The sequence below is a fragment of the Triticum aestivum genome, chromosome 6A (assembly GCF_018294505.1).
Source record: "Triticum aestivum cultivar Chinese Spring chromosome 6A, IWGSC CS RefSeq v2.1, whole genome shotgun sequence".
Taxonomy (NCBI): Eukaryota; Viridiplantae; Streptophyta; class Magnoliopsida; order Poales; family Poaceae; genus Triticum; species Triticum aestivum.
The window spans coordinates 477795988-477868076 of NC_057809.1; the positions used below are offsets into that span (position 1 = coordinate 477795988).

At 46.2% G+C, this 72089-nt stretch overlaps 1 protein-coding gene across 1 annotated transcript; it reads left to right on the forward strand.

Annotated features, from left to right (window-relative positions):
• Window positions 1–252: 252 nt before the first annotated feature.
• Window positions 253–8537, forward strand: LOC123127986 (lysophospholipid acyltransferase 2). Its single transcript, XM_044547870.1, has 8 exons — window positions 253–643; window positions 3526–3581; window positions 4134–4357; window positions 4434–4830; window positions 5653–5738; window positions 6145–6208; window positions 6305–6417; window positions 8141–8537. The coding sequence occupies exons 1-8, from the start codon at window positions 342–344 to the stop codon at window positions 8279–8281; spliced, it is 1383 nt and encodes a 460-aa protein (XP_044403805.1). The 5' UTR covers window positions 253–341; the 3' UTR covers window positions 8282–8537.
• Window positions 8538–72089: the final 63552 nt, after the last annotated feature.

Sequence of the window (72089 nt, forward strand, 5' to 3'; positions counted from 1 at the left end):
GCTCAAACAACCTAAAACCCTATAGGATTGAGATGAGCATGATATTCCAATCCTATGTTTTTCCTATTCCCATGTTTTTATAATCCTGCAAATCAAAGAGGCCCTAATTCTTCTCACTTCGACGTTACCCAACAGCCGCAAGTTTCCTGTTGCTTCGGACCGCCAATTCAAGAAAGCGAAGGGTGTTCTGTAGGAAGATACCTTCCCAAGGTTTCCACGCCATCACACACACACATATACACGCGGCTCGCGAGCTCGCTTCAGAAAAAACCAAATCCTCTATTCCTGCATCGCCCGCATCTGTTCGTCCCCCCTCTGCGGCGGCGGTGGCGGTGGCGACGATGGGGCTCGAGATGGAGCCGATGGCGGCGGCGATCGGCGTCTCGGTGCCCGTGCTCCGCTTCCTGCTCTGCTTCGCGGCCACCATACCGACGGGCCTCCTCTGGCGCGCGGTGCCGAGCGCCACGGGGCGGCACCTCTACGCGGGGCTCAGCGGCGCCGCGCTCTCCTACCTGTCCTTCGGGGCCACCTCCAACCTCCTCTTCGTCGGGCCCATGGCGCTCGGTTACCTCGCCATGCTCCTCTGCCGTCGCCGAGCTGGCCTCGTCACCTTCCTCGGCGCATTCGGCTTCCTCATCGCATGGTGAAACCCTCCCTTCCATCCTTGTCTACAGGGGTCATATACCGATGCTTAGTTTCGGGTGAATCATGAATGTTGGATTCATGTTTTTTCACGCCTTCATTTTGGGTAGAACAGGGCAGGAAATGTACAGCTAACAGCAGCTTGTTCGACTAGGAAACCAGAGGAATTGTAAGCGGATCTGCAGATGTGGCCGAGCCAGAGCGTTGGGCCATCACAGGGTTAAACAGTAGTTTATTCTATTGGAAAACCACAGGAATCGTAAGTGGGCGGCATGGAGCTTTTGATGCTTCTGATGTGGTTGGAACCGCAGCACGGACGATTTCATGTTGGAGCTGATTGAAATGATTTCCAACTTTTCTCTGGCTAGCCATGTGGTGCTATTTATGATTAATAGTTTCAAGGTGAAAATGAGATCTTGTATTATCTCAGGACGACTTTTCTTCTATGCCTGCAAAATTTTGGACTTCTGATCTCGTAAAGATTGCAATGAATACATATAATGTGATTGTTGAGATTTTACCTAAGTACCTTAGCAGTTCCTATTGGAGAATTTATTGGTTGTGTGCTCATGAAGCATTAGGGCACCCCTTGTTAGTCACGTGAACCAGTTTTTTCTTCTTTTGAAAGATTAAGTCTGTTTTGGTGGTACTATGATGCGATTTATGATCTGTCACACCGAGGGGTTGAATTAATATGACCTATGTTTATTTGGAAGGAAATTAAGGGAAGGAAGAAAATATTTCCCATCCAAATATCCCTGACAAAGACTCCATCTGGATAATGGATGCTGTTTGGTTCACTTAGAAGTTATTTATTCTAGCTGGAGTCATCCAAACCCACATAATTTTTCATCAACTTCATCAATATTCAGGCATAACATTTCTGAAGATGGTTATTCCATAATAAAACACACAGGCTTGACACTTAGTGATGTTTTATTCACCTTGAGAACTTATAGTTGAGTATTTAAAACTGACTCAATGAAGTATGAATGCAGGCATTGCCGTATTCCTGTTCCATTATCATTAACATTGATGTTCTGTTCCATAAGGCTCCGACTGAAATTTACTGTAAATAGAAAGGTGCAGCTATTCTTTTATTTCCTAGTTATTAGTGTGAATCAGTGACAATGAATGTTGAGTGGTAATTCTAGTTACGTTCTTGTCAATATTGATGCCTCCTCACCATCCTCTTAAACTTCGATCTCTCGTATGGTGCAGTTAATTTTTGTGTTCACTACCTAGAAGTTTAAATTAGCGGTCACAAGTGTCTGAGTAATCATTCTAATTTGGTTCCTGTTTCATTCCCTACTGAAACAAACAAGTTACGGATTATATCAATTTGCCCATCTTTCACATGGAGTAAAGTATCCACTTTGTCTATATAGCCCGTGTCGGACCAGGCACCCATATGGATTATCTAGACCCAAAATCATGACCTTTAAAATACGCTAATCACACACTCATTCTTTCCATTTGTAGAAACTCTTTATTTGGCAACTGTTGTATATCATCGAGACAAGATAAAAATAACAAACACTTAACAATAGGTCTAGTTCAACGGGCAGCCAATGCGTTAGTGAACTTTCTTCACTTAGCTGTTGAAGATAATGGCGTGTCTGTTTAATTCTTTAAATGTGTAATTGATTCAAAAAAAAAAAATATCCATGGATGCAATCCGGTCCTTCATTCGTAATGTTACAATGTAATATTAATATAGATGAAAGGAGTTTCTTGTGTATTCTAAACATAAGATGTTTCCCACCTCTTAGCACTAGCAACGTCATTCTGCTAGATTAAATTATGCTAATGCCAGCAGGCTTCCTTGGGGACATGTCAATCTCTTTATCCCACACCATAAGCTAGTTTTAGAGCACTATAGGAAGGCCATCAAAAGCAGACTAAGAAGAAAGCTCATTCGAAAAAAGGGCATTAGATTCTACCGCCATGCACTACTGAGAAGATTAGCCGCAAAGCACCAAAATCCTAAGTATCTTCTCGACATGATCAACGTTTGTCTCCTTGTTGGTTCTGCTACAATACCAACTGTGGCCCTAATATTTTTGGTTGTTGCAGTCACTTGCCTGTTTCATCTGTGGTATCCTAAGTCTGTTCTCTTCTCCGAATTTCTGCTCTTTAACGAATGGCTATGACTCCTGATCTCCCCTACGTGATATTTTTCTAGTGTTTTCCCTTTTTGCACGAACATAGGTATTAGCCAACTTACTCTGAGCACTAATTGTTTCAATGTTCAAGCTAGCTTTGACACGTAATCTACTTGCATGAAGGATAAACTGGTTATATATTGTCGGCTAGTTCTTCACTTTTCAATGTTGTGTTTGCTACTGTTTCCTTTTTGGCCCCATAAGAAGGGTTCCCTTCTATTCCATATGCAAAATTTTGAAGTGGGACGAACCAGCTACCTAAGTTGGAAATCCAATAAGTAAATTATTTTTAGCCATGGACAGGGGTGCGTGGGAGTTAGCTATTCATGCACTTTTCAATGTTGTGTTTGCTACTGTTTCCTTTTTGGCCCCATAAGAAGGGTTCCATTCTATTCCATATGCAAAATTTTGAAGTGGGACGAACCAGCTACCTAAGTTGGAAATCCAATAAGTAAATTATTTTTAGCCATGGACAGGGGTGTGCGGGAGTTAGCTATTCATGTGCCAGAACCATGACTTGGTTTCAATATCTTATGGGTTTCAACTCTAGTCTACCCAACTTGTTACTTTAGGCCAATTTGTTATGATGGATAAGCTGGCGAACAATTTGGTGCTGAATTTTTGCAATTATACACTGTGAATGTATTTAAGTTTACCCTCATACTACATACAAATTAACACATTCGGAGTTACTTACATTTTTTTTCTTGTTGTATAGTCATGTCTACTACATGAGTGGGGACGCGTGGAAGGAGGGAGGCATCGACGCAACTGGTATTGTATAATGTTTTATTATTGCTTGTGCTTATTTAAAGTTAAACTAGTGTTCACCATGCAATTTTTGAGTGCGTTTCTGACTTACATATATGGAACATGTTCAAATTATAAGATACATTTTAAGAATTTTGAATCCCTAATATTATCTCATGACATTTTACCATTTTTTCTTGTGTGGTCCTTCCTTGTAGTTAACAGTGTTCTCTCGGGATATTGTTTAGTAGTCAAAATGATGCCTTCTACCGAGGGACAGGTGTAGCATCCCTCTTATAAATCTAACAGTAGTGAAATAATTGGACATAGGTTATATGCAGGGAGTAACATAATAGAGTGTATGCAGGTACTCCCTCCGTTCCGAATTACTTGTCGCAGGTATGGATGTATCTAGATGTATTTTAGTTCTAGATACATCCATTTCTGCGACGAGTAATTTGGAACGGAGGGAGTACAAAATAAACCTCAGCTCTTACTTGTGGTCAACCCTCTGCGAATAACATCAAGCCATGTCCCTATGCCTTCTCAGAATTCCTTTCTTTGGTTGCAATGCAGGTGCTTTGATGGTTTTAACGTTGAAAGTCATTTCATGCTCAATGAACTACAGTGACGGTCTCTTGAAGGAAGAAGAGGGTCTACGTGATGCTCAGAAGAAGTATCGCTTGGCTAAGTTGCCTTCTCTAGTCGAATATTTTGGTTACTGCCTCTGCTGTGGCAGCCACTTTGCTGGACCAGTATATGAGATGAAAGATTATCTTGAATGGACTGAAAGGAAAGGAGTAAGTAGCCTTTGTCTACTTTGGGTAGGTTTATGCCATGTTTTGCTTCATCCTGATTTTGTATGATCTTCAACAGATATGGGCCGGCTCAACTCCTTCACCATTATTACCTACTCTGCGTGCTCTAGTTCAGGCTGGAATATGCATGGGGTTATATTTGTATCTGTCACCTATGTTTCCGCTTTCACGATTTAGTGAACCTCTATATTATGAATGGGGTTTCTGGCACCGGCTCTTCTTTCAATACATGTCAGGATTTACTGCTCGATGGAAATACTACTTTATATGGTCAGTCTCAGAAGCTGCAATTATTATATCTGGCCTGGGTTTCACTGGTTGGTCTGATTCTTCTCCCCCAAAAGCCAAATGGGACCGTGCTATAAATGTTGATATTCTGGGCGTCGAGCTAGCTGGAAGTGCAGCTCAATTGCCACTTAAGTGGAATATTCAAGTGAGCACATGGCTAAGATACTGTAAGTTCTATATCTTGATATTCCAGTAGACCATCATTGTTATTAACTTGCTTTTTGGATGATATAATGCTTTTTCATCAAATTCTGGTGTTCTCTGTATAAACTAGATAACACAATATGGAAGCAGGTTGAGGGTCCTTTATGGATCACATAGCATCTATTTTGCTTACCAGTTACTCCCTCCGTCCGAAAAAGCTCGTCCCAAGCTTGTCCCTCAAATGGATGTATCTAGCACTAATTTGGTGCCAGATACATCCATTTGAGGGACAAGCTTTTTCAGACGGAGGGAGTACCACTATTAAGATCTGTGCAATCTAAGACTTGGAGAACAAGGAAGCACTATCTTTAATTCTGTTTTTATTAATTTCTCTAAAAGGTTCAGTATTTTTCTGTGTCTGTACAATGAAAAATTAGTTGATAGTACATAATGCTAGATTTTGGGGTCTGTAAATTGATTTTGTTAACCACTTGATGATTCTTTGGAACCTTTCGGTTGCCACTTTTTGTAGTGTGGATGAGTGAAGCATGTATGCCTGTAATTCATGATCTTTAGCTGATTTAAAAAATCTGTACATGCACATTATGCACTCATGTATTAGTAGTAATTGTCTCATCATTGACTCCTTGAGAAATGATCATCTCCTTGAAGTTTACCTTTGCGCTAAGTATGGTATGCACCAAGCAGTTTGTTTTCGTGCAAATGCCATGATTCGAGCGATCAGCGATGCACTTTGGTATACCTATATAATGTATTGAATGCCACACATTCACGCTGTGCTGTTATCAGTTGCATGAGCCATTGCTCCACTATTTTTTTTCCAGATGTGTATGAGAGGTTAATTCAGAAAGGGAAGAAGCCTGGTTTCCTTCAGTTGTTGGGTACACAGACAGTCAGTGCTATCTGGCATGTGAGTTTTTTTCCCCTCTCCACCTTCTTTATCATTAATAGTTCCTGTTCACTGTATATCGGACTTGTATCTAGCAGAGCATCCTGAAATTTGTTGGACAAACAGTAGCTAAATGAAACTAGAATGCTCTAGTGGGAATTTAGAGCTGCTATTGTCCTGGTAGTGGAACCTTAGTACCTGCCTTTCAGAATGGAGGCACTATGGGTCATTGCAAACTCGCATTTTCCCCATGATAATAACTGGCTTCACTTGTGACGTATTAATAACCTTTTTCCTCAGCAAGCTGTTGCTTGTGATGATTGATACTTAGCCAATCCAGCAAGCTGTGGCTTGTGATGGTTAATACTTGGCCAAATTTCATATTACATGGTTTTTGTCCATTGGTCTGATTTTTACCGTTCTACAGGGACTGTATCCAGGATATATGTTTTTCTTTGTTCAGTCAGCGTTGATGATAAATGGTTCAAAAGGTAGCTCAATCCCTCCCTTCCCTGACATTTCTGAGGTGTACTTGATTGAAACTGTGTGAGCTTGTAATTCTGATTTGGCTTCCTTTTTTGATGCAGTTATATACAGATGGCAACAAGCTGTGAGCAATCCAGGCCTCCGCACTATCCTGTCTTTACTAAATTGTGCATACACCATGATGGTGCTTAACTACTCATGCATTGGCTTCCAGGTTAGTTTCATGCCCCTGAATCTGGCTATACTTTACCCTGTAGAAACTGAAAACACAATCTGATCAGTTCGCTTGTCTGTTGGCTAATAATCTGTGCACCTAAAATTCTCCCTTTGTTTTATTAATTTCTTATCTTTGATGATTATTATGCATATATGGTTTTGCAAGTATCATTTAGGTTTCACTTAACCAAAATGATATTAATCAAACTGTAGCAAAGCCAGGTTGCTTCACAAACTTAGTTTAGACAACTTAGATCTGCAAGTGTTTTAGTTTCTTAGCAAAGTTTCCATTTGGATCATGATGTGCCACCAGAATATCTGAAGATTCTAAAATGAGAGAAATATTTATTTTCCCATTACAAGCGCTGAGTTTGCTGAATTGCCATTGAACAAACGTACTTTGGTTATTCGCCACTGCACAAACACAACCTCTTGCCAATATGCCATCGCTGTTACCCTTCTGTTAATGTTAGTGTGCTTCTGTTAAATCTCAAATATCCGAAATATCTGTCACTATTTATCTGAATCCCAAAACTTCCCTGGTGTAAGGAGAAAAGAAAACGGCTTACCTATTCAGCGCCTGCTCCTGCACGCACACACCTGTTTCTTCTTGTTTCTCTCCCCCATGGACGCACCAGTAGAGGAGATGATGGCAGGGTTAGCTTCCAGCAGGCCTTCCTCCCGACGAGTCCACCAGCGACCATTCTGACTCCTCTCCCCGCCCCCTCCCAAATTACAGAAAACCTAGAGGGGAGGCTGTGGATAACTGCAAGACCTCAGTGACAGCTGCCTTTGCCGCGATCCCATACGCAACAGGCAAGGAGGACAACTTGGTGGCAGCGGGCACCCCTTGTGGCCCTCACAGAGAGAGCCAGCGACAATGACAGCCAGTGACGAGGTTGACATGGGTCCGTGGTCCCTGGATGCAATTAGGATACTGAAGGCGAGGTAGAAGAGGAGCGAGCCAACAATGGTGTTGTACTTGCCCCAGCAGCTGTCAGCGAGGAAGGTGCCAAGGAGGGGGACATTGAAGGTGATTCTGTTCCAGGTGTCGGGAAGCAGTGGTGCCGTGGAGCATGGTTCCGAGCTAGACCACCATATTCAGTTCGACTCCAGAAAAGGCGATGCTCTCCAGCAAACTCCAAACCTGCAGTTAGTCGCTGATATGAATGGTGCCTTTCCTAGATGCTAGATGGAGAGGAATCAATGGATGGGTCGTTGTTGGTTAATCGTGTAGACTAATCTAGCTCACCTTACAACTTACTCCCTCCGTTCCAAAATACTTGACTTCCATTTGTCCAAAAATGGATGTTCCTATATACTAAAACATGTCTAGATACATCTATATTTTAACAAATGGAAGTCATGTATTGTGGAACGGAGGGAGTACATGCCTATATACTTTGTTTCCTTAAACCGTTATGGCATATTGGCAATAAATTGTGCTTGTGTGATGGCAAATAAGCAAAGCACGTTTGTTCAATGGCAATTCAGCAAGCCGAGCGCGAGTATTGAGCACTAGAGGTACTAGAGCATTACTAGTACTATTAATGTTTTTTGTGGAGAAAGGAAGACGTGGGTTAAGTACCTAACATTCTTTTGTTCCTCCACAGTAGCTTTGAACCTACTTTAGTACGTGGAACTTATGCCTTTGTCAATCATCTTCTACATAAAACATACTAATAACATTTACAATGTTCTATGCTTTTGTTTTCCTCAAGGTACTGAGCTTCCAGGAGACCTTAGCATCCTACAAGAGCGTGTATTATGTCGGCACAATCGTTCCTATTCTATGTGTCTTGCTGGGCTATGTCGTCAAGCCCACGAGACCTGTGAAGCCGAAGGCTCGCAAGGCAGAATGAGGAACAGAGTGAATTGATCTTTACATAGATGAGTTACGAAGCTTCAATGGTGATTATGGCAAGATAGTTTTCAGTTTACTTCCATCTTTGTGAAACAATATCAAATTTAGCCAAAAAGGATAATGTGGTGGCTCCATTGTAATTGACCAATCATTAAAAACCTGTTGTTTCGTCGGGCTGATCACCCATTTGTTTTACCACACATGTAACACATGATTTTTTGGCCCTAAGCTGTATGTTATTCATTTACCTTTTCTGCCTGGCTCTATTCAAACTGATGTGTATTTTCACACCTTCCCATCGGCTCCGTATGGAGGTGTGAACGCTGTTGCTGGTTCATAGTCGTGTTGCACCGTGCCGAGTCGGTAGCAGCCGGAGCTCCTAGAACAAACATTCGCCTTTTGACCACTGCAGCACTCGCTTTGAACGCAGTTTTGGTGCGATGGCGGCTGAAGCTGAGGTCGAGACGAGATCACCGGAAAGACAGACCTTGGTCATAGACAACGAATGAGTTGGAATGTATCTGACGCGTCTTTCTGCTCGGGTCATATAAATGGTGCTATAGCGGCGTGAATCTATGGGTGCTCCGGTCCGGTCCAAGTCCGACTTAGCTGATTGATTGATATGCAGTGGCGGTGGTTCTGGCGCTGTTGGCCTCCCTCATGTTTGTCCAATTGTAGTTGTGCCGGGGCCACGGCAAGTGCATGCATGCATGGCCTGAAAGTGCCCGCTTGGTGCTCTGCTCTTCTGACGCGACCACTAGAGGAGAGGGCGGGCAGCGTAGTGTGCTATAGTGCTATGCAGGAAAAGGGTCAGTGATGCGACGTAGCGTGGCGCTGATCAGGTCGTGCCCACGACTGCTGGCTGCCCTGGTCGGGTTCCAGTTGCAATCGTGGTGATGATCTGATCCCGCACTTGTTCTGGTGCGGCATCACGAGTGGCGCATGCTTCGCAGTAGCAGTACGACAGGAAATCTCCTCTTTACTGTAGCACACCAGACAAGCAGCCGCTTCTTTAAAAATGCATGGATTTTGCTGCAGAAAGAGGTGGTTTTAGCTGCTACCACGTTCAGAGGATTTTTTTACTTATTATAGCTAATATATGTAGTAGAGCGCAGCCCATCTTGCCCTTTGGTCGTGCTACCGTTGCGTTAGGCCAACTCCACCGCGCGATCCCAAGCGGACGTCCGTTTTGTCCTGTTTTTATTTTTTTGGATAGGGATTTGGAGTCGTGTCCGGGCCTGTCCTGAAATGCGGTGGCCGTGCGCTCAGCGCGCGGCCGCATCCTTTTGCCCCATCCTGTCCGCCAGGGCCAAGAATTGTCCAAATTTGTATTAAAACTAGTTTCGAACCCAAATATTTGTCTTAAAATTAAAATAGTTTTACAACCAAGTCATAAAATGGACAAATACATCTATTGGTTGCCAACGTGATCCCACACGTGCTCAACCAAGTCATTTTAAAGATTCACATAAGTGTGTCAATCACGCATCTCATGGTGGAATTGGACAAATTGTTCAAATGTGGCCGGGTCTTGGTGCAGGGGCTCAATATTTTCACCTTGATAATCAAATCCTTGGTCGAAGATACTCTCATCACGCTCGTCCTCGACGATCATGTTGTGCATGATCACACAAGCAGTCATCACCTCCCAAAGCTTCCTTTCATCCCATGACAGTGCAGGGTTTCGAACGATACCCCACCGGGATTGAAGCACACCAAAAGCACGTTCCACATCCTTTCTAACACTCTCTTGCATTTGGGCAAATCTCTGTCTCTTCTCACCTTGGGGTTTCGAGATTGTCTTCACAAAAGTTGACCACTGAGAATATATACCATCTGCTAGATAGTATCCCTTGTTGTAGTGGTGATCGTTGATCTCAAAGTTGACAGGTGGGGAGTGGCCTTCTACAAGCCTCGCGAAGACTGGAGAACACTGCAACACGTTGATATCATTGTGAGAACCTGCCATGCCGAAGAAAGAATGCCATATCCAAAGATCTTGTGATGCCACCGCTTCTAATATGACAGTGCACCCGTTAACATGCCCCTTGTACTGGCCCTACCAAGCAAATGGACAGTTCTTCCACTCTCAGTGCATACAATCTATGCTGCCAAGCATATCTGGAAAGCCTCTAGCTGCGTTGGTCGCCAACAATCTCTCTGTATCAGCGGCAGTTGGCTGCCTCAAGTACTCTGGGCCAAAGACCTCGATCACAGCCTGGCAAAACTTGTACATTGACATCAGACATGTTGTCTCACTCATACGCACATACTCATCCACCAGATCGCCTGAAATTCCATATGCAAGCATGCGGATGGCCGCGGTGCATTTCTGGTAGGAGGAGAATCCAAGCTTGCCAAGGGCATCCGTCTTGCACTCGAAGTATGGGTCATGAGCAACCACTCCCTCTCGGATACGATTGAACACATGCCTGGCCATACGAAAACGGTGACGAAATTTATCCGGCCTGAAGAGCGGGGTGTTGGCAAAGTAATCTGCATAGAGCAGGGCGTGGCCTCTCTCCCTGTTGCGGTTCAGGTTGGGAGCATGGCCAGGGACTGACCCCCTGTACCGAGGAAGCTGCCGTTGAATATGGTCGTGAACGACCAGTGCAGCCACCACAAGATCGTCATCATCCGACGACGAATCGTCCGATGAACAAATGAAGTGATGGTAGAAAAACTCGTCTCCACTGTCCATACCTTTGTTGGCAAAAGGTCGAACACCTTGCGCTCGTGGTGGCGAAGAGGCCGCGATGATCAGCTCGACGCAGCAGGGTGGTTGCCGGCCGGCTACAGGCCGCTCTGGAGCTCTCGTCGGAATCTGCCTCGGCCACCGTGGTACGTCGCCGGCAGTCGTGTCCCCTCTGCCACCGGCAAGGATGATGAGGGCCAAACCTCCTCCGATCGACGACCAAAACTACGGCGGAAGCGCGGGCGTGGTGGCGGCCATGTCGAGACGTGGTTTGGTACGGACGGCGGAGGGGGGGGGGTGCGCGGTGAGGAGGCGGCCGGAGAATAGCGGCGGCGCCGGCGGCGGGGCGGGGCGGGGAGAAAGGGTGAAGCGTTGGGAGCGGAGGGACTGCTAGTGTCCCCGACAGGCGGGCCACGGGAGGGACAAGGACGTGCGTCGAGGCCGTCCGCGCGCGTCCGTTTCACCCTAAACCGAGCACAAGTTTGGGCCGGGGATGGGTCAAAGCGGACGGAATCCGGACATTTGTCCGTTTGCGCCCGCGCGCTGGGCCGTCTCGTTTGTCCCTTTTACCCCAAACGAACGGGGATGGACAGAATAGGATCGCGCGGTGGAGTGGGCCTTACGTCCATGAATTCAAAGTCCGCGGGCTCGGTTGAGCACCTTGAAGAAAGCTTCTTCCGCGCATGTCAAAACCAGCATTGCTCTCGTCTGCTTGCTGTTGCGCCACGAGTCGCTTGTATAGCAGGAGTCGTCTTCCACTCGGGCGCCCGTTGGAGCGTGGCGTGGGCATGGGGGACATACCACCAGCGATCGGCCTTGCTGGTTACCCCGGTGACTAGCTTGGACGTGCAGAGCGCACGCCGGTACACAGGACAGTTTCATACTACTACTAGTAATCAATCGGCCGTGGTGGCCTGCCAGGCGGACAACACGAGGCTACGAGAGGGGTATACAGCGGGGAAACCTGAGCTTCGCAGCGTGCGTGCCTATAAACCTTGTTGACAAAAAAGAATCACTATATGCGCGCGTGCTACGGAGTAGTTTGTCATCAGTCTGCAGTCAGTTCACTGTGGGTTGTGCGTGCGTCTACCAGCTTTAACTAGTTGGGGTAACGCTAGCCATGCATATGCCAAATGCCAGAGTCCAGAGCGTTTGTTGCCCGACTGCCAGCAGCGGTCCCGTAATCAGTCAAATCCATCACGCGCGCGCACTCGCCCTGCGCAGCGGAGCCCCATGCGAGTACGTCAGGTGGCGTCGACGACGGCGACCCCGTTCGTTTGGCGACTGTTGGAGATGGAACCACCGTGCGCGCGCCCGCCATGCCCCGCCTGGACGTGCAGAGGACTCGCCAATTCTTGCGCCGCATCCGTTGCACTTGCGCTGATCGGGTCCCCCGGCCTGCCCCTGCTGCACCGGACGTCGGGTTACGAGCCGGCACGCTTGCATTCGGATGTGGTCGAGGCTCCTCTTTTTTTCATAGTGATACGTGTCTTATTTATATAGAATAAAGATCAAGTTACAAGGCACGTAAGCACCGATCATATATAACTGAAAAAAATAGGAAAATCCTATGCAAAATACCCGCGCCTGTTTATTTCATTCGACACCATCGAAGCGGCCATCAAAGAATAAAAAACAGATCACCTCTTCATCCAAGCTTAATGCGGCTCCATTGCTGATCAGCAGCTTTACGGACCTCCAAAGTAGTTTGCTAAAAGCAAAACCATAGCCGTTGAAATAATCAGACCGAGGCAATATGTCTCCGGACTTGCCATCGAACTTCAGAACTGACACCCTCGCATGACGACGATGTCGGAGGAGGAAATCAGAACTGTCAGCCTTCCACCACAGACCCAACACAAGATACTCCATCTTCCGGCTGTCACTTACATAGACAACCGTCTGCGCGTACTCCTGAACGACAAAACCTCCCTGCTCCACCATGATGTCGGAGACAACGCCACAGCAACGGAAACAAAGCAGAAGGAGAGACACACCTGATGGAGTCATTGCCGCCGCCTCGCCAACACCATCCATGAACCCTAACTCTACCGATCTGAGGGATCGACAGAGACACGATGCCATCAATTCCGAGACGCCGCCATGAAAGACACCGTCGGTGTGAGAGTGGAGTTGAGACAGATTTATTCGTCCAGACGTCACTTTCACTACTTCAACAACACACCACAACCTACAAATCCAAACCCTAACTACAAAACAAAGGAACGGCCCCCCCTCCCTCCTGCCGCCGGAGCAGCCGCCTAAGGAGAGGGGGCCAGCGCCCGGCCGGTGGAGATCGGGGAAAATAGATCGCCTCATTCTAGACGTTTGTTCCTCGGATGCGCTTTCCGTGGTCGAGGCTCCTCCCTCGTCTGTTTTGGCCTCGCGCGCCGTTCAGCGGTCAGTAGCGTATACAGTATGCATGCATGGAAGGCATATGCTTCGCTCTAAAAAACAAGATGGAAGGCATGCCTTTCAGATGCAGCCTTCGTTGGCACATCAGAATGCATGTACCTGGCCACCACCAGCCTGCACGCAACATTTTCACAGATCAAGATGACCATACCTGCCTTGGCCCTCTTCCCACGAGGTCCATCTCGCGATATTCACACACATGTTGCCACGTAGATACAGAAAAGAACAGGCCGGCGAGAACGGCCCACTTGCCGAATGAAAAGGAAGTGCAAACCTGCACGGCCGTCCGTTGCCGGCTTTACCTGACTACTACGAGCGTAGTCCGTCTCGGATAACGAAAGAGAAATGCATGGGACGGCTGGACGCAAGCACGGCCGGAAAGAGCCGTATTCTAAGCTCATATTCATGATGCATTCGTATCATATCATGAAATGACGTATTGTCAAACATTCGGAAGATGGACCGATTTGCATGCTGTTTATTCTTCATGGAAAAGAGCTTTTTTCTTTAAATGGCAGGCTGATATACTGTAAATAATAAGCCTGACGACGCACAGACTAAAAGGATAGAAATCAAAGAGAGGACTAAAGCATTGTTAGAGGGTCCGGGATTGCTCTACAAGAACTGACTAACACAAGTGGTTTGCCGGCTGTAACATTGTTTAAAGAAACGTCACATCTGACGGTCAACTAATGCTCCTCGGTTGACACATAGCATCGGGACTTTACCATAAAACAGTTACATGCATGCATGGCCGAATTTCTTCGGACAACACACGTGGTAACGTTTTTTTTCTCTTTCCCGGCTAGCAACAAATTGAAGGTACGTTGGGAATCCTATCAAATTCTGCCAGCAGAGAAAAGAAAAAGCAGTTTTGCTAAGTCTCAGTCGGTAGTATATTCCTTTGATCTTGTATGGAGATTTGTACATAAATTTTCTTTTCAGTTTTTCCTTTTTCTTCTTAACCTATATTACTTGACTGAGACTTCGTTAAGTCTCAGAGGGTGTTTGTTTCCAGGGACTTATTGGCTTAGGGACTTAAAAAAGTTCCTATAAGTCCCATCTAAACCAAACAGGAGGGACTTATAGGGACTTAAAGTGAGCATTTGGGACTTATGAAATAAGACTCTCGAGGAGGGATTTATAGTTGTAATGCAGTCTTATAGGGACTTATAAGTCCCAGAAACCAAACAGGTAGGTACTTCTTAAGAACTTGGGACTTATAAGTTGGGACTAAAAAAAGTCCTAGGACTTATGAACCAAACAGGGCTTCAGTCGACTGAGACCTAGCCACACCCAAGAAAAAACTACTCCCTCTATGTACAGATTAAAATGAGTGAACAAAACAGTAAAACATGTCTATATAATTCGATTTAGAAGAAAGTTAGAACATTTTATGTTTGTGAACCAAAGGAGTACATATGAACAAATACTTGCGATCCAGCTATGTATGGCTAAAGGACATACACATACTCACTGGCTGTTAGGGTGCATCTATTCATGGCCCCACGTGGACATGGGCACATGGCAGCAATAGAAGTAGTGAAGGTATAGTATACACAAAGACTTGTGTCGCCTGCACCCAATTGTATGGCGGGCTCTACCTAATACCTTCAATTTTTAGTCATACCTAGTACATACATACAGCAAATACAGTATATGTTATACAACTGCAACATGCATCAGCATAAGGCGACGGCAGACGCGCCAAAAGAGGCGTTCCCTTGTGGTGTATGGCACACATGCATGCATGCATCCATGTCCTGTACATGTGCGTCGTCTTCATCGTACAGGCTAAAGACAGCACCATTGACATGGGAGAGAGTATCAACAGAGGCATAGCTAGCCAAGAAGCAATAAGTCCATCTCTCTTGTCTCTCAAACTCAGCATCTTACGCTGCATACTCAACTATATTTTATTTACATACGACGTAGACATTAAGTCCGAAAACGGCAATACCTTCCAACATGTGTAAATGGTTCTTTCCGTAAACCATTGACGCAGGAGCGTACTTGATAATGCCTGTATTGTTGGAACATTTGGTCACGTAGGCATGGGCCAGGCATCTAGCGGAGCATGAGTATTTATAATCTGATGAACAGTGGGCATTTTTGGACGGGTTTGAGCTTGCTAATATGGTTAATTAGATGGGTATCTCTGGATGCTGCCCTAGATGCATCTTGCAAAGAGAATCCGTGGCCTGATAGGCTGACGTGCGAGGACAAAGACTCTCCCCATAAACCAACAAATTCTTGATCGATGCTCTCGTTTGTAACTTACAATATGGTCACTTGCTCCTAGTATGCACAAGCATCTAGCTTGCGTACGTACTCTATATGCGTAGCTAGCTAGTTAGCTGCCCGCGTCCAACTTGCACGCACATATCGGGAAAAACCATTGGCGTTCTGTCCTGTAAGCTTATGGTTAAAGTACATATCGATCTCCAGGGCGCGAGATGCATGGAGTGACGGAGATGACACAAATGGTTAAAGAACAGATAGATCTCCGTGCGCGTGGGGTTAGCAGTACCAGACCATCAGTGTCGCCTCTACTCCACATGGAGCAATACGACCTACGAGGGCCTCCTGCCACCATCGAAAACATCGTCACATCGACATGCAGTATCAGTTGCTGGTTTGGTAAACATCGCACGCGTGCATGGCTATGTAGAGACGTCCCTGGTTTCGGCATCGCCTGGTTAGTTTTCAAATCGGAGCTTGTCGTGACAGAGGCGTGAATCTTCAAATCGTAGCTTGCTAGATGGGTTTAGACCCAGTGTTTAAGACATCAATTATTGGAAGGTCCCTAGTCGGTACAAGGTTAAGCTGCTGGGGCACCTATACGTTTTTTTTCTGACAAAAACAAAAACAAAAACATATTACAACTCTAACCAGTCGTGCATCTTATTACATAAATGTGTTGCAAAAATTGAAGAAAAATAATTATTGTAAGGGCCAGTTCTTTTGGCAACTTCAAAAATAAGTCACCCCTCCCAGCTTTTTCCCTAAGCCACCTCTCTTATCATTTGGTCTTCTAAACTAGTTATAAGATAACTAATTTAAAAGTCTCACCAAGTTTAAAGGGCGGCTTACTTTTATGCTGGGAAGAGGCAACTTGTTTTTCAAGCCGTCCAAAAAAACCGGCACTAAGTTTTTGGGGAAGAAACCCGAGCTCCAAACTATTAAATTCATGCTCCACTCAGTTATTCCAAAAGTCCGAACTGATTGAGAGATGTGGGCAATATATTCAACAACCCCCTCACGTCTAGTCTTATTTAGTCCTTAGACGTAGGCTGGATGTAGGCTACAAAATCTTTTTTTTTGAAGGCAAAGCAAAGCTTTATAGTTTAACGATGCTCAGGCATATCAGCCGTCGCACAAGCAGCCACATTGGGCGGTACATTTGAGTTCCACTCTATACAGTCATTAGGCGAACACGTATAGCCTATTTGAGCTAACTCATGTGCTACTGAATTCGCACTTCTTCGACAAGCACTTACGCTGAATTTGGAGAACCACATTTTGAGTTAGAACTTTGTGTCCTCAATTATGGCTGCATATGGTGAGGAATCTGCCATCCAGATGTTCAGAGTGTCTGCCAAAAGCTGGGAGTCTGTTTCGAATGTCACTCTAATGGCTCCAACATCTGCTGCAGTCGCTACGGCCTCTGACAATGCACATACCTCCGCCCCAAATGCAGTCTCTATGTGATCCTGGTGGCCCGCCCGTGCAGTGATGATCTGCCCATTGGCATCCCGGGTAACAACACCCCAACCTCCAGACGAACTCCCCGGTCTGAATGCTCCATCCATATTGATTTTAATCTCATCGTTGTCTGGTGGCTGCCATTTGGCCAGGCTTAGCCTCTTGGTTGGCACACACGTCTGTCCATACTCGAGAGCATCACACCTAGATCTTCTGACAATCTCTGGCATCTTTGTTTGTAGCTCTCTTTCTCTAACCTTGATTCTGTTATTCCACCAGTGCCACCAGAAGGTTATAATTAGGATACTCTTGTCCTCCTCCAGCTCCCATAACTTCTCCAACATTGCATGGACACCCCTGACCTTCTCTAATCGGATTCGTATCTGCTCAAGCCCCAATTCTCTAACATTGCATGGCTACAAAATCTTTTATTAACACTGCGTTGGCATGGTCTTAAACTCAAAACCTCTTGGCTTGGATACCATATTGAATTCATGCTCCAGCTAGTTACTTCAAAAGCCTAAACTGATGAAGAGATGTGGGCAATATATTTCAACACAAACTATGGTGATTTTGTCACCAAAGTTGTCTTGGAGATTGCCACCATTGAAGTTCTATTTGAAGCGTTGATGTAAAAGAACTTGTGTCTGCTAGGAAAAGGGAACATGGCACAACTCACATCTATTGACATGGCTGACATATCACTTTCCCGCCATTTTTATGTGCTTTGTTTTGGACAGTGTTTTTTCCGGTTGTAAGTCTAGTGAATGTTACTCCATGTGGTACATAGATATAATTTTATATTGGTGAAAAGCAATATCAAACAGTATAGTGAATATTCATAGATATTGTGTTGCAAGAAATATTGTAAACCTAATATTTATCAAATTATAATGTATTAGACAACCCTTAGTAAGTTTCAAGTAACATAACTAACAATAAGCACCATTTGCTACAAAGACTCATACTGACCACGTGTGCGGAAATAGTAAGGTTGTGCACCGTGGTCCTATCCAAATAAGATATTTAGTAACGGGGAGCCCACTTTCTCGTAAACACCATTAGGTGCGTTGGTGGTAAAAGAGAAATAAAATCTAGTACACATGCAAATAACAAACAAGAGGTTCTTCTTCTCCTTTTGACGTCGGGCCCAGAACAAGTGATTCAACCCTAGGCAGTTGTGTTCGTTGTTCTCCCTGATGGTGTCCTGGACTAGGGGTGGTAGACACGTCGTCTCACGGACATGTGGGCCAGGCCAAGGACCCCTAGGATTATCAACCAGTGGGCCACGCTTGTCGGGCCTGAGAGTGCCAAGGTGGAATGTTTCGAAGATTTGGCGCATAGTCTAAGACTTAGGGCAGTCTTTGACACATTAATCCTTAGATGCAACCGACCTATGTGTAACCTTAGGCAGCCCTAGTATTTATATAAGCCGAGGGGGGTGAGAACCGTATAGGTGGACTCTCATACACACACAATCTCATGGTACATCAACCTGTAACTTGTACCCCCTCCAACTCAATACAATCAAAGCAGGACGTAGGGTATTATCTCTTTGAGAAAGCATGAACCTGGGTAAATCTCATGTCACTGTTACCAACGTACCAAGGCTACCAACTTGGGCCCCTACCTGAGATCTGCTGGATTTGAGTCCATCATTGGTGGCCCATGCAGTTCCCTTTGAGTAGTCGAAGCAGTTCGATGGCGCACTTATATGTCTCCAATGTATCTACTTCTCCAAAAACTTTTGCTATTTGTTTTGGCCTCTAATTTGCATGATTGAAATGAAACTAATCTAGAATGGCATTGTTTTTAGCAGAACTACCACGGTGTTGTTTTTGTGAAGAAATAAAAGTGCTCGGTATTGGATGGGATTTTTAGAGATTTTTAGAATATATAAAAATATTGGAGCAAAGAAGTACCGGAGAGGAGCCACCAGGGAGCCACACGGGCAGGGGCGCGACCACCCCCAGGCCACACCATGTGTTCATGTGGGGTCCCTAGCCACTGCCTCGACCTTATTCCAACACTATAAATTCACATCTCCTCCGAAAAGATTACAAAGAAGTTTTGTCGCGTTTTACGATAGCCGCAACCTCCTGTTCTTCGTTGGGAGCCCTAATCTGGAGTCCATTCCTAGCTCTGGAGAGAGGGATTCGTCGTCTTCGTCATCACCAACCATTCTCCATTAACAATTTCATGAGGCTCACATCCAAGTGCAAGCAATCTTCCGTAGGCATATGTAATAGAGTCAAATCTGGCAGATCTTGGGTAGGGGTCTCGATCTAGTAGCCTTGGCTAGATGGTAACAGGACACAAGGGGACACCGATGTTCACCCAGGTTCGGGCCCTCTGTAAGAGGTAAAATCCTACTTCCTACTTTGATTGTATTGATGAATGGGGTACAAAGTACATGTTGATCTACCACGAGATCGTGTATGAATGAGTTGGCCTCTACGGTCTACACCCCTTGGCTTATATAAACACCAGGGGAAATCTAGGGTTACACATAGGTCGGTTACATCTAAGGATAAACATACCGAAGATTACATTCGTGCCTTGGAGTATGCGACAAGTCTTCAGAAGATTCCATCTTGATTCCTTTGGGGGCCTGACAAATGTGGCCCACCGGTTGGTTATTTTGGGAGTCCTCGGCCTGACCCACGTCCTCTGGGAGTTGACGTGGTTAGCACCCCCTTATACAAGACACCAGCAGTAGCCCCCGAACTAGCCTTCAAGCCGAGGACTATCCTCAGATGAGTTTCCTTAATCTTTGATCTTCGGTCTTGCAAACTGGTTCAACAACTTCTTCCCGCGTCCACTCCTAAAGTGATCAAAGTTTTGTCCATGGAATATCATACCTCAATCATCTGAGGAGCCCCAATTGAGGTTTCCAAGAGGTATTTTCCTTCTGTCGGATCCGAAGACCCCTCCATTATAGAGCTACCCCAACGACAAAGTTTTCCCATCCCGAGGTAATGGCGCCGATTCAGCCACGTTCTGACAACTTTGACCAAACCCAAACTACCACCATGTACTGTAGAACCATGCAATTTTTTCATATGTCATTATAGTGAAGGAAATATGCCCTAGAGGCAATAATAAAGTTGTTATTTATATTTCCTTATATCATGATAAATGTTTATTATTCATGCTAGAATTGTATTAACCGGAAACTTGATACATGTGTGAATACATAGACAAAACAAAGTGTCCCTAGTATCGCTCTACTAGACTAGCTCGTTAATCAAAGATGGTTAAGTTTCCTAACCATAGACATGTGTTGTCATTTGATGAACGGGATCATATCATTAGGAGAATGATGTGATGGACAAGACCCATCTGTTAGCTTAACATAATGATCGTTAAGTTTTATTGCTATTGCTTTCTTCATGACTTATACATATTCCTTTGACTATGAGATTATGCAACTCCCGGATACCGGAGGAATACCTTGTGTGCTATCAAACGTCACAACATAACTGGGTGATTATAACGATGCTCTACAGGTATCTCCAAAGGTGTTTGTTGGGTTGGCATAGATCGAGATTAGGATTTGTCACTCCGAGTACTGAAGAGGTATCTCTGGGCCCTCTCAGTAATGCACATCATAATAAGCCTTGCAAGCAATGTGACTAATGAGTTAGTTACAGGATGATGCATTACAGAACGAGTAAAGAGACTTGCCGGTAACAAGATTGAACTAGGTATGAAGATACCGACGATCAAATCTCGGACATGACGATGAGTCTCGAAATGGTCGAGAGGTAAAGACTGATATATTGGATGATAGTATTCAGACACCGAAATGGTTCCAGAGTGTTTCGGGTATTTATCGGAGTACCGGGGGGTTACCGGAACCCCCCGGGGGAAGTAATGGGCCACATGGGCCATAGGAGGGAGGCAAAGCAGCCCACAAGGTGGTGGCGCCCCCATGGGGAGTCCTATTTGGACTAGGGGAGGGGGCGCGGCCCCCCTTTCCTTCTCCCTCTCCCTCTCCTTCCCCCCTTCCCCCCTCCAATAGAAGGAAGGGGGGGGGATAGGACTAGGAGTCCAAGTGGGATTCCCCCCACTTGGCGCGTCCCTAGGCCGGCCTCCTCCCATCTCCCTCCTCCCATCTCCCTCCTTTATATACGGGGGCAGGGGGCACCTCTAAGACACATCAATTGTTCTTAGCCGTGTGCGGTGCCCCCCTCGACCGTTTACTCCTCCGGTTGTCGTAGTGCTTAGGTGAAGCCCTGCGCGGATCACTTTACCATCACCATCACCACGCCATCGTGCTGACAAAACTCTCCCTCGACACTTTGCTGGATTAAGTGTTCGAGGGACGTCATGAGCTGAACGTTTGCAGAACTCGGAGGTGCTGTACGTTCGGTGCTTGATCGGTTGAATCGAGAATACGTTCGACTACATCAACCGCGTTAAGCTAACGCTTCCGCTTTCGGTCTACGAGGGTACGTGGACATACTCTCCCCTCTCGTTGCTATGCATCTCCTAGATAGATCTTGCGTGATCATAGGATTTTTTTGAAATTGCATGCTATGTTCCTCAATAGTGGCAACCGAGCCAGGTCTATGCGTAGATGATATGCACGAGTAGAACACAAAGAGTTGTGGGTGATCATAGTCATACTGCTTACCACCAATGTGTTATTTTGATTCGGTGGTATCGCTGGATGAAGCAGCCCAGACCAACATTACATGACCACGTTCATGAGACCGGTTCCATCGACAAACATGCAACTTGTTTTGCATAAAGGTGACTGGCGGGTGTCTGTTTCTCCAACTTTAGTTGAATCAAATTTGACTACGACCGGTCCTTGTTGAAGGTTAAAGCAGCAAACTTGACGAAACATCGTTGTGGTTTTGATGCGTAGGTAAGAACGATTCTTACGAAGCCTGTAGCAGTCGCGTAAAACTTGCAACAACAAAGTAGAGGACGTCTAACTTGTTTTTGCAGGGCATGTTGTGATGTGATATGGTCAAGACATGTTGTGTGATAACCCACAAGCATAGGGGATCAATTGTAGCCTCTTTCGAGAAGTAAGAGTGTCAAACCCAACGAGGAGCTAAAGGTAGAACAAATATTCCCTCAAGTTCTATCGACCACCGATACAACTCTACACATGCTTAACATTCGCTTTACCTAGAACAAGTATGGAACTAGAAGTATTTTGTAGGTGTAACAGGATAGATTTGCAAGAATATAAAGAGCACGTAAATAAAAACTAGGGGCCGTTTTAGGTAAAGAAGCAATAAATTTAGTATAGCGAGTGTGGAAAAGTGGTGGTAGGAGTTGCGAAATTGTCCCTAAGCAATTGACTACTTTACTAGACTAATAGCAAGGTTTAATGTGTGAGAGGCCACTGGTAGCATGTCATCCCTGACTTGGAATTCTATGCACTTATGATTGGAACTATTAGCAAGCATCCGCAACTACTAACATTCATTAAAGTAAAACCCAACTATAGCATTAAGATATATTGGTCCCCCTTCAATCCCGTATGCATCAATTTCTATGCTAGGTTGAAGCTTCTGTCACTCTTGCCCTCCAATACATAGTACTATCAACATACAGCTAACCCTATGGTGTGATCCACGCACGCGCTCATATGATGGGCACCAAAGGACAGCAACATAACCACAAGGAAATTAAACCAATCATAGCAATTCACCAATTACCGATATGACAATGAAAATTTACTCAGACATCATAGGATGGCAACACATCATTGGATAATAATATGAAGCATAAAGCACCATGTTGAACTAGAGGGTACAACGGGTTGCGGGAGAGTGGACTACTGTAGATAGATGGGGGAAGGTGATGAAGATGTTGGTGAAGATGATGGAGGTGTTGGTGTAGATTGCAGTGACGATGATGGCCCCGACGGTGTTCCGACGCCACCGGGAGAGAGGGGGAGAGAGCCCCCTTCTTCTTATTCTTCGTTGACCTTCTCCCTAGATGGGAGAAGGGTTTCCCCTCTTGTCCATGGTATCCATGGAGGCGGAGGGGCGAGAGCCCCTTCGAGATTGGATCTGTCACTCTGTCTCTCTCTGTTTCCGCGTTTCAGATTCTGGCCTTTCACCGTTTCTTATATTACCGGAGATCCGTAACTCCGATTGGGCTGAAATTTTAACATGATTTGTATCCGGATATTGGCTTTCTTGCGGCAAAAGAAGGGCACCAACCGCCTTACGGGGTGGCCATGAGGGCCAGGGGCGCGCCCCCTTCCTCGTGCCCTCCTCGGGCATCGTCTCGCGTTGATTCTTCTTCCCAAAAATCACATATATTCCAAAAAAACCTCTCTAAGTTTTTATCCTGTTTGGACTCCGTTTGATATGGATTTTCTGTGAAACAAAAAACATGCAACAACCAAGAACTGGCAGTGAGCACTGGATCAATAAGTTAGTCCCAAAAATAGTATAAAAAGTTGCCAAAAGTATATAAAAGTTGTAGAATATTGGCATGGAACAATAAAAAATTATAGATATGTCAGAGACGTATCAGCATCCCCAAGCTTAATTCCTGCTCGTCCTCGAGTAGGTAAATGATAAAAAAGATAATTTTTGATGTGGAATGCTACCTAGCATAATCTTGATCATGTAATCTAATCATGGCATGAATATTAAGACATGAGTGATTCAAAGACAATAATACTTCAAGCATACTAACAAAGTAATTATGTCTTCTCAAAATAACATAGCCAAAGAAAGCTCATCCCTACAAAATCATATAGTTTGGCTATGTTTCATCTTCGTCACACAAAATGCTCCCATCATACACAACCCCGATGACAAGCCAAGCAATTGTTTCATACTTTAGTATTTTCAAACTTTTTCAACCTTCACACAATATATGAGCGCGAGCCATGGACATAGCACTATGTGTGGAATAGAATATGATGATGGAGATTGTGTGGAGAAGACAAAAAGGGAGAAAGTCTCACATCGACGCGGCTAATCAACGGGCTATGGAGATGCCCGTCAATTGATGTCAACGCGAGGAGTAGGGATTGCCATGCAACGGATGCACTAAGAGCTATAAGTGTATGAAAGCTCAAACTAGAAACTAAGTGGGTGTGCATCCAACTTGCTTGCTCATGAAGACCTCGGGCATTTGAAGAAGCCCATCATCGGAATATACAAGCCAAGTTCTATAATGAAAATTCCCACTACTATATGAAAGTGATAACTCAAGAGACTCTCTATATGAAGAACATGGTGCTACTCTGAAGCACAAGTGTGGTAAAAGGATAGTAAGATTGCACCTTCTCTCTTTTTCTCTCAATTTTTTGTTTTTTTGTTTTGGTGGGCTTCTTTGGCCTCTTTTTTTATTTGGGCTTCTTTGGCCTCTTTTATTTTTTTAAAGTTCGGAGTGTCATCTCGACTTGTGGGGGAATCGTAGTCTCCATCATCCTTTCCTCACTGGGGCAATGCTCTAAAAATGACGATCATCACACTTTTATTTACTTCTCAAAATTACAACTCGATGTCTAGAACAAAGTATGACTATATATGAATGCCTCCGGCGGTGTACCGGGATGTGCAATGATCTAGCGTAGCAATGACATCAAAAAATGGACAAGCCATGAAAACATCATGCTAGATATCTTATGATCATGCAAAGCAATATGGCAATGAATGCTCAAGTCATGTATATGATGATGATGGAAGTTGCATGGCAATATATCTCGGAATGGCTATGGAAATGCCATAATAGGTAGGTATGGTGGATGTTTTGAGGAAGATATAAGGAGGCTTATGTGTGATAGAGCATATCATATCACGGGGTTTGGATGCACCAACTCTCGAGGTGAGAAAGGGCAATGCACGGCACCAAAGAGGCTAGCAACATGGAAGGGTGAGAGTGCGTATAATCCATGGACTCAACATTAGTCATAAGGAACTCACATACTTATTGCAAAAATCTCAAGCTTGGGGATAGATTGGTGGGAAAAGACCATCGCTCGTCCCCGACCGCTACTCATAAGGAAGGCAATCAAAGAAACGCCTCATGCTTCAAATTTGTCACATAACGGTTACCATACGTGCATGCTACGGGACTTGCAAACCTCAACACAAGTATTTCTCAATTTCGCAATTACTCAACTACCACGACTCTAATGTCACCACCTTTATATCGCAAAACTATTGCAAGGAATCAAACATATCATATTCAGTGATCTACAAGTTTTATGTAGGATTTTATGACTAACCATGTGAATGACCAATTCCTGCCATCTCTCTAAATAGATATAAGTGAAGCAAGAGAGTTTAATTCTTTCTACAAAAGATATGCCCACGCTCTAACAAATATAAGTGAAGCAAAAGAGCATTCTACAAATGGCGGTTTTCTATGTGTAGGAAACAGGCAATCCAAACTTCAAACGATATAAGTGAAGCACATGAAGCATTCTATAAAGCCATACTCAAAAGATATAAGTGAAGTGCAATGGGCATTCTATAAATCAACCATGGACTATCTCATACCAGCATGGTGCATCAAAGAAAAGTGAAAACTAAATGCAAAAGACGCTCCAAGATTTGCACATATCGCATGAATGAAACGAAACCGAAAACATACCGATACTTGTTGAAGAAAGATGGGATGCCTTCCGGTGCATCCCCAAGCTTAGACGCTTGAGTCTCCTTAAATATTTACTTGGGGTGCCTTGGGCATCCCCAAGCTTGAGCTCTTGCCTCTCCTCCTTCTCCTCATATCGAGACCTCCTCGATCTTTGATCACTTCATCCACACAAAACTCAACAAAAAGCTCGGTAAGATCCGTTAGTATAATAAAGAAAATCACTACTCTAAGTACTATTGCATTTTACTACTATAAAATAACTTTTCCAAGGCTTAATCCACTGATAGAAATCGATAGTTTCATCAAAACAAGCAAACTATGCATCAAAAACAGAATCTATCTTAAACAGGACAGTCCGTAGTAATTTGAACATTCACCATACTTCTGGTACTCCAAAAATTCTGAAAAATAGGAAAAATAAACAATTTGTATAGAAAGACAGTGCAAAAAGTTTCAGAACCGTTTGACGTTCCACTAAAAAATGTAAAATCTCGCACTATAGCCAAAGTTTCTGTTTTGCACCGCACAAACCAACAAGCAATGTAAACATCCTAAAGGAAAATCTTGGCACATTATTTTTATAATACAATGGATTTGTACTTTATAAAAGCACACAACAGAAATAAATGACTCTCTAAAACTTCCGGGTTGTCTCCCTGGTAGCGCTTTCTTTAAAGCCATTAAGCTAGGCATAAGGTGCTCAAGTAATGAATCCACCCGGATCCCAAGGTATATCAAAGCCAATTTGTATTAGCAATGATTTGGCATTTAGTAGTGAGCACAAAGCAACATATATCAAGAAATGGCGAAGTCTAACTCTCTTCCTATGCATCGGCATGTCATACAAGAACAATTCATGCACATCAAGTAAAGGCCAATGCATAGCATAAGAAGTTTCTTGCAATTTTATCGTGTTGGAAACATAGAGAGGTGGAGATGTAGTTACTCTCTCATAATAATTGCAAGTAGGAGAAGCAAGCACATGCATATTATATCTATCAAAATCATCATGTGTAGTAGTAAAACGCAACCCATCAATATAATCCTTAATAAGGGCAAACTTCTCCGATATAGTGTAGTCGGGAGAATTCAAAAAGATAATAGGACTATCATGCATGGGTGCAATAGCAACAATTTCATGTTTAACATAAGGAACTATAGCAAGTTCATCTCCATAAATATAATTCATATTGGCATCTTGGCCACAAGCATAGAAAGCATCATCAAAAAGGGATATTTCAAAAGAATCAACAGGATCATAACAATCATCATAGCATTCATCCTTCGGTAAATTCAAAGGGAAATTAAACAATGTATGAGTCGAAGAGTTACTCTCATTAGAAGGTGGGCACGAGTATCTAATCCGCTCTTCCACCTTTTGTTCTTCGCTCTCTTCATCATCTTTTTCATCCAATGAGCCCCCAGTTTCATCAATTCCTTCTTCCATAGACTCCTGCAAAATATTAGTCTCTTCTTGGACAACGGAGGAGTCCTCAATATATGGTTTAACATAGGCATTAGAAGCATAATTATCATAACAATATTTAAGTATGGCAAATTTTCCATATTTGTAAAGAGTAGCATCATACTTTCCAATCAAAGAAGCAATTTCATAAGCACCCTTAAAAGCAACAAAGTCTTCAATTTGTTGAACATCATAGTAATTATAAACACCCTTAGCATACGAAGATACGATTCCATTATCACTAAACTCACATTGGTAGGGAAGGTGTTTATTAGGGTCTTCAGAACAAAAAGTAAAATCATATATTTCACATAAATTCCAAGCATAGCATTGCAAACGATGAATTTGATCCAGTAAAAGTTTCCCTTTTTGAGATAAGCGGTGTCGCACATAACAAGCATGCTCATCTAATGATTTGCCCTCAACTAAGCTAGTTGGGGTTTCAGCACGAGCACATAGGGATCGAAGATGATCCAAGTAAAAAGCTTCAGGAGTGTGATAGATTTTGTGTGGTTCTTCAACCATTGGTGTAGTAGGTACAACTATTTTTTTGGTATTTTGCATTTCCTACCCATAACTAAAGATAGAAAACAAGAGCACAAAATAAAAACTACTTAGTGATAAAGCAAACAAGCACACACGAGAATATTCACCCCACGCTATTGCTCCCCGGCAACGGCGCCAGAAAAAGGTCTTGATAACCCACAAGTATAGGGGATCAATTGTAGCCTCTTTCAAGAAGTAAGAGTGTTGAACCCAACAAGGAGATAAAGGTAGAACAAATATTCCCTCAAGTTCTATCGACCACCGATACAACTCTATGCATGCTTAACGTTCGCTTTACCTAGAACGAGTATGAAACTAGAAGTACTGTGTAGGTGTAACGGGATAGGTTTGCAAGAATATAAAGAGCACGTAAATAAAAACTAGGGGCTGTTTTAGGTAAAGAAGCAATAAAGTTATTATAGAGAGTGTGGAGAAGTGGTGGTAGGAGTTGTGAAATTGTCCCTAAGCAATTGACTACTTTACTAGACCAATAGCAAGTTTTATGTGGGAGAGGCCACTGGTAGCATGTCATCCCTGACTTGGAATTCTATGCACTTATGATTGGAACTATTAGCAAGCATCCGCAACTACTAACGTTCATTAAGGTAAAACCCAACCATAGCATTAAGATATATTGGCTCCCTTCAACCCCATATGCATCAATTTCTATGCCAGGTTGAAGCTTCTATCACTCTTGCCCTCCAATACATAGTACTATCAACATACATCTAACCCTATGGTGTGATCCACGCGTGCGCTCATATGATGGGCACCAAAGGATAGCAACATAACCACAAGATAGGACAACGAAAATTTACTCAGACATCATAGGATGGCAACACATCATTGGATAATAATATGAAGCATAAAGCACCATGTTCAAGTAGAGGGTACAGCGGGTTGCGGGAGAGTGGACCGCTGTAGATAGATGGGTAAGGTGATGAAGATGTTGGTGAAGATGATGGAGGTGTTGGTGTAGATTGCGGTGACGATGATGGCCCCGGCGGCGTTCCGGCACCACCGGGAGAGAGGGGGAGAGAGCCCCCCTTCTTCTTCTTCATTGACCTTCTCCCTAGATGGGAGACGGGTTTCCCCTCTGGTCCATGGCCTCCATGGCGGCAGAGGGGCGAGAGCCCCTCCGAGATTGGATCTGTCTCTCTGTCTCTCTTTGTTTCTGTGTTTCAGATTCTGGCCTTTCACCATTTCTTATATTCCTGGACATCCGTAACTCCAATTGGGCTGAAATTTTAACACGGTTTGTATCCGGATATTGGCTTTCTTGCAGCGAAAGATGGGCACCAACCGCCTTACGGGGTGGCCACGAGGGTCAGGGGCGTGCCCACTCCCCTGGGGCGTGCCCCCTGCCTCGTGGCCCCCTTGGGCATCGTCTCGCGTTGATTCTTCTTCCCAAAAATCACATATATTCCAAAAAAATCTCCGTAAGTTTTTATCCCGTTTGGACTCCATTTGATATGGATTTTCCGTGAAGCAAAAAACATGCAACAAACAGGAACTGGCACTGGGCATTGGATCAATATGTTAGTCCCAAAAATAGTATAAAAAGTTGCCAAAAGTATATAAAAGTTGTAGAATATTGGCATGGAACAATTAAAAATTATAGATACGATGGAGACCTATCAATGTGATATACGTTGTTGTGTGAGATGATCATGTTTTGTAAAAGTTATCGGCAACTGACAGGAGCCTTTTGGTTCTTGCTTTACTGTATGAAATGCAACCGCCATGTAATTGCTTTACTTTATCACTATGCGTTAGCGATAGTTGTAGAGAAATAGTTGGCGAGACAACCACGACGCTACGATGGAGATCAAGGTGTCAAGTTGGTGATGATGGAGATCATGATGGTGCTTTGGAGATGGAGATCAAAGTCACAAGATGATGATGGCCATATCATGTCACATATTTTGATTGCATGTGATGCTTATCTTTTATGCATCTTATTTTGCTTAGTACGGCGGTAACATTATAAGATGACCCCCACTAAATTTCAAGGTATAAGTGTTCTCCCTGAGTATGCACCATTGCGACAGTTCGTCGTGCCAAGACACCATGTGATGATTGGGTGTGATAAGCTCTACGTTCACATACAACGGGTGCAAGACGGTTTTGCATGTGCAGAATACTCGGGTTAAACTTGACGAGCCTAGCATGTACAAACATGACCTCAGAACACTAAGACCTAAAGGTCGAACATGAATCATATAGTAGATATGATCAACATAGAGATGTTCACCATTGAAAACTACTCCATCTCACGTGATGAGCAGACATGGTTTAGTTGATATGGATCACGTGATCATTTAGATGACTCGAGGGATTTCTATCTAAGTGGGAGTTCTTAAGTAATATGATTAATTGAACTTAAATTTATCATGAACTTAGTCCTGATAGTTTTTGCATATCTATGTTGTAGATCAATGGCCGGTGCTACCGTTCCCTTGAATTTTAATGCGTTCCTAGAGAAAGCTAAGTTGAAAGATGATGGTAGCAACTACACAGACTAGGTCCATAACTAGAGGATTATCCTCATTGTTGCACAAAAGAATTATGTCCTTGATGCACCGCTAGGTGAAAGGCCTGCTGCAGGAGCAACTGCTGATGTTATGAACGTTTGGCAAGCTCGATCTGATGACTACTCGATAGTTCTGTGTGCCATGCTTTACGGCTTAGAATCAGGACATCAAAGACATTTTGAACGCCATGGACCATATGAGATGTTCCAGGAGTTGAAGTTAATATTTCAAGCAAATGCCCGAGTTGAGAGATATGAAGTCTTCAACAAGTTCTATAGCTGCAAGATGGAGGAGAACAGTTCTGTCAGTGAACACATACTCAGAATGTCTGGGTGCCATAACCACTTGACTCAGCTGGGAGTTAATCTTCCGGATGATAGTGTTATTAACATAGTTCTTCAATCACTGCCACCAAGCTACAAGGGCTTCATGATGAACTATAATATGCAAGGGATGGAAAAGACTATTCTCGAGCTCTTCACAATGCTCAAAGCTGCGGAGGTAGAAATCAAGAAGGAGCATCAAGTGTTGATGGTTAACAAGACCACTAGTTTCAAGAAAAAGGGCAAAGGAAAGAAGGGGAACTTCAAGAAGAATGGAAAGCAAGTTGCTACTCCCGGGAAGAAGCCCAAGTCTGGACCTAAGCCTGAAACTGAGTGCTTCTACTGCAAAGGGACTAGACACTAGAAGCGGAACTACCCCAAGTATTTGGCGGATAAGAAGGATGGAAAAGTGAACAAAGGTATATTTGATATACATGTTATTGATGTGTACCTTACTAATGCTCATAGTAGCGTCTGGGTATTTGATACTAGTTCTGTTGCTCATATTTGCAACTCGGAACAGGGGCTACAGATTAAATGAAGATTGGCTAAGGACAAGGTGACGACGCGCGTCGGAAATGGTTCCAAGGTCGATGTGATCGCCGTCGGCATGCTACGTCTACATCTACCTTCGAGATTAGTTTTAGTCCTGAATAATTGTTATTTGGTGCCAGCGTTAGCATGAACATTATGTTTGGATCTTGTTTGACGTGAGACGGTTATTCATTTAAATCAGAGAATAATGGTTGTTCCATTTATATGAGTAATATCTTTTATGGTCATGCACCCTTGATGAGTGGTCTATTTTTGTTGAGTCTCGATCATGGTGATACACATATTCATAATATTGATACCAAAATATGCAAAGTTGATAATGATAGTGCAACATATTTGTGGCACTGCCGTTTAGGTCATATTGGTGTAAAGCGCATGAAGAAACTCCATGTAGATGGAATTTTGGAATCACTTGATTATGAATCATTTGATGCTTGCGAACCATGCCTCATGGGCAAGATGACTAAGACCCCGTTCTCTGGAACAATGGAGCGAGCCATTGATTTATTGGAAATAATACATACCTATGTATGCGGTTCGATGAGTGTTGAGGCTCGCGGCGGGTATCGTTATTTTCTGACCTTCACAGATGATTTGAGCAGATATGGGTATATCTAATTAATGAAACCCAAGTCTGAAACATTTGAAAAGTTCAAAGAATTTCAGAGTGAAGTGGAAAATCATCGTTACAAGAAAATAAAGTTTCTACGATCTGATTGCGGAGGCAAATATTTGAGTTATTAGTTTGGTCTTCATTTAAAACAATGTGGAATAGTTTCACAACTCACGCCACCTGGAACACCACAATGTAGTGGTGCGTCCGAACGTCGTAACCGTACTTTATTAGATATGGTGCGATCTATGGTGTCTCTTATCGATTTACCACTATCATTTTGGGGTTATGCATTGGAGACAACTGCAGTCACGTTAAATAGGGAACCATCTAAATCCGTTGAGACAACACTGTATGAACTGTGGTTTGGCAAGAAACCTAAGCTGTCATTTCTTAAAGTTTGGGGTTGCGATGCTTATGTGAAAAAGCTTCAGCCTGATAAGCTCGAACACAAATCGGAGAAGTGCGTCTTCATAGGATACCTAAAAGAAATTGTTGGGTACACCTTCTATCACAGATCCGAAGGCAAGATATTTGTTGCTAAGAATGGATCATTTCTAGAGAAAGAGTTTCTCTCAAAAGAAGTGAGTGGGAGGAAAGTAGAACTTGATGTGGTAATTGTACCTTCTCTTGAATTGGAAAGTAGTTCATCACAGAAAACTATTCCCGTGATGCCTACACCAATTAGTGAGGAAGCTAATGATAATGATCATGAAACTTCAGATCAAGTTACTACCGAACCTCGTAGGTCAACTAGACTACATTCCGCACCTGAGTGGTACGGTAATCCTGTTCTGGAAGTTATGTTACTAGACCATGATGAACCTACGAACTATGAGGAAGCGATGATGAGCCCAGATTCCTCGAAATGGCTTGAGGCCATGAAATCTGAGATGGGATCCATGTATGAGAACAAAGTATGGACTTTGGTTGACTTGCCCGATGATCGACAAGCCATAGAGAATAAATGGATCTTCAAGAAGAAGATTGACGCTGATGGTAATGTTACTGTCTACAAAGCTCGACTTGTTGCAAAAGGTTTTCGACAAGTTCAAGGAGTTGACTATGATGCGACCTTCTCACCCGTAGCGATGCTTAAGTCTGTCCGAATCATGTTAGCAATTGTCGTATTTTATGATTATGAAATATGGCAAATGGACGTCAAAACTGCATTCCTTAATGGATTTCTTTAAGAAAGTTGTATATGATGCAACCAGAAGGTTTCGTCAATCCTAAAGGTGCTAACAAAGTGTGCAAGCTCCAGCGATCCATTTATGGACTGGTGCAAGTATCTCGGAGTTGGAATATACGCTTTGATGAAGTGATCAAAGCATTTGGTTTTATACAGGCTTTTGGAGAATCCTGTATTTAAAAGAAAGTGAGTGGGAGCTCTGTAGCATTTCTAATATTATATGTGGATGACATATTGTTGATTGGAAATGATATAGAATTTCTGGATAGCATAAAAGGATACTTGAATAAAAGTTTTTCAATGAAAGACCTCGGTGAAGCTGCTTATATATTGGGCATCAAGATCTATAGAGATAGATCAAGACACTTAATTGGACTTTCACAAAGCACATACCTTGATAAAGTTTTGAAGAAGTTCAAAATGAATCAGTTAAAGAAAGGGTTCTTGCTTGTGTTACAAGGTGTGAAGTTGAGTCAGACTCAATGCCCGACCACTGCAGAAGATAGAGAGAAAATGAAAGTCATTCCCTATGCCTCAGCCATAGGTTCTATCATGTATGCAATCCTGTGTACCAGATATGATGTGTGTCTTCCTATAAGTTTAGCAGGGAGGTACCAAAGTAATCCAGGAGTGGATCAGTGGACAACGGTCAAGAACATCCTGAAATACCTGAAAAGGACTAAGGATATGTTTCTCGTTTATGGAGGTGACAAAGAACTCGTCGTAAATGGTTACGTCGATGCTAGTTTTGACACTGATCCGGATGAGTCTAAGTCACAAATCGGATACGTATTTATATTGAATGGTGGAGCTGTCAGTTGGTGCAGTTCCAAGCAAAGCGTCGTGGCGGGATCTACGTGTGAAGCGGAGTACATAGCTACTTCGGAAGCAGCAAATGAAGGAGTCTGGATGAAGGAGTTCATATCCAATCTAGGTGTAATACCTAGTGCATTGGGTCCAATGAAAATCTTTTGTGACAATACTGGAGAATTGCCTTAGCGAAGGAATCCAGATTTCACAAAAGAACCAAACACATCAAGAGATGCTTGAACTCCATCCATGATCAAGTTAAGGAGGGAGACATAGAGATTTACAAAATGCATACGGATCTCAATGTGGCAGACCCATTGACTAAGCCTCTTCCACGAGCAAAACATGATCAACACCAAGACTCCATGGGTGTTAGAATCATCACAATGTAATCTAGATTATTGACTCTAGTTCAAGTGGGAGACTTAAGGAAATATGCCCTAGAGGCAATAATAAAGTTGTTATTTATATTTCCTTATATCATGACAAATATTTATTATTCATGCTAGAATTATATTAACCGGAAACTTGATACATGTGTGAATACATAGACAAAACAAAGCGTCCCTAGTATGCCTCTACTAGACTAGCTCGTTAATCAAAGATGGTTAAGTTTCCTAACCATAGACATGTGTTGTCATTTGATGAACGGGATCACATCATTAGGAGAATGATGCGATGGACAAGACTCATCCGTTAGCTTAGCATAATGATCGTTAAGTTTTATTGCTATTGATTTCTTGATGACTTATACATATTCCTTTGACTATGAGATTATGCAACTCCCGGATACCGGAGGAATACCTTGTGTGCTATCAAAGGTCACAACGTAACTGGGTGATTATAAAGATGCTCTACAGGTATCTCCGAAGGTGTTTGTTGGGTTGGCATAGATCGAGATTAGGATTTGTCACTCCGAGTATCGGAGAGGTATCTCTGGGCCCTCTCGGTAATGCACATCATAACAAGCCTTGCAAGCAATGTGACTAATGATTTAGTTACGTGATGATGCATTATGGAATGAGTAAAGAGACTTGCCCGTAATGAGATTGAACTAGGTACGAAGATACCGATGATCGAATCTCGGGCAAGTAACATACCGATGAAAAAGGGAATGACGTATGTTGTCATTGCGGTTTGACCGATAAAGATCTTCGTAGAATATGTAGGAACCAATATGAGCATCCAACTTCCACTATTGGTTATTGATCGAAGATGTGTCTCGGTCATGTCTACATAGTTCTCAAACCCGTAGGGTCCGCACGCTAAACGTTCAATGACGCTTTGTATTATGAGCGTCGGTGTCAAAACCGGCGGATCTCGGGTAGGGGGTCCCGAACTATGCGTCTAAGGCGGATGGTAACAGGAAGCAGGGGACACGATGTTTTACCCAGGTTCGGGCCCTCTTAATGGAGGTAAAACCCTACGTCCTGCTTGATTATTCTTGATAATATGAGTAGTATAAGAGTTGATCTACCACGAGATCTGAGAGGCTAAACCCTAGAAGCTAGCCTATGGTATGATTGTCTGTTGTCCTACAGACTAAAACCCTCCGGTTTATATAGACACCGGAGGAGGCTAGGGTTACACAAGGTCGGTTACAAAGGAGGAGGTATGCATATCCGTATTTCCTAGCTTGCCTTCCACGCCAAGTAGAGTCCCATCCGGACACGAGACGAAGTCTTCAATCTCGTATCTTCATAGTCCAACAGTTCGACCAAAGGATATAGTCCGGCTATCCGGAGACCCCCTAATCCAGGACTCCCTCAGTAGCCCCTAAACCAGGCTTCAATGACGATGAGTCCGGCACACAGTGTTGTCTTCGGCATTGCAAGGCGGGTTCCTCCTCCGAATACACCACAGAAGAGTTTGAATACAAGGATAGTGTCCGACCCTGCAAAATAAGTTCCACATACCACCGTAGAGAGAATAATATTTCCACAAATCTAATCTGCTGACACGTTTTGGCAGCACGACATCACGCCATGGCCCGGTAATTATTCAAACCGTTTTTCTTTAACCAGCCCCGCACATAACGCGAGGCAGTTTCTTGACACGTCTTGTCAAAGCAGAGATCGTGTTCCCCTTATTATGGGATTCCCATCAATACGGGCGTGGGTAACCCAACCGCACCACCAATTACGGCGCTTGGGGGATAAGCGAGTTTTACCAGGCTGGTGGGGGCGCATAGTTTCGTCCGCCCTTATAAAGGGATAAGGTTTCACCTTTTTCTACCCACGCCTTCTTCCTCCTTGCTCATCCATTCTCGCACACTCGAGCTCCAACGCCGAAGTCCACATCCTTATCCTCAACTCTCTCCAAACATGTCCGGAGCGGGAGGCAAGTGGATGACCTCCTCCGTCACGGAGGGACACATCAAAAAGCTACGTGGAGCTGGATACTTAGCCGCGGATATCGTGCACCGGCTGCCAGCCGCGGGGCAGGTCGTACCTACCCTGGAACCTCACGAAAGGGTGGTTTTCCTCCCCCACTTCGTCTGCGGACTGGGGTTTCCCCTCCATCCATTCGTCCGCGGCCTCATGTTCTATTATGGGCTGGACTTTCATGATCTGGCCCTGAATTTCATCCTCAACATCTCGGCGTTCATCGTCGTGTGCGAGGCTTTCCTCCGCATCCGACCCCACTTCGACCTGTGGCTGAAGACCTTCAATATCAAGCCGAAGGTGGTTGGCGGCCAACAAGCGGAATGTGGCGGAGCCATGGTGGGCAAAATGCCCAATGTTATATGGGTCGAGGGCTCTTCGTGGAGACCATAAAGGGGTGGCAATCGGGGTGGTTCTACATCACCGAGCCGCGCGACACCAACTGGGTGGCGGCCCCCGAGTTTCGATCCGGAATCCCCACGCGGCCCACTTCCTGGAAGGAGAATGGCCTGTCCTGGGGTTCATCGGTGGAGCTAGACAGACTCCAGAAGTGTATCCGGAACATGATAAGCAAGAAACTTAAGCTTGTCAACATAGTTCAGGTCATGCTCTTCCGCTGGATCCTCTCGTGTCAACAACGGGATTTCAACTTATGGGAGTTCGACCCGGCCCAGCACTAGACTCTACACGAGCTCTTCGACACGACGCATAAGGACGTCTGGAGGGTGCTGTTCAAGGGCGCCGAGGTCCCTCCTTCTCTTACCGAGGACCGCGGGCTAAGCGCGAAGTGCCATGCGAATTCGGTAAGTTCTGTACATCTGGTAGGATATTTATTTCCCATAGCTTAACCATGTGCAGGGTTTGAGCTCCCATGCCTTTGATAAGACTGGGTGGAGACATCGGAGCAGATTAACTGTCCGACCCCTCTGCCCGAAGACCATGCGGACGCTCTCTTGACAGAGATGCGGACTCCGGCTCCTTATGAGGTGTCGGAGAAGACCAAGAAGAAGGCCAAGGGAACCCGAAAGAGTTCCCAACGCCAGGTGGTATCGGACTCATCGTCCGATAACACCGAGATGCACTCCTTCGTGAAAACGAGGAGAAGAAAGATGAAGATTCTCCCCCTCTAGTCGGGGGAGACAAGAAAAGGAAGGCCGCCCCAACCGGGGAGGCCAAAGGGTCCAAGAAGGGAAGGACTCTCCTTCCGGACTGCTCCACCATCGCCGCCAACGGCGAAGACGAGTGGTTTCTCAGGGCCAAGCCCCTGGCAAAGTCGTAAGTATTTGGATACCAGAGTAATTCATAGCATACTTTTGTTGCACTGCTTCTCCTAACTTTGAATATGATTATGCAGTCCGCCCCAAGCCCATATCGACGTATCATCGTCGGACGGTTCCTTGGACTCGTCGGACATGAATAGTGATACACTTCCAACTGCCTCCTCTCCTTGCCCTACGGACAATGCCAAGGTGTTGTCTCAAGGGGCACCGAGCCGGGGGGAGACAGTCCCGGAGGCGCCTCAAGGCGACCTTCCGGACTCCAGGAGCAAAGGGAGCAAGGCTCCCAGGGACTCCAAGTTCGGCCCTTAGCCGGACACCGTGCCGGAACCTCTAGTGGTTCTGGACTGGAGCAGGAGGCCCTCTTCCAAGAGGGGCAAGCCGTCCGTGCCGGTGACCTTTGTCCAACCAGAGGCACTGGATGAACTGCTGGGAGCACTTCGCGACGCTTCCATCAACATAGAGCACCACACTATTATGAGTGCGGTGATCAAGAAGTTTCAGTCCGCCAAGAGCGGACTAACTGAAGCCTGTGCCAGCCTTCTAACATGCTTTGAGGTAAGTATATAAAATATAGGAAAAATATTACCGCATAGATAGTAGCCCCTGATGCTCTGTTTGGTGTTCACAAAGAAAAGACGAATAGAGGATCAAATAATATCTGCAGGAGTCTAATATAAGTATGTCTATATGCGTATGCAGGCTTCGCTGCTGACCTCTGCCGCACTGACTGCGGAGGTTGCCGCACTAAAGCAGAACCTCGAGCGGTCCAAGGAAGAGCTCAGCCTTGCCAAGAGGCAGCTCGAGGAGAACAAAGGTAAGTAATGCCTTGTCCATATATATATATATATATATAAGATGCGGTTGCTAAATGACAGGATCATCATGGATGTGTCAGGGGCCACGATCGAAGTGGCGACCCTGAAGCAAGCGCTGTCCGAGGCCGAAAAAAGCGGCCAAGGAGCGCACCGAGCGGGAAAAACAAGAGGCACGGGTGGGCGAGGTGCAGCAAGAGTTCCAGAATCTCGTGAAGAAGCACGAGGCTTTGGAGCTTGACTCGAAGACGCGAGAGTCTGAGCTTGCTGCATCCCTCGAGAGCACAAAGCATGCCAAGGCCGAAGCCCAAAAGGCCCTCCAGGAAATTGAAGGCGATGAGGAAGATAGCGGCGGGTAAGGCATTCAATATGCAAAGCAAGCATGTGAAAGTAAATTACTTGTTACTTACCCGAGTCCAGAGCTCTCCAGGAGCATTCACAGATTTGCCCCGCAGCGTGTCGGATGCCGCTAAATATTACCAGGCCGAGGAGGGAAGCTCGACGGAGAAGTTGTTCTGGTCTCAGTATACTGGGACCGAACACCCGATGCCTATGAGTGACCAGCTGAAGCAACTGGTCGAGCTGCACAAGGCGGCCGAGCAGGCCATGAGGGGCCTTATAATCCGGATGTGGCCTGGCGAGTCCCTTCCCAACAGCTACTTCGGCCTGGTGAGGCGGCTTGTAGATGCCTGCCCACGGCTGGAGGTCATAAAGCGATCCATCTGCATCGAAGGTGCACGCCGGGCCTTTTCCCGTGCGAAGGTGCACTGGGCCAAGATGGACGCCGAGAAGCTGGTGAAGGAGGGGCCGCCGCAGGGCAAGGAGCATCGCCACCCCGAAATGTATTATGAGGGTGTTCTGAAGGGTTCCCGTCTTGTGGCAGACGAGTGTGCGAAGGATGTAATTTTTGAATGAACTTGCTCGTGTGATCCTGTACTATGAAAACTTATTCATATGCGCTATGCAACGCTTGTTTGAATTTAAAATATTACCTTTTGTGCGGCTATTTATCAAATCTGAGAGATGGCTAGTCGTTGGCTTCTGCCCCCATGCCACGAGTGTTGGGATGTTCGGGATAAACCTGAGCACTCTTTTCCCCATTCTTGGGTCCTTCGAGGGAGGTGCTCAGCACAACGAACAAGGCAATCAGACTATAATGCTTTATCACTCTCACTTAGCCATAGAAGTCTACAATTTTAAATTTTGGCGAAGCCCCTAGTATTCGGAAGGCCGAATTCGGGGCGCTATACACGCCTTAAGCCGGACAAAGCCGTCTCATCGCTCTAAGCAGCATAAGTCTTTAGGGACTCGAGACCTCTCGAACAGCGACCAGCTCTCGCCTTATCATGACAGTCAGTTTTAGCTTTCTCTACTGAGGTGCTTAGCTCAGATGAACATGGGCACAATCGCAGTAGTTCTCCCAGTGCTACCTTAGCCGATATAGCGGAACGTAAGGTACCAAAACATGGGAGCCGGGCAAACCCAACTATTGACCCAAGACATGATTCGGAGCTGATACATATAATGCTATAAGTTCGGGGTGCCGCACTGTCGAAAGTGTTCGGACTTCTCATGCCGTATTATGGGGTACGCTTAAGCCCCTGGCGTATTGGCCGTACCAGAGTGTACGGTTGCTGAATGTCATGAATGAACATATATATATATATATATATATAAATATAAGAAGAATAGAGAATGCGATAATAGTCTAGTGCTATGCATTGTTTATTCAAAAAGGTGCGTCGAAGCAGAATGATACAAGTAGTGCGATAAGCAAAAAGTAGGACTATGTGACATGTCCCCTCCAAGGGCAAGCCGAGGAATGGTATTTAAAGCAGGTATTTCACTCGTTATCAGAGACCACTTGGGAATTCCTTGATGCGACATAGCTTTCTGCCTCCTTTGTTGTTGTATCGTGTGTCCGGCAATCGTACTGCCGGACGGGGCTTCCAGAGATTAAAGTCCTGAAGGAAAGAAAAATAACAGAGCGGGAAGCCCCTAGTGCGGTTGAGCTGCGTCTTGGGGCGTGCCGTAGTCGTGCCCCCCCTCCCCACCTGTGCCCATGGTATTTTCAATGCGTAATTATGTACGCGTGGCACGGATTTCGCTGTTTGGCTGGGACTCGGGTGGGGGCCGCATTGCTATGCGAGCTCGGAACGTGCCAGGCGGTCTTGTTGCCGATTACTTCGGGCGCGCTTGAAGGTGTCCGGGTCCTTAATCGCCGAACTGGTGGATTGCCTTAAGAGGCTGCTTTGCGCTTCTGCTGCGAGGGCCGCAGTGTGCTCCTCCGTGTGGAGAGAGCGCTCTGTGTTTCCATTGACTGTGATGACCCCCCGATGTCCTGGCATCTTGAGCTTGAGATATGCATAGTGCACTACCGCGTTGAATCTCGCAAATGCGGTTTGCCCGAGCAGTGCATGATAGCCACGGTGGAATGGGACTATATCGAAGATTAACTCCTCGCTCCGGAAGTTATCCGGGGATCCGAAGACCACTTCCAGTGTGACTGAGCCTGTGCAATGGGCCTCTACACTTGGTATGACGCCTTTGAAGGTCGTTTTTGTGGGTTTGATCCTTGAAGGCTCTATACCCATTTTGTGCACTATGTCCTGATAAAGCAGGTTCAGGCTGCCGCCGCCGTCCATAAGGACTCAAGTGAGGTGAAATCCGTCGGTGATTGGGTCTAGGATCAGCGCGGCAAATCCGCCATGACGGATACTAGTGGGATGGTCCCTGCGATCGAAGGTGATCGGGCAGGAGGACCATGGGTTGAACTTCGGGGTGACTGGCTCCAACGCATATACATCCCTTAATGCACGCTTCCGCTCCCTCTTGGGGATGTGGGTTGCGTATATTATGTTCACCGTCCGCACTTGTGGGGGGAACCTCTTCTGTCCTCCGGTGTTCCGCTGCCAGGGCTTCTCCTCGTCATTGGTATGTGACCCCTTATCTTTGTTTTCGGCATTTAACTTGCCAGCCTGCTTGAACACCCAACATTCACTGTTGGTGTGGTTAGCTGGCTTGTCGGGGGTGCCATGTATTCGGCACGAGCGATCGAGTATTCGGTCCAAACTGGGCGGGCCCGGAGTGCTTCTTTTGAATGCCTTTTTCCACTGACCGGGTTTAGAGCCTTTGAATCCAGCATTGACTGCCGTATCCTCGGTATTGTCGCTGTTGATGCGGCGCTTGTGTTTGTTGCAACGTGACCTGCCATTGCTATCCTTGGTATCCGAAGTACCATGGTTCTTTGATATGTTATTGCTGCGAGCCAGCCAGCTGTCCTCTCCCGCGCAAAAGCGGGTCATGAGTGTCGTGAGGGCTGCTATAGATTTCGGCTTTTCCTGGCCAAGGTGCCGGGTGAGCCACTCGTCGCGGATGTTGTGCTTAAAAGCTGCTAGGGCCTCTGCATCCGGACAATCGACGATTTGATCTTTCTTTGTCAGGAACCATGTCCAGAATTGCCTGGCCGATTCCTCTGGCTGCTGAATTATGTGGCTCAAGTCATCGGCATCTGGTGGTCGCACATAAGTGCCCTGGAAGTTGTCAAGGAATGCAGCTTCCAGATCTTCCCAACAGCCAATGGATTCTGCCGGCAGACTGTTGAGCCAATGTCGAGCTGGTCCTTTGAGTTTGAGTGGGAGGTATTTGATGGATGTGTAGGAGGAAGTCCTTGATCCATACCGCAGGATCTGTTTGTGCCGTCGTATGATTCGATATTTACGGGTTTGAAACCCTCTGGGATTTGGTGATCCATTACTTCGTCTCTGAAGCATAGGGGGTGTGCAGCGCCTCTGTACTCGGCTATATCGCGACACAACTCAAATGAGTCTTGTCTGCTATGTTCGGCCCGGCCGGATTTACTTTTACTGTATCCAGCGTGACGGTTATCGTCTCGCATAGTGGCGCGCCCTCATGATCCGTAGATCGATCTTGCGTGCTTTGCTTTGTCCTCCAATATGTCTTGCAGGTCTGGCATATTTACCCATGCATTGACATTTTTATTTGAGTGGCGTCGGGGTGCGGGCTGAGCTTTTGGCTGAAATGCCTCTCTATCGCGGCCACGGGGTGGCCGATCAGCCGCGTCATATGCTGGAGATGCAGGTTTTAGTGCTTCCTCCTCTAGTCGGGGTAGCAACCTGCGCTTTGGGTAACTCTTGGAGGGACGTTCGAGTTTATATTCCTCGGCCGCAAGGACTCCAGTCCATCTGTCAGCTAGCAAATCTTGATCAGCTTGAAGCTGCTGTTGCTTTTTCTTAAGGCTATTTGCCATGGCTATAAGCCGGCGCTTGAAGCGCTCTTGTTCGACGGGATCCTCAAGCACGACAAATTCGTCATCATTGAGGCTTGCCTCGTCTTCGGAGGGAGGCATGTAATTATCATCCTCTGCCTCTCTATCTGCCGCTCTCTCGGGAGGGCTGGCTTCTCCATCCTCCTGCTCTAAATCCTGCTGAAGGGGATTGTTGTTATCTTCAGCACTGTCCAGAGTGCTATTATCTCCTATGCTGGTATCACCGCTTTTGCCTTGGCGAGACTTAGAGCGGCGCCGTTGACGTCGGCGCTTGGGTTGCTTCTTGGAGGGGTCATCCTCCGCTGTCCCGTCGCCATTGCCTTCTTTGGGTGTGTCCACCATATATATATATATATATCATATGATGAGGTGGCTGTCCAGTGCCCTATGTGCAGTGGTTCTTGTTCGCCTCCTGCATCGTCGTCCATGCCGTCGATGTCTTCGGAGTTGAAGTCAAGCATGTCGGTTAAATCGTCGACAGTGGCTACTAAGTGGGTGGTGGGTGGGCGGCGAATTTCTTCGTCATCCGCATCCCAATCCTGCCGGACATAGTTCGGCCAGGACTCTCCTGACAAGGAGAGATACCTTAATGATTTTAGTATGTCGATGAAGGGCGAGTGCTGAAAGATATCCGCGGAGGTAAACTCCATGATCGGCGCCCAGTCGGATTCGATAGGCACGGGCGCAGGCGGTTCGGAGTCCGTGGCTGGGGAAGGATCCGGCAGTTTGGCATCACGACTCTCGTGAAGGGTAAGGTCGATACTTGGCTCGATCGCCGCTGAGAATACGACCTCCGTGGCGGGGTCTATCCACCCGTCCATGGATGGCGCAACTGGCTCCGAATTGAGGGTCAAAGCGGTTGCCGGTGTGATCTCCTGAGCACTGTCCGATGGTAGAGCTAAATCATGCTCATCGTGACCATGTGGCGCACTAGGCAGGGGCTCGAATCCGTCGAAGATCAAGTCTCCGCGGATATCGGCCATGTAGTTTAAGCTTCCAAACCTGACCTGGTGGCCAGGGCGTAACTCTCGATCTGCTCCAGATGGCCAAGCGAGTTGGCCCACAGTGCGAAGCCGCCAAATACAAAGATCTGTCCGGGGAGAAAAGTCTCACCCTGGACCGCATCGCTATCGATTATTGAAGGAGCCATCAAGCCTAATGATGACGACACAGAGAAACTCTCAATGAAAGCACCAATGTCGGTGTCAAATCGGTGAATCTCGGGTAGGGGGTCCCGAACTGTGCGTCTAAGGCGGATGGTAACAGGAGGCAGGGGACACGATGTTTTACCCAGGTTCGGGCCCTCTTGATGGAGGTAAAACCCTACCTCCTGCTTGATTATTCTTGATAATATGAGTAGTACAAGATTTGATCTACCACGAGATCAGAGAGGCTAAACCCTAGAAGCTAGCCTATGGTATGATTGTCTGTTGTCCTACGGACTAAAACCCTCCGGTTTATATAGACACCGGAGGAGGCTAGGGTTACACAAGGTCGGTTAAAAAGGAGGAGGTATGCATATACGTATTGCCTAGCTTTCCTTCCATGCCAAGTAGAGTCCCATCCGGACACGGGACGAAGTCTTCAATCTCGTATCTTCATAGTCCAACAGTCCGGCCAAAGGATAAAGTTCGGCTGTCCGGAGACCCCCTAATCCAGGACTCCCTCAATGGGTTTTGTGTTTTGGCGACCGAAGATTGTTCGGAGTCCCAGATGAGATCACGGACATGACGAGGAGTATCAAAATGGTCGAGAGGTAAAGATTGATATATTGGACGATAGTATTCAGACACCGGAATGGTCCCGGAGTGTTTCTGGTATTTATCGGAGTACTGGGGGGTTACGGGAACCCCCCGGGGGAAGTAATGGGCCACATGGGCCATAGGAGGGAGGAAAGGCAGCCCACAAGGGGGTGGCGCCCCCCATGGGGAGTACAAATTGGACTAGGGGAGGGGCGCCGCCCCCCTTTCTTTCTCCCTCTCCCTCTCCTTCCCCCTTTCCCCCTCCGATAGAAGGAAGGGTGGGGGACGAATAGGACTAGGAGTCCAAGTGGGATCCCCCACTTGGTGCGCCCCTAGGCCGGCTTCCTCCCCTCTTCGTACTTTATATACGGGGGAAGGGGGCACATCTAAGATACATCAATTGTTTTGAGCCGTGTGCGGTGCCCCCCTCCACCGTTTACTCCTCCGGTCATATTGTCGTAGTGCTTAGGCAAAGCCCTACGTGGATCACTTCACCATCACCATCACCACGCCGTCGTGCTAATGAAACTTCCCCTCGACACTTTGCTAGATCAAGAGTTCGGGGGATGTCATTGAGCTGAACATGCGCAGAACTCGGAGGTGCTGTACATTCGATGCTTGATCGGTTGAATCGAGAAGACGTTCGACTACATCAAATGCGTTAAGCTAGCGCTTCCGCTTTTGGTCTTTGAGGGTACGTGGACATACTCTCCCCCTCTCGTTGCTATGCATCTCCTAGATAGATCTTGCGTGATCGTAGGAATATTTTTGACATTGCATGCGACATTCCTCAACATATAGCGTGTTAACGTAGCTCGAGGCTGCCACTATTGGCATGTCTAATCAATAAATAGATCGTGCTCTAGATTTACAGTGGCATTATTAACAAACCCCTCGATTCACGCACGCACATCACTATGAAAAAATCACTTCTGCGTTGATACGTTTTTGTCACAGTAGTTCAATTTTTCTATATGATGCATGTACATCTGTGATGATTTTATGACATAATCAATATAGTCACACATGTGCCGTCATAGAAGTGTTCCATGACAATACTCAAATTATCATCACGGAAGTGTCCACTTCCATGTCAATATAGGGTGTGTCATGTAAGTGTTGTCGTTAAGGGTAGCCGACATGTGGCATCCACCATAACGGGTCGCCTTTAAGCTATCGGGTGTGGGTTTGGATCCGATAACCCATCCAATGGGGATTTTCCACGTGTAAAATTCTCATTCACCGAAGGTACCACGCTTCAGCTCGGGGTTGCGACAGATGTCAACCGTCCAATGGGCAAGAGTCACAAATGAAACATTGACACATGGAATAGCTCAACAGTGGCCCATTTAGGTTAAAAGGGCCGGCCCAGCTGTCGGTGTCAAAACCGGCCAATCTCGGGTAGGGGGTCCCGAACTGCGCATCCGAGGATCGAAGGTAACAAGAGACAAGGGGGACACGATGTTTACCCATGTTCGGGTCCTCTTAATGGAGGTAAAACCCTACGTCTTGCTTGATTGTATTTGATGAGTATAGGGGTTACAAGAGTTTATCTACCTCGAGATCATAATGGCTAAACGCTAGATGTCTAGCCTATATGAATTCTGATAGTCTGTACGGACTAAACCCTCTGGTCTATATAGACATTGGAGGGGCCTAGGGTTGTATAGAGTCGGTTTACATAGAAAGGAAACTACATATCCGGACATTAAGCTTGCCATCCACGCAAAGGAGAGTCCCACCCAGACACGGGGAAGGCCTTTTATCTTGTATCTTCATGGCCCATCAGTCCGGCCCATGCTATATAGCTCGGACACCTGAGGACCCCATAATCCAGGACTCCCTTAGTAGCCCCCGAACTTGCCTTCAAGGGCTATGTAATATTCGGCCCATGTCTTCGACTTTGCAAGGCGGGTTATTCATTATAATCCGGACCAATGACAATCCGGCGATAACCTCGATGTCTTTTACGATCCCCCTATCGACGCTTCAATTTTCGCGCGCTGAGCGAAGATGAATGATCCATGCTTTTTCGCAAATAAGCCCTTCACCCCGCTAGGATGGCATCTATATAAGGAGATATGGATCTCCAAATGCCATCTCACATCGTGTAGAAGGAAAACGACCAAGTCTAGCCACAAACAAAGCCTGCCATCATGGCCGGCACCCCAGGCTCCTCTTCGCGTCCCCATGACCCTCAAGAGGGTGATTGACAGAGTTGCTCCGTGCCTCATCTTCAACTAAGCCAGCTCCAGACGTAGGGCTGCCTCCCACTCACATATCTAGTCCCCGTTCAAGCAGGATTATATTCAATAGGCAATGACGTGATGGCTGAGAACTCCCCCAACCCAAATAAGGAGGAGGGGGTGTGCTTCATCCCATTCTTGTTGCGGGGCCTGGGATTTCCTATCCATCCCTTCCTCCGAGGGTTCTTGGAATTTTACGACATCCAACTGCACAACCTCACCCTAGGTTCGGTTCTGCACATCTCAGCTTTTGTTGCCCTCTGCGAGCTATTCCTAGGCACCGAGGCCCATTTTGGATTATGGAGGACATTCTTCTGCCTCGTTCCCCGCCACCAAGGGGGTTCCATATTTGAAGTGGGCGGTGCCGAAGTATGGCGTATTGCCGGATCCGGATACCTTGTCCGAACACCTAAAGAGGCATACCCGTAGTGGCCTTCAGAATGGTTCTATACGGATGATGTTCCATTGCCGGATCCAGTCAGACGCGGCCTCCCGAATTTTCCAGCGCTCCTCTAAAGAAGCGCCTCAATTGGCGTCCTCGAAGTCCCAAGGAAGAGGACAATGCGGAGATAAAGAGGTTGGTCAGCAAGGTTAGGCTACTCGCCCACTCCAAACTTTTGATAGTTGAGGTCATGGTGATTGCAATAAAGAGGTGCGTGCAGCCTCTCCAATCCGGAGTAACTCCCTTATGGTGTTACAACGAAGAAGACGACACATCCCGTTACAGACGGCAGGGTCCGGATACCCCAACCGAACTGGCTTCAATTTTGGTTGATCTGTACAAGGGCGAAAAAGAATATTTTCTCTGGTTAAACTGCCGGGAGGCTTATTCCATGTACACCCCTATTGAATGGGTAAGATCTCGATCATATGTGCTTATTTTATAGCATTACAGACATTAACCGAATTCACTCGTTATTGCTGCCAATAGTCATGGAGGAGGATGACCGAGGACATCCACTGTCCCACTCCCCAGCTAGAGGATCATAATCATGATGAAGATCCTGGCTTTTGCAAGGATTCGGACATATATATAGAATTCGACAATGGGGTATTCTATCAAGCGAGCTCTGACAGTACGGAAGTGGCTATCACTGCCGACTACCCTCGCCTTTACCCATCCTGCATCCTGAGTATCCAGAGGCTTCCTAAGAGGATATCTTCATCTGCATCCTTACCCATTATACTGATCCAGATTTTAACATGATCGGCGCTCTAGGGACCTTATCTCCTTGAGGGTGCCCCCTACACAAGGCAGTCGTTCTAAACAAAAAGGGACCGGGAGTACAGCAGTGTAACACCCTAGATGTAATTTTCCATATTTGTAACTCCGACTGTTGCCATTTTCGGCTTTATGATATGATATTCCCTTCGTGGTTGGGTTTTTGTCTTTGTTTTGCATTTTGATCATGTCATGCATTTTATATCATGTCATCACGTGCATCTCTTTTGCATTCATGTTCGTCTCATGCATCCGGTCCTTTTCCCTGTTGTCCGTTTCACAATCCGACGCTCTCTCATGCCCCGTTGCACCCCTCTAATCTAGTTTTCGTGAGCAGGAGAAAAATGTTCTCAGCATGGGTCGAGATTTGTCGAGTGGCCTTGGTACATCACCGGTAGGCCGCCTGTCAAATTTCGTTCCATTTGGAGGTCGTTTGATGCCCCAACGGTTAACCGGGAAACCGCAAAAGCCTCTCTTTCATTGCAGCCCAACACCCCTCCAAAACAGCCCACTAACCCACCTAAACCCCCTCCATGCTCTCCGTCATTGAATCACGATCGTGTGGGCGAAAACTGCACCTCATTTGGACACTCCTAGCTCCCTCTACCTATAAATATGTGCCTCCCCCCGAATTTTCTCGCAGATGAAACCCTAGCAATCGCCCCACTTCGCCGCCGGACACGTCCGGATCTCACCGGACAAGTCAGCGCTGCCGCCCGCCGCCTGCAGCCAGTGTCGTGCTGCCATGTGGCCCGGCCACCGCCCGCTGCCACCGCGGCCCGCTCGGCTCGCGAGGAGCCCGCGCGGGCCCGAGCCGCCCCGCCTCGACCCCGAGCACCCAGCTCCTCCCGCATCGCCGCCGCCTTGTCGCCCCGCCGCCATAGCGCCACTGCCCTCCGCCCGCCGGCACGCTGTGCCGCCCGCGGGCCTCCGCCCGCCGCTCGTCAGATCTGGCCGGCTTCCCTCTCCGGTGAGCTCCGGCCATCTCCCCCTCCTCCGGCGCCTCTCCCGACCAACTCCGGCCGCCGTCGCCTCAGATCCGGTGAGATCCCCCGCCGCATCGATTTCTGTGCAAACCCTAGGTTGACTTCGTTTTCTCATCAAGTCCTAGTTTTCCTACATCATGATGCTATCTTTGACATGCCATATCTACATGCTCGGTGATCCATTTTGTGCATATGTTATATCAAAATGTTCACCTCATTAAGCTCTTCATGTTAGTGGCATTTGCATGCATGTTACTATCCATACTGATGCCATTATCATCATTGCAAGAGTGCTATATGATGTTAACTGCTGTCTATTAACAGAACTTGATGATTTGTCATTTTCGTTGCATTTTGTGTGTTCATCGTATGAGAATGACCTCTACATCTTTTATGATATCCATCATGCCATCTTTAGAGGAGTGCAAGTCTTGTATTTTTGTGATCTATATGGTGACTAGCACAAGCATGGAATGTAAGCTTCATAATGTTGCTGATTTCAGACACTTGTTGATTTTGCTAAGTCCTTTTCCTGTTACATTTTGATGCCATGTAAACTTGTTGCTACCATGAGATCCATGCGCATGTTGAGTTAGTTCAATAAGCATGTTTTGAAGATTTGATATTTATCTATCCATTTATGCCTCTGGTTGTAATTATGGATCACTCTAGCATGTATTTTGCTTACTCTACTTTTCCTAAAGTTTGTTCCTGGCAGATTGTCAACATGATATTCTATATTGCCATGTGTTTTGCTCTTGATGCATGTACCCTATGCACTTGATCTTGCCATGCTTAGCTTCTTGAACACGTCTACTGCATGTTGGTTACCTTGTCATGCCATGAAATGCCTTGTGGTGAGTGAATTGAGCTTGCAAAGTCGCTACCATAAATCTGTTTATGCCATGCTCTGTTTTTCTTAGTCTGAAACTGTTCACATAACTTGCCATGGTTGCATGGGTGCCACATCATTTTCCATGCCTCTTTGGGTTCTGATAAGTAAGGGAGTTGTGTTCTATGTGTTTAGTACTAGCATGCCATGCCTTTGTTTGCCATGTTCTGTTCCTGTAGCATGATGTTTGCTAGCTCTAAACATTACTTCCTGATGCTACTTTTGACATGTTAGTATTTTCTCTAAGTCTGTGAAGCTAATATCATTTGCATTTTTGCCATGCCATTTTGAGCTTGTTCTAGTGAGAACTAGCAGGATCTTAGTGTTCATGATTTGTATAGCTTCACCTATCCTTTATGGTCATATGCTTTGTTGCTATGTTGGGGTGCTGTAGCATAGTTTCTTGTTGCATTCTAAGTGCTATGGTGCTGTTAATCACAAATTTGCATCACTCTTGTATTGCTTGTCATTTGCAAACCCTGCATCCGTTTCCGGTGATCCTTATATCGATTTCGACCGAAATCACCTCATCTTTCCTGCGGCATACTTGTTTTGACAACTTGATGCCTTGATCATTCTTTCCCTTCCGGAGCATGCATATGCATTGCATATCATATCTTGCATTCCATGCGATGTTTTGCATCAGGTTGCTTGTGCATTGCACCGTGATTGATTGTTGTTCCATTGATTGTGTTCTTGCTTTGGGTAGAGCCGGAAGACGAGTACGTGAACGAGGAAGCTATTGAGTACGCTAACGAGGATCAAGCTTTCGACAACTCTAAGAACATTGCAGGCAAGAAGACCATACCCACGATATCACTTTTATCTTTCCTTGCTAGTTGTTCATTCTATTACTATGTCGCGCTACCTACCACTTGTTATATCATGCCTCCCATATTGCCATGTCAAGCCTCTAACCCACCTTCTTAGCAAACCGTTGTTTGGCTAAAGTTATCGCTTTTGCTCAGCCTCTCTTATAGTGTTGCTAGTTGTAGGTGCCTTGCAGGTTATTCCAGGTTGGAACATGGACATGTTGGGATATCACATTATCTCTTATTTAATTAATGCATCTGTATACTTGGTAAAGGGTGGAAGGCTCGGCCTTATGCCTGGTGTTTAGTTCCACTCTTGCCGCCTTAGTTTCCGTCATACCGGTGTTATGTTCCTTGATTTTGCGTTCCTTACGTGGTTGGGGTTATGGGACCCCCTTGACAGTTCGCCTTGAATAAAACTCCTCCAGCAAGGCCCAACCTTGGTTTTACATTTTCCTACCTAAGGCTTTTCCCTTGGGTTCTGCAGACCCGAGGGTCATCTTTATTCTAACCCCCCGGGCCAGTGCTCCTTTGAGTGTTGGTCCAACCTACAGCCACTTGTGGTGCCACCCCTTCACCTGGGGTCTTCGGTTGCCATACGTAGTGTTCATCCGGTGTGCCCTGAGAACGAGATATGTGCAGCTCCTATCGGGATTTTTCGGCACAGTCGGGCGGTCTTGCTGGTCTTGTTTTATCATTGTCGAAATGTCTTGTAACTGGGATTCCGAGAATGATCGGGTCTTTCTGGGATAAGGAATATCCTTTGTTGATCGTGAGAGCTTGTGATGGGCTAAGTTGGGACACCCCTGCAGGGTATAAACTTTTGAGAGCCGTGCCTGTGGTTATGTGGCAGATGTGAATTTGTTAATATTCGGTTGTAGAGAACTTGACACTTGACTTAATTAAAAAATGGATCAACCGTGTGTGTAGTCGTGATGGTCTCTTTTCGGCGGAGTCTGGGAAGTGAACACGGTCTCGAGTTATGTTTGAACGTAAGTAGTTTCATGATCACTTCTTGATCACTTCCAGCTACATGACCGTTGCGTAGCTTCTCATCTTACTCTTATTTGGGTATGTTAGCCACCATATTTGCTTAGAGCTTGTTGTCAGTCCACCTCATAACCTTGTCCTACCCATAAGCTTAAATAGTCTTGATCTCGCGGGTGTGAGATTGCTGAGTCCTCATGACTCATGGATACTTCCAAAACAGTTGCAGGTGCCGATGATACCAGTGCAGGTGATGCTACCGTACTCAACTGGGAGTTTGACGAGGACCTTGGTCATTACTATGTTTCGTTTCTTGATGAGCAGTAGTGGAGCCCAGTTGGGATGATCGGGGATCTAGCATTTGGGTTTTATCTTCCTTTTTCATTTGGATTTGACCGTAGTCGGTCTATGTGTGTATTTTGGATGATGTATGAACTACTTATAGATTGTGTGATGTGGCGAGTGTAAGCCAACTCTATTTATCCCTGTCTTGTTCATTACTTGGGATGTTTGTGAAGATGACCCTTCTTGCGACAAAACCACTATGCGGTTATGCCTCTAAGTCACGCCTCGACACGTGGGAGATATAGCCGCATCATGGGCGTTACAAGTTGGTAATTAGAGCCATCCCCGACTTAGGAGCCCCCTGCTTGATTGAATCGCTGACATTGTTGAGTCTAGAACAAAAAATGTTTTGAGTCTTAGGGCATCTCCAGCCGCGCCCCCAACAGGGCCCCCCAGGCCACTTTTTCGGCGCCAACACCGAAAAAATGGCCCAGTCGCGCCCCCAGGACGCCGAAAATCGCCGGTTCGGACCTTTTTCCCCCCGGCGGTCACAGGCCGAACCCGGCGCGCTGGGGAGCAGTTGGGGGCTCCGGCGCTAGGGAAAAGCACGCCTGGCCCACACCGACAGGTGAAAACTCAAGGTTTTCTTCCCCCGACTCGCCTCACACCCCCCGCGCCCTCGGCCACCACTAGCTATATCCCGGCGATGGCCGCCGCCCTACTCCGCTAGATAGCCATTCCCTGCCGGAAAATAGCAGCGCTTCGCTGCGGCAGCCCATCCCACAGCAGCTGGGCGTTTCCGGCCGCTGTTTCCGGCCGCGGAGGCGCGGTTTAATGGCGGGTACACGCCCACCGAGCGCAAGGTGTTCGGTGTTTTGCCTGCCTCGGCGATGGACTCAGATGAGGAGGAAGAGCTCGCCGCGCTGCTGGAGGAGGAAGCCGCGGCCGATGTCTAGGAAGAAGAGCATCTCATGGTGCTCGCCGCCCTCGCCCAGCTGCCGGCGAGCAATGAAAAGCCGCAGCGAGGTGGCTCGGCGCCGGGGCGGATGAAAGCAAAGAACCGGCATCGTCTTCAAGGCTACGGCATGCTCTACTCTGACTACTTCGCCGATGCTCCACTTCATGGCGAGAGAACATTTCGGCGCCGTTATCGGATGAGCCGAAAGCTCTTCCTCAGGATTGTGAATTCCATCCGGGAGTTCGACAACTACTTCAAGTGCAAGATGGATTGCACTGGCGCTCTTGGATTCACCTCCATCCAGAAGTGCACGACAGCGATGAGGATGCTTGCATATGGAGCTCCCAGTGATTCACTCGACGACTATGGGCGCATGGCCGAGTCTACCAGCATAGAGTGTTTCTACAAGTTCTGTCGGGCAGTGGTGGCAGTGTTTGGGCCACAATACTTGAGAACACCCAATGCGGAAGACACTGCTCGGATCCTAGCCCAGAATGCAGCAAGAGGATTTCCTGGGATGCTTGGAAGCATCGACTGCATGCATTGGAAATGGAAGAATTGCCCATTTGGTTGGCAGGGGATGTACAAAGGCGCCAAAGGCGGTTGCAGTGTGGTGCTTGAGGCGGTAGCCACACAGGACCTCTGGATTTGGCACTCCTTCTTTGGTATGCTAGGAACTCACAATGACATCAACGTGCTGCAGTGCTCTCCTGTTTTTTCCAAGCTCGTTGAGGGTCATTCTCCTCCGGTGAACTTCGAGATCAATGGGCACCAATACAACAAGGGGTACTACCTAGCAGGTGGCATCTATCCGAGATGGTCGACATTTGTGAAGACAATCTCAAACCCTGTGCCAGGAGGCAAGAACGCCTGGTTTGCAAAAGTTCAGGAGGCTTGCCGGAAGGATGTCGAGCGGGCATTTGGTGTGCTCCAATCTCGATTCACTGTTGTTCGGTACCCCGCTCAGACCTGGTCGAAAGATCAAATGTGGGAGATCATGACTTGCTGTGTCATGTTGCACAACATGATCATCGAGAGCGAGCAAGAAGACCCAGTGTTTGACACTGAACCATACTACAGGCAGGGTCCTCTAGCCAAAGTTGATCACCATCTACCGGCAACTTGGACTGCCTATCTCAGTATGCGTTAGGAGATCCGAGACCCACAGGTGCATCATCAACTGCAGAAAGATCTGATTGAGCACCTATGGAGGCTCAAGGGGGACGCCATGTGATGAAATAAGAGTTTTTATTTGTTGAACTATATAATTTGTATTGAACTATTTGTTGTTGTACTATTTTGTTGAAGTATTTGATTTTTCTGTGATGAAATATGTGATAAGAAATAATTGTGTTGATAATTGAACGCCGAGACATGGCGAAACCACACCGAATATGGGCCTATTCTCGCCCATATGGGCCCTTTATTCGCCGAAATTGGGCTGCAAAGTGGGCCAATTTCGGCACCTGGGGGCGAGCTGGGGGCGACGATTGGGCGCAAAACTGCCCCCAGCACCGATTGTATCGCCGACTCGCCCCGAGGGGGCAATTTTTTGCCCCTCCTGGGGGGCCAATGGCTGGAGATGCCCTTAGGATTATATATAATGGAGAGTAGGATTCTTTTTACTCCTCAGTCCCTTCATCTCTCTGGTGAGGCCTCTTGACGTAGATGTCTTGTCTTTCCTCTCCTCAAATTTCACGATTTTTTTAAGGGATCACGCGGGTATCTTGGGATCGTTCCGATAGTCTTGTGACGAGAACATTGTTCTTGGTGCCTCTTGACATTTAGGGGTTGTGGTAGTGTCCCGGGGAGTTGAGCTCCGAGGTGTTGTCGTCACAATTTTATCATTGCAGTTCTAGAATACCTGAGTTCACCGACATCGGAAATCTCTTTTATGCAGTTGTTGGTGAGATAACCTCGACGCCACCCAGTAATGGGGCAGGAGTTTGGGAGTATTGCCATAACTCATACTCCCTCCATTCCTTTATATAAGGTGTATTTGTTTTTTGATAAAATTCCATAATCTAAGGTGCATTCCTTCTAATTCCTCATAATTCCCTTGTTAGCCTTCCAGAAAAAGGAAAGTATCTCTCTTTTGATTGTCTGTATCTCTCCTTGTAGCAAAAGGAGGAAACTATCTCTATGTCGATTGCATTTATATCTTACTTTCCTATACTAACTGATTTACTTGCCACTAACCAATAAATTTAACAAGGGTAATTTCGTCCTAACACATCCATAATTATGTGCCTTGGTCACCGTGCCGAAAATAATACACCTTAGATAAAGGAATGGAGGGAGTATAACAGATGCTTTTCGATTGTTGAGGTACATGATTTCCGAAAGTTTCTTGGTTATGTGTTGACGGATGGGTACAGTTGGAGCGTAGGGCTTGTTAGTTGTGTGATATATATTGTGCCTCCCTGTATCCCCAACACCAGATTGCATAACCAGAAAGTTTCGGGAGTTTATAGGTGGGAATTCAAGTAGCTCTAGTATTTCTTCCCGCAGATATTTGGTTTGTGACCGGGCAATCCTACCACTTATTTGTTCCAGTCGTACCTTGTTGTTTCATTCTTCAACCTTTATCTAAGTGGCTTCTCACCTTAATGGACGTGTGATGTTAACTTTGGAATTCATTCATTCATCCTGTTCGAATGTTTATTGTGAAGACTATATGTTGCAATTTCTATGAGTTGATTCAGCTTGAATATCTTTCTATCAAGATTCTAATGGATGTCACCCTCTTCAGGATGGCTCCTCCAATGCGTCTGAATCTGGAACGCAAAATGATGGGAGTCAGGTGAACCCTCCACCACCACCTCCACCTCCGGAGGCATGGCGAGCTATCATGGCAGCCACCAACACCAATGCCCAGATGCTTTTGCAACTCTTGCAAGAGCGCAAACAAGGCCATGGAAACCAAGGAAATCAAGGACAAGGGAATTTCAACAATCAACCTTAGTTTGCTACCCTCAACCAGTTCCTTGCAAATCAGTCGAAGTCTTTCAGCTACTGTGCCGAGGCCACGGACGCCGATGATTGGCTCGTGGACATCAACAAGCATTTTGAATGTAGCAATGTCAGGCCCGAGGACTATGTCAAGTTCACTTCTTTTCAGCTCAAGGACCAAGCTACTGATTGGTATCAACAATACAAATGTTCCAGAGGAGGTCGTGTGATTACCTAGGATGATTTCTGCTGAGACTTCAAAGCTCATCATATTCCAACAAGTGTTGCTGAGAGAAAGCGTAGGGAGTTCCGCAATCACAAGCAAGGTAGCATGTCCGTGTACCAATACAACATCCAGTTTCAGAAACTTGCTCGCTTCGCAAGGCAGGATGTTCCTGATGAAAAGAGCATGATCTATCACTTCAGAGGTGGCCTCAAAGAAGATCTGCAGTTAGCTCTCGTTCTCGTGGAGGCTACTAAGTTTGATCAATTCTATAACATGGCCCTCAAGCAAGAAGGTTCTCAGCTCAAGTGTGAGGCTTCTAAGAAGAGAATCAGGGATGCAGTTTAGTCTTCTTCTTCCTCACAAGTGGCAGCTAAGCAACAGAAGGTATGGCTTCCTCCTCCTCCGTTTCGTCAGCCCTACCAGCAGAAGAACAAAGGTGTCCATGAACCTTCCCACCCATCCAATCCAGGCTATCATAACAAGTCTTAGACTCAAGCTCCAAGGTCAAATGTTCCTTATCATCGTCCGCTCTTAGAGGTGACTTGCAACAAGTGTCAACAGAAAGGTCACTATGCAAACAAGTGCTTCAACCAAAGGCGCCTTCCGCCTGCTCCTCCTGTGAGATCTTCCAGTAGTGTAGTGGTCAAGCATAATCCCAAGCATGCAAAGGTGAACATGATGAATGCAGCTCAAGCGGAGGAATCTACTAATTTGATAATGGGTAATCTCTCAGTTAATGACATTCCTGCAAAAGTTTTATTCGATACTGGTGCATCGCTTTCTTTCATTTCAAGACCTTTTGTTGCCAAGCATGAGTTTGTGACCGAAAAGATTCCTTTCCCGTTGAAGATTGTGTCCCCGGGTAAGCATATGACATCTAATAATTGTGTCTCGGATGTTTGTATCAAGATGGGCAACTATAAATTCCTATCTAAACCAATTATTATTGGTGACTCGGATATTGATCTTATTCTCGGCATGGACTAGCTTTCTAAGCACACGGCTCAACTTGATTGTGCTGCCAAGGAGATTCAATTGACACACTCTTCTGATGATGTGATCATCTATGCCGCTCGGGATGAAACCATGTGACTGTTTTCTCTCAATGTGAAGGGCGAGTTGGATGCAATTTCTCAAATTCTAGTCGTTTGTGAATACCAATACGTCTTTCCAGAAGAGCTTCCGAGAATGCCTCCTCACCGGCCAGTTGAATTCGTTATCAATCTTGAGCCTGGCACTAAACCCGTTTGCAAGCGTCCATACAAGCTTGGACCAAAGGAGTTGAAGGAATTGAAGAAACAACTCGATGAACAAGAGCGTCTGGGTTTGATCAGACCGAGTTCATCTCCGTGGGGTTGTGGTGTTCTTTTTGTCCAGAAGAAGGATGGCATGGACCGACTTTGTGTTGACTATCGTCCATCGAACAAGAAGACAATTAAGAACAAGTATCCAATTCCCAACATCAATGAGCTATTCGAGTAACTTAAATGTGCTAAAGTATTCTCCAAGCTTGACCTCCGTATGAGTTATCATCAGATTCGCATTCGTGAACAAGATATCCCCAAGACATCATTCAGAACAAGCTTTGGTTCTTATGAATATACTATCATGTCTTTCGGCCTTGTCAATGCTCCTCCAACATTCTCTCGCATGATGAACTTCATCTTCAACCCCTACACTAATGAATTCGTCCTGGGGTATCTCGATGATATCTTGGTCTTCTCCAAGAGTAAGAAGGATCATGCCAAACGTTTGAGATTGGTGCTCGACAAGCTTAGAGAGTATCAATTCTATGCGTAGTTTTCCAAATGTGAGTTTTGGCTTGATGAAGTTCTTTTACCTTGGTCATATCATCTCCGCCAAGGGCATTGCTGTTAATCCCGAGAAGGTGTTTGCAATTGTGAACTAGGAACCGCCTTAGAATGTCAAGCAGCTCTGCAGTTTTCTTGGACTTGCAAGCTATTGCCAAAGATTCGTTGAGAATTTCTCTAAGATTGCAAAGCCTCTTTCCAACCTCCTCCAGAAGCATGTCAAGTATGTCTGGACTCGTGAGTGTGATGTTGCCTTCAACACTCTAAAAGAGAAGCTAGTCTCAGCTCCTGTCTTGACTCCTCCTGATGAATCCAAGCCATTCGAAGTTTTCTGTGATGCCTCTTTGCAAGGTCTTGGTGCTGTGTTAATGCAAGAGAAGAAAGTTGTGGCTTATACCTCTCGCCAGTTGAAGCCCAACGAAAGTAACTACCTCCCTCATGATCTTGAGTTGGCGGCAGTTGTCCATGCATTAATAACATGGAGACATCTCTTGTTGGGAAGGCAAGTGGACATTTTCACCGATCACAAGAGCCTCAAGTACATCTTCACTCAACCCAACCTCAACCTCAGGAAAACTCATTGGGTCGAAATGATTCAAGAGTACAATCCAAACATTGAATATACTCCAGGCAAGGCCAATGTCATTGAAGATGCTTTGAGCAGAAAGGCTTATTGCAACAGCTTAATGAATTTCTCCAATGAAAGGTACTCGACACTTCATTATCAAAGGGAAGCTTTCCCAGAGATACATGGGTCCTCCCAAGATCTTTGGCAAAAGAGGCGACCTCGCCTATCAACTTGAGCTTCCATCCAACTTTGCAAACGTGCACGATGTGTTTCACGTGTCACAGCTTCGCAAGTGCTTCAAGAATCCTGAGCGCACTATAAACTTTGAAGAGATCGATCTCCTAGAAGATGTGTCTTATCATGAGCATCATGTTCCTATTCTTGAAGAAACCGAGCGCAAGACTCACAACAATTCAATCAAATTCCTAAAAGTGAAGTGGTCGCACCGTTCTGACCGAGAAGCCACCTGGAAACGCGAGGATCACCTCCATTCCAAATATTCATAGTTCTTTCTGTCCTAGATCTCGGGACGAGATCCTCTTGTAGTGGTGGAGTGTTGTAACACCCCAGATGTATTTTTCCATATTTGTAACTCCGAATGTTGCCATTTTCAGCTTTATGATATGATATTCCCTTCATGGTTGGGTTTTTGTCTTTGTTTTGCATTTTTTTCATGTCATGCATTTCATATCATGTCATCATGTGCATCTCTTTTGCATTCATGTTCGTCTCATGCATCCGATCCTTTTCCCCGTTGTCCGTTTCGCAATTCGACGCTTTCTCGTGCCCCGTTACACCCCTCTAATCTTGTTTCATGAGCGGGACAAAAACATTCTCGGAATGGGCCGAGATTTGTCGAGTGGCCTTGGTACATCACCGGTAGGCTGCCTGTCAAATTTCGTTCCATTTGGAGGTCGTTTGATGCCCCAACGGTTAACCGGGAAACCATAAAAGCCTCTCTTTCATTGCAGCCCAACACCCCTCCAAAACAGCACACTAACCCATCTAAACCCCCTCCATACTCTCCGTCGTTGGATCACGATCGTGTGAGCGAAAACCGCACCTCATTTGGACACTCCTAGCTCCCTCTACTTATAAATATGTGCCTCCCCCCGAATTTTCTCGCACATGAAACCCTAGTAATCGCCCCACTCCACCGCCGGACAAGTCAGCGCCGCCGCCCACAGCCAGTGGCGTGCTGCCACGTGGCCCGGCCACCACCCGCCGCCACCGTGGCCCGCTTGGCCCATGAGGAGCTCGCGTGAGCTCGAGCCAACCCGCCGCCGACCCCGAGCGCACGGCTCCTCCCGCACCACCGCCGCCTCGTCGCCCCGCCGCCAACACCGTGCCTCGCCGCCCCCGCCACGCCACGCCCCGTCACCGGAGCACCGCCGCCCTCCGCCCACCGGCACGCCGTGCTGCCCGCGAGCCTCCGCCCGCCGCTCGTTAGATCCGACCGTCCTCCCTCTCCGGAGAGCTCCCAGCGAGCTCCGGCCGCCCCCTCCTCCGACGAGATCCGCCATCGCATCGATTTCCGTGCAAACCCTAGGTTGACTACATTTTCTCGCCAAGTCCTTGTTTTCCTACATCATGATGCTATCTTTGACATGCCATATATACATGCTCGGTGATCCGTTTTTTGCATATGTTATATCAAAATGTTTGCCTCATTAAGCTCTTCATGTTAGTGGCATTTGCATGCATGTTACTGTCCATATTGATGCCATTATCATCGTTGCAAGAGTGCTATATGATGTTAACTGCTGTCTGTTAACAGAACTTGATGATTTGTCATTTTCCTTGCATTTTGTGTGTTCATCCTATGAGCATGACATCTACATCTTTTATGATCTCCATCATTCCATCTTTACAGGGGTGCAAGTCTTGTATTTTTGTGATCTACGTGGTGACTAGAACAAGCATGCAAAGTAAGCTTCATAATGTTGCTGATTTCAGACACTTGGTGATTTTGCTAAGTCCTTTTCCTGTTACATTTTCATGCCATGTAAACTTGTTGCTACCATGAGATCCATATGCATTTGGAGTTAGTTCAGTAAGCATGTTTTGAAGCTGTGATATTGCGCTATCCATTGATGCCTCTGGTTGTAATTACGGATCACTCTAGCATGTATTTTCCTTGCTCTACTTTTGCTAAAGTTTGTTCCTGGCAGATTGTTAACATGATATTCTATATTGCCATGTGTTTTGCTCTTGATGCATGTACCCTATGCACTTGCTCTTGCCATGCTTAGCATCTTGAACATGTCTACTTCATGTTGGTTACCTTGTTATGCCATAAAATGCCTTGTGGTGCGTGAATTGAGCTTGCAAAGTTGCTATCATAAATCTGTTTATGTCATGCTCTGTTTTTCTTCTAAGTCTGAAACTGTTCACATTACTTGCCATGTTTGCATGGGTGCCACATCATTTTCCATGCCTCTTTGGGTTCTGATAAGTAAGGGAGTTGTGTTCTATGTGTTTAGTACTAGCATGTCATGCCTTGGTTTGCCATGTTCTGTTCCTATAGCAGGATGTTTGCTAGCTCTAAACATTGCTTCCTGATGCTGTTTTGACATGTTCGTATTTTTTCTAAGTCTGTGAAGCTGATATCATTTGCATTTTTGCCATAGCATTTTGAGCTTGTTCTAGTAAGAACTAGCATGAGCTTAGTGTTCATGATTTGTAGAGCTTCACCTGTCCTTTATGGTCATAGGCTTTGTTGCTATGTTGGGGTGGCGTAGCATAGTTTCTTGTTGCATTCTAAGTGCTATGGTGCTGTTAATCACAGAATTGCGCCATTCTTGTTTTGCTTGCCATTTGCAAACCGTGCCTCCGTTTCCGGTGATCTTTATATCGATTTCGACCAAAATCATCTCATATTTCCAGAGGCACACTTGTTTTGCCAAGTTGATGCCTTGTTCATCCTTTTCTTTCCGGAGCACGCATATGCATTGCACATCCCGCATGCCATGCCATGTTTTGCATCATGTTGTTTGTGCATTGCCCCGTGCTTGATTGGTGTTTCCTTTACTTGTGTTCTTGCTTTGGGTAGATCCGGGAGACGAGTACATGATCGAGGAACCTGTTGAGTACGCTAACAAGGATCAAGCTTTCGTCAACTCTGAGAACTTTGCAGGCAAGATGCCCATACCCTCGAAATCACTTCTATCTTTGGTTTGCTAGTTGTTCACTCTATTGCTTTGCTGCGCTACCTACCACTTGCCATATCATGCCTCCCATATTTCCATGTCAAGCCTCTAACCCACCTTTCCTAGCAAACCGTTGTTTGGCAATGTTACCGCTTTTGCTCAGCCCCTCTTATAGCGTTGCTAGTTGCAGGTGAAGATGAAGTTTGTTCCGTGTTGGAACATGGATATTGTTGGGATATCATTATTATCTCTTATTTACTTTAATGCATCTATATACTTGGTAAAGGGTGGAAGGCTCGGCCTTATGCCTTGTGTTTTGTTCCACTCTTGCCGCCCTAGTTTCCGTCATACCGGTGTTATGTTCCTTGATTTTTCCGTTCCTTACTCGGTTGGGTGTTATGGGAACCCCTTGACAATTCGCCTTGAATAAAACTCCTCCAGCAAGGCCCAATCTCGGTTTTACCATTTGCCTACCTAAGCCTTTTCCCTTGGGTTCTGCAGACCCAAGGGTCATCTTTATTTTAACCCCCCGGGCCAGTGCTCCTCTAAGTGTTGGTCCAACCTAGAGCCACTTGCAGTGCCACCCCTTCACCCGGGGTCTTCGGTTGCCGTACGTAGTGTTCATCCGGTGTGCCCTGAGAATGAGATATGTGCAACTCCTATCGGGATTTGTCGGCATAGTCGGGCGGTCTTGCTGGTCTTGTTTTATCATTGTCAAAATGTCTTGTTACCGGGATTCCTGAGTTCGCCGATATCGAAAATCTCTTTTATGCAGCTGTTGGTGAGATAACCTCAATGCCACCAAGTACTTGGGCGGGAGTTCGGGAGTATTGCCATAACTCGTATAACGGATGCTTTTCGAAGGTTGAGGTACACGATTTTCGAAGGTTTCTTGTTAGTATAACGGATGCGTGCTCCAGAAGGGAAAGAGAGATCAAGGCATCAACTTGTCAAAACAAGTATGCCTCTGGAAAGATGAGGTGATTTCGGTCGAAATCGATATAAGGATCACCAGAAACGGATGCACGGTTTGCAAATGACAAGCAATACAAGAGTGATACTAACAAGTCCTACGCTTCAACTGTATCCATCCGTCAACACATAACCAAGAAACCTTCGAAAATTGTGTACCTCAACCTTTGAAAAGCATCCGTTATATGAGTTATGGCAATACTCCCGAACTCCCGCCCCAGTACTTGGTGGCGTCGAGGTTATCTCACCAACAACTGCATAAAAGAGATTTTCGATATCGGCGAACTTAGGAATCCCGGTAACAAGACATTTCGACAATCGTAAAACAAGACCAGCAAGACCGCCCGACTGTGCCGACAAATCCCGATAGGAGTTGCACATATCTCGTTCTCAGGGCACACCGGATGAACACTACGTATGGCAATCGAAGACCCTGGGTGAAGGGGTGGCACCGCAAGTGGCTCTAGGTTGGACCAACACTCAGAGGAGCACTGGCCCAGGGGGGGGGGTTAAAATAAAGATGACCCTCGGGTCTGCAGAACCCAAGGGAAAAGGCTTAGGTAGGCAAATGGTAAAACCAAGGTTGGGCCTTGTTGAAGGAGTTTTATTCAAGGCGAACTGGCAAGGGGTTCCCATAACACCCAACCGTGTAAGGAACGCAAAAATCAAGGAACATAACACCGGTATGACAGAAACTAGGGCGGCAAGAGTGGAACAAAACACAAGGCATAAGGCCGAGCCTTCCAGCCTTTACCAAGTATATAGATGCATTAAAGTAAATAAGAGATAATAATGATATCCCAACAATATCCATGTTCCAACACAGAACAAACTTCATCTTCACCTGCAACTAGCAACGCTATAAGAGGGGCTGAGCAAAAGCGGTAACATAGCCAAACAACGGTTTGCTAGGAAAGGTGGGTTAGAGGCTTGACATGGAAATATGGGAGGCATGATATAGCAAGTGGTAGGTAGCGCGGCATAGCAATAGAGCGAACAACTAGCAAACCAAAGATAGAAGTGATTTCGAGGGTATGGTCATCTTGCCTGCAAAGTTCTCAGAGTTGATGAAAGCTTGATCCTCGTTAGCGTACTCAACAGGTTCCTCGATCACGTACTTGTCTCCCGGCTCTACCCAAAGAAAGAACACAAGCAAAGGAAACACCAATCAACCACGGGGCAATGCACAAACAACATGATGCAAAACATGGCATGTCATGCGGGATGTGCAATGCAATGCATATGCGTGCCCCAGAAGGAAAAGGATGAACAAGGCATCAACTTGGCAAAACAAGTGTGCCTCTGGAAATATGAGATGATTTCGGTCGAAATCAATATAAAGATCACCGAAAACGGAGGCACGGTTTGCAAATGGCAAGCAAAACAAGAATGGCACAATTCTGCGATTAACAGCACGATGCCATCTAGAATGCAACAAGAAACTAAGCTACTGCACCCGAATATATCAACAAGGCATATGGAAGTGATGTACTCAAGATTCTTGACAAAACATGAACACTGAGCTACGGCTAAATCACACAAGAGCAGGTTCAAACAAGCATGGAAAAAGTGCAAAAGATATCAGCATCGCAGACTTAGTGAAAATACTAACATGCCAGGAATAACATCAGGAAGCCATGTTTAGAGCAAGCAAACAACATGCTACAGGAACATATCATAGCAAAACAAGGCACGACAGGAATCTACTAAATGCATAGAACGAAGGTCCCTTATTGAACATGAGCCAACAAGGCACAAAAGATATGATGGCACCCATGTAAACATAGCAAGTTTTATTAACAGTTTCAGACTTAGCAGAAAACTGAGCATGGCAAAAAGATAATCATGAGGGCATCTTTGCGAGCTCAAACCACTCACCACAAAGCATTGCATGACAAAACAAGCATAGCATCAGAAAGATGAAATTTTCAAGAAGCTAACCATGGCAAGAGCAAGTTCATAGCATGCATGGATCACTAACAACAACCATGGCAAAATTGATTAACATGTAAACAATCTGCCAGGAACATTTTATAGCAAAAGTAGAGCAAGATTAAGACATGCTAGGGAACTCCATAATTGCAAATAGGGCCATGGACGGATAGAGCATAACCATATGTTCCAAACAACCTTACTAAAGATACTCAAAACAAGCATGGAACTCACAGTAGCATCATGTTTACATGGCATCAAAATAACAGCAGGAAAAGGACTTAGTAAAATCCTAAGTCCCTGAAATCAGCAATATCATGAAGGCTACTTTGCATGCTTGTGCTAGTCAGCACATTGACCACAAAAATACATGGCAAGCACCTCTGCAAAGATGGCATGTCATAGATCAAAACATATGCAGAGCTCATGCCCATATGATGCACACAACAAATGTGACAAAAATGACAAATCATCATAATCTGATAAGTAGCAGCAATAAACATTTTATAGCACTCTTGCATCAATGATTTGGGCATCAAGATGAGCTCAAACAAGCATGCCACAATGGGATGAAATGAAGAGCATCTCACATTGAACATATTGATATATCATGGGCATGAAATGGAGCTACGGTCATGGAGTTATGGGGCAATGGACAGGGTAGGAAAAAGTTGCAGAAAAGACTTAGAGGAATTCGGGGGGTCAACCTCTCCCAGATCTAGGGTTCCAGCACGCTTCCTGAGGATCACCGGAGTTGGTCTCCGCCGAGGAAGATGACGACGGCCAGACAAGGGGGAGCTCGCCGGAGCACGGATCTGGCCGCGGCGGGGGCAGCGGAGGAGCGGTGGGGCGGCGGTGGCCGGAGCGGAGCGAGGCGGGGCGGTGGGCGACGCGATGGGCTCGGGGGCCGGGAGCGGGCCGGACGGGCTGGCGCGGTTGGCGACAGAGGCGTGCCACGTGTCGGCCAGGGGTTGGCTGAGGCGGCAGGGCGGACGCGTCCGGCCCGATCCGGACGTGTCCGGCGGCGGCGGGGGGGGGGGAGTGGATCTAGGGTTTGGACAAGAAATTCGGGGAAGAAGACATATTTATAGGTAGGAGGAGGTAGGAGTGTCCAAATGGAGTGTAGTTTTCTCCCACATGATCGTGATCCGACGATGGAGGACATGGAAGTGGTTTAGCTGGGTTATTGGGCCGTTTTGGAGGGGTGTTGGGCTGCAACACACAAGAGGCCTTCGCGGTTACCCGGTTAACTGTTGGAGTATCAAACGGACTGCAAATGGCACGAAATTTGTCAGGCGGTCTACCGGTGGTGTACCAAGGCCGCATGGCAAATCTCGGTCCATTCCGAGAACGTTTAATACCCACTCACGAAAAGAGGCAAGAGGGGAGCGCCGGTGCACGTAGGAGTGTCGGATTGCAGAACGAACAACGGGGAAAATGCTCGGATGCATGAGACAAACACGTATGCAAATGCGATGCACATGATGACATGATATGAAATGCATGACATGCACAGAAAGCAAAATGAAGACAAAACCCAACCATGAAGGGAAATCTCATAACTTAAAGCCGAAATGGCAAGAGTCGGAGTTACACATATGGCAAGTTACATCCGGGGTGTTACAAGGTGTTAGGTGGGATGGGGTCGCGTTTAGCGCCCATTCGAGAAAGGATGTCTGCTGCTTGATTACTGTCTCGAGCCACATGATGAAACTCGAGCCCCTCAAACCGAGCTAATATTTTGAGTACGGCATTGCAGTAGGCCGCAATCTTTGGATCTTTTGCATCGAATTCTCCATTTATTTGAGATATCGCGAGGTTCAAATCCCCACGTACCTCAAGGCGTTGTATGCCCGTAGAAACGGCCATCCAGAGTCCATGCAATAGCGCTTCATATTTGGCCGTGTTATTGGAGTCCGTATACATGATTTGTAATACATAACAGACTGTGTCCACTGTAGGGGATGTTAGGATGACACCAACCCCCAATCCGGCTAACATTTTGGAGCCGTCGAAGTACATCACCCAGTTGGAGTATGTGCTGTATTCTTTAGGGAGTTGGATTTTGTCCATTCGGTGATAAAGTCGGCCAACACCTGAGATTTAATAGCTCGGCATGGCTTTTATGTTATTTCAAATGCTAAGATCTCGATAGCCCACTTGGCAATGCGTCTAGTGGTGTCTCAATTGTTTATGATGTCGTTGAGTGGAACTTCGGAAGCCAACGTGATCGAGCACTCTTGAAAGTAGTGCCGCAGCTTTCGAGATGCCATGAAGACCGCATATGCTATCTTTTGATAGTGCGGGTATCATGATTTACATGGTGTAAGGACTGCCGATACATAGTACACTGGTTTTTGGAGTGGGAATTTGTGTCCCTCTTCCTCTCATTCGACGACGAGCACACTCACTACCTGGTGAGTTGCTGATATGTACAGTAGCATAGGTTCGCCGACGTTTGGTGCGGCAAGGATTGGGTTGTTCGCTAATAGAGTTTTTATTTCTTCTAATCCAGCTATTCCCGCATCCGTCCACTCAAAGTGCTCGGTACGTCGGAGCAGGCGATAAAGCGGCAGTGCCTTTTCTCCCAATCTGGAGATAAAGCGGCTCAATGCTGCCACGCACCCAGCTAGGTTTTGGACCTGCTTTAGGTCTGTTGGCATTGCCAATCGTGAAAAGGCTCAGATTTTGGCTGGATTTGCTTCCATTCCTCTATTGGAAACAATGAACCCGAGCAGCTTTCCGGCTGGGACGCCAAAAACGCATTTTCCGGATTGAGCCGTATGTCATATGTTTGGAGGTTGTCGAATGTAAGGTGCAAGTCATCCACCAATGATTCAACATCTTTAGTTTTGATGACTACATCATCTACATATGCCTCCACCGTCTTGCCAATTTGTTTTTCCAGGCATGTTTGAATCATGCGTTGGTAGGTGGTGCCAGCGTTTTTGAGTCCGAAAGGCATAGTGTTGAAGCAGAAAGGCCCATATGGAGTAATGAATGCCATTGCGGCCTGATCGGATTCCTTCATCTTAATTTGATGGTATCCGGAGTATGCATCGAGGAGGCACAATGAATCGTGTCCTGCAGTTGCATCAATGATTTGGTCGATGCGGGGCAATGGGAAGGGGTTTAGGGCAGGCCAGGTTGAGGTCTTTGAAATCGACACAAAGGCGCCAGGATTTGTCCTTCTTTGGCACCATGACCAGGTTTGCTAGCCAGTCTGGGTGTTTGATCTCTCTGATGAACCCGACTTCCAGTAGTTTGGCTAGCTCCTCCCCCATAGCTTGTCGCTTGGGTTTGGAAAATCACCGCAATGTTTGCTTGACTTGTTTAAACCCTTTTATTATATCGAGGCTGTGTTCGGCCAGTCTGCGTGGGATTCCCGGCATATTCGAAGGATGACAGGCAAAGATGTCCCAATTTTCATGCAGAAACGCTCTTAAAGTGGCATCAATCATTGGATCAAGCTGTGCTCCAATGGCTGCTGTTTTATTAGTGTCAACAAGAGAGAAGGAGCGAGAGAGTGGGATTGTATCAGAATGAACAAGGGGGTTTTGCTTGCCTGGCACTTCTGAAGATAGCATTGAGTCTTCATCAGTGTCAACGATCACATCATCGGTATCACGTCTATCGAGAGGGGACAAATACCGGCAACACAGAAGGGAACACAATCAATGCAATGCACAATATGATGCATGATCATGACATGGCAAAATGAATGTGTTTTGGGCTAATGCATCTAGCAACAAGTTAAATGGGGTTGGTTTGAATACAAGATTCAAATTCAAACTCCATATGTGATTATTCAAATGCCATTTAATTGATTTGTGCTAAACAGCAGCTATAAGTTGTTCTAACATGCATGAAAATGGTACAGATGGATTCCTTGAATTTTTCTAATAATTTTTCATATATAAATTATTTAATTTGGAGTTACGGTTGAATTTCTATGAATTATTGAAGTTTAGGGCATTTTCTGAATTTTTCTGAATAATAATAAATCCAGAAAATGATTTAACTGCGTCAGCCTGACGCCAGCATGACGTCAGCGAGTCAACGGCCAGGTCCAGGTCAAACCTGACGTGCGGGGTCCACACGTCAGTGACACAGGAGCTAATCCCGCGTTGACTCGGGCTTTGACCCGCTACGGGGCCCGCTGTCAGTGTCTGTTAGTGTGCTAATTGGGGGGGATTAGCCGCTAATGGCAACGCCACGTCAGCGTCGCCGGATTAGGCGCCGGCGACCACATCTCGCGGCGGAGGCTCGCCGGAGTTGCGCTATGGGCTGCGGTTGGACGCGCGAAGAGCACCAGAAGGTAGCCCATGACCGCGTGCAGCTAGGGAGACCAAGGGGAGGTGCGGGGGTGGCCGGGGTTCGCCGGAGTTGAGCCCGAGGCGGCGGCCGGAGCTCGGGCGAGCTCGGGTTCGAGGCCACAGCGGCCTTGGCGACGCGGGGATAACACCTACGGTGTCTACGTGGTGCGGCGAGAACGTTGGACGCATGCCCGGGACCGAATGGTCACCGGAGCGTCATCGCCGGCGAGCTTTGGCGGCGGCGCTGTCGGGTGAGAAGGGCACGGCGGCTACGGCATACTAGGGAGAAAACGGAGAAGGGGAGGAGGATCAGGAGCTCACAGCGGTTCCAGTAGGCGTCGAAGCGGGCTCGGAGAAGGTTGGAGCTGAGCGAGGCGGCGAGGCCGATCTCCGGCGGCCGGGGGGGGGGGGGGGGAAGCGTCGGGGCGGCGCTTCGGGGCTCTTCCGGCCACATGGCTCAGTGAGGGGGTTGGCGACGAGGTGCAGGAGCTCGGGAGCAGCTCGGGGCATCGTCGGAACGGCGATGGTCGCGGCAACGGCGAACGGCGGCGATGGGCGTGTTCGGTGGCGAGAGAGAGGGGTCCAGGGGAGAGGATGAGGGCGCGGGAGAGTGAGGGAGAGAGGCAGGGAGGTGCGTGGCGCTCGGGGGAGGCGTCCAGAGCGTCGAGGAAGGAGAGCGGCAAGCAGGAGGTGGCTCGGCGCGTGCCGGCGTGCGGTGGCCACACGCCTCGCGTCCTTCTGGCGCGAGGTGGGAGACGGTGGCGGTTCGGTGGGCTGGGCCGCTGGAGGAGCTGGGCCAGGTAAGTGGGCGCCAGGTAAGTGGCTGGGCTTCTCTCTTTTATTTCTGTTTTAATTCTGTCTTCTATTTTCTGTAGTTTGTTTTGATTTAATTTTAGACACTAAACCATTTTATAAAATCCTGAAAATAGTTATGTGGCTAGGACTAAAATATACCAAACCACATAAAATGTTCCAGTATTATTGGACATATATTATTTATATATCAAATATATATCCAATGCAAATAGCTATTTATTTAATTCAAAGGCCCAAAATAATTAACTCTGAGACACCAAAAATATTGTTTTGAGTTTTACCTCTTTGCAATATTTTCAGAGACTAAGAGGAACATTTTCTTGGACTTCTTTGAGAAGATTTTAATGTTGATCATTTTTAGAAGGTTTCTGAGGCTTTGAAAATCCCTCAATTCAAATTTCATTTGAATTTAAACATGATGCACACACTAGGCAGCACCAGAAGCTAGGGATGTGACAACTCGCCCCCACTAAACAAGAATCTCGTCCCGAGATTCAAGCGTAGGGTAAGATGAAGGGGGAACGCAACTAGTATAATCTTCACGATCCAGGGTGCACTTCATCAGCATGTTGAATCGATCACCATCTTTGTCTTGTCGTCTTGCTCTGAGAACTCTAGCCAACATGACAACGAGAGGAGATGGAGACTCTAGAAGGATCAATCTTCTCAAAGAACGAACAACTCAGGATTAACTCACGGGATGGGACATAGCAACATCTCTCGAGCTGAGAGACGAAGCACACCTCTAGAGGAATGGAGTGGAACAGATGACGAAGGTTTCACTAGGTAGACAACAATTCCTCACCTAAGAGGGTGGGGAACGGTTGTCAATGTAGCGAGGAGTTAAGTTGACATGACACCATAATGATGCACCTTAGGGAAGGTGACTCGAGGATATATCCCCTTAAGTGGCAAAAAGAATTACCTTTGATTCAGAGATCATTGAAACTCTTTAAACCAGCCTAAGGCAATTCTCGAGTGATCGTTTGGAGGGGGTCGGTAGGATGGCATACCCGGACTTGGATGATGTGGATTACCTTGTTGAGGACAACGTGATGGATGAATTTGCTTACCACCGGAAATGGATGAGACCCATGGTAGAATGGCACATTGGCGGTGCAAGCTGGGAACAGAATGCAAAGGCTGGGAATGATTCTGGTAACTGGGGGAAGAACCCAACAATAGAGAGTGAATTCACTGTTTGAGAAGGTCATAGCATTGCCGAGGGAACTGAGAGCATCCCAATTAGTGTCGATGATAACACCTAGCGCTTGTGCGTGCTCTCAAGAACTTGAGCATTTCCATATTCATCAGGTTTCACCAACATCCGTGTCAAGGGTCCGGTAACACAACTTACTACCATGATGAATGGTGATGGAGGATGCAGATGCAAAGGAAGATAACACTTTCTCAGGTTTCACCCTTGGCGGGGCCAAGGAAATAAAATCTGGATGATCGACCGAGAGACATTTAGCACTCCGCTTCTAATGTTCTCCTTGATGTGCTAGTGTAACCCATTCATAAAAATGGTCTGGTATCTAGAACATCAAGTAAAAAGGTCGGACTTCGGGATCTCAAAAATCATAAGGCACAACTAGGGAGTAAATCCTACGAAATCCTTATGGGGAGGTGGCCAACTTCCTCAATCAAGATATTATAATAACAGGTCTTCCGGCTGGGTGTGTTGGCCACGACATCCACTTTACCGGTTTTCGAGGGACCAATATTATAGTTCTTGGAAAATGTTCCAACCATCACATCTGCCTGAGATTCAGATCTGATTGGTGTCAGGATATTCCAGACTCATCGAGTCTAGGAAGAAAAACGAAAGTTTGCAACACAAATCAACGAGATGACGTTGCGAGATTCTCGGGGAATGAACTACGATAGTAAGCTCCAAAACATGAGCTGGTTCTGCTACAAACATGTGAACACGTTGTCCCAGACAAGCATGGCCATGTAGTAGTCTTAAAATTAAACACTACCGAGTTCTGGTAGGGAACCATCATTGAGGATATAGGAATCTTGTGCACGAACTAGTATTTGCGCAGCAACTCCTTTTCCTTGAACAAATCAATCAGTGGCTTGGTGTGCTAGGGATACATATAGAATGGAGGTTGCAAATCTCCAAACTACAGAATACTTCGCACGTGTGCATGACTGATTTGGGATGATTCCAAAGAAAACAAAACAATCTTCCTCGAATTCATGGCGGCAACGTACATCAGATGCACATGAATTAGAGGAAGTCACTACTTTCATCCAAACATAGGCTTCATGAACGGAGCACGAAGGCATTGCTTACAAAATTTTCAACACTAGGTTGATGTTCAACATGATTCATGGGGGGAGACGAAATGCTACTGATGGGCTCAACAGCAACTCATCGGAATTTCCATATCACTGGACTTCCACCATCATGTGAACACGGTGATAGCATTGGTCAGACCAAAGATGTAATGGTGTATGCTCGAGGGATCAACCACGAGTAAGACAACATTACGAGCATCATTGGTACTGATTTGATTTGACGATAGCCCACACTCAAATCAAAGGATTGATAAGACAATAGGTCCAGCAACTGATCACAGGGACCAATCGATGAAGATATCATCTTTCTTCAACACACACTACACAAGAATATCCCTTTGGAACGAACGAAGTCAGGCAAGCTTTTATCTTCCAACTCTCCAAGTTGTTGTCTAGCTTAACCAACTAGCTCAGGGGT

Bases quoted from the DNA above. Each gene is read 5' to 3' on its own strand.
- LOC123127986 (XM_044547870.1), top strand. From the start codon at position 342: ATGGGGCTCGAGATGGAGCCGATGGCGGCGGCGATCGGCGTCTCGGTG. The intron at 4,358-4,433 runs GTAAGTAGCCTT...GATCTTCAACAG, and splicing joins AATGGACTGAAAGGAAAGGA to ATATGGGCCGGCTCAACTCC. The intron at 4,831-5,652 runs GTAAGTTCTATA...TTTTTTTTCCAG, and splicing joins GAGCACATGGCTAAGATACT to ATGTGTATGAGAGGTTAATT.